Source organism: Macaca nemestrina, chromosome 3 (genome assembly GCF_043159975.1).
Source record: "Macaca nemestrina isolate mMacNem1 chromosome 3, mMacNem.hap1, whole genome shotgun sequence".
Classification (NCBI taxonomy): Eukaryota; Metazoa; Chordata; class Mammalia; order Primates; family Cercopithecidae; genus Macaca; species Macaca nemestrina.
Window position 1 is genome coordinate 68,532,328 of NC_092127.1, and position 72,089 is coordinate 68,604,416.

Genomic DNA, 72,089 nt, shown 5'->3' on the forward strand with positions numbered 1-72,089 from the left:
GACTCTCTGTTGAGCTTTTGAACATGTAATTATAGAAGTTGTGGTGGGTTAAAAATGGCCACAAATTCTTCGCAGTTCCTTTCATCAGGGGTGGAGACTGATTCCTCACCTCTTGAATCTGGACCAGGCTTTTGAATTGCTTTGTGAGACCAATAAAATGAGACAGAAGTGACAGTGCTCAGCCTCCGTACCAGGCCTCAAGAGACCATTTCCTCGTCTCTGCTCCCCCTTCTCCAGCCCTACCCCGTTACAGGCCTTGGGATTCACTGCCCGTTCCTCTACTGTATTTCTTTCCTCCTTAGAATGTTTCAGGGCTTCCCACTACTGTGAAGGATAAGACAAGATCCCTCCTGCCTTTCATATTAGCCTAGGAATATCACACTTCCCATGCATGCAAAGCAAGAAGAGAATTAGATATTATTTTAGGTGGTTCTATAGCAAATATTTTGTTTAATATGTATGAGATAAAAAAAAGTAACCCACACATAAAACAGATATTACTATTTAAGTTGTTAATTTTAAATAAGCTATTTAGTAAAAAGAAGATCCACAGCTTACACTGAGTAATAGTAGAGGCTGTGTTCAAATATGGAAAACTTTTGGGAAATCTTGCTTTAAGGCAAATTGGCTCAAACCTCACTTGGAACAAATACACTAGCTAATTTACTTTCTTTCCTTTTACCAAAAGGACCCCTCTAACTTTAAGATCCTTCCTGCTTCAGCTTTCTGTTGCCAGTGAAAAAATCAAGCAGCTTTTTAAAGCTTTCCTAACTAACTAGTAGCAAGATGGTAATTTTGGAAATATGCTACCCTTACCCTCCATCAATATTATTGTGCTTCTCCATTCTATTCATATTTTCTCATCATACAAATTTTGGCTTTTTGATGTTAAATATGTATTGTGGTAGAAAATTGCAAAACATTTTCATCTCACTGCTCTGGAAACCTCTCTTTCATCTTCAGCCTTTCCCATTATTCTGTAATTCCTACGTTATGTAGCCCACTTTTCTGGCACTACTTCTAGTTTTGGTGCTAACACATGTCCCTTTTTTCCCTTAGATTTCTCGACTCTTCTAGTGCATTTACACTGCTTCTCATTATTTTCCTGCCGTCTTCATCTCTTATATCCTCTGCCTCCACGCTCTTTACTAATTATCCTTAACCTTCATGATTTTACCTGTCATTATTATCCCACCACTATTTTAAGCCCTAACCACTATCTCCTCTTCTCTTCACTCTTTTCTCTCCTCTTTTTCTCCTCTTACTCAGTGTCTTTATCCTTCATTTTATTGTGTTTCTTCTACATTGTGCCCTGCTGCACTTACCTTGAAATCCAGAGGAGAAGTAAATGTGTTTGCTGATGTAAAGATAAAGGGAGCCAGACACTTCTAGTGCTTTTGAAGTTCTTTTGGCATTTGAGTCCCGCTTGATTTGTATGACTGATTCCCTTAAGAACACTGTTACTCAAAATAAGTTACAAAAATTCTGGTCTAAAATTGATTGGATATAAGATTATCTTTAGTCTTTGAATGAGACCCTGTTTAACACAAATTACATATTCCTTACAGGTCAGTGTGCAATTTCCCACATAGATAAGGTCTTTGAAAAGTCCTTTCAAAATCACAGTGATTTTCCCATGTTTTGACAGATGTACAAATGAGTTCTTTTGAGTTTAGTGTTTCAAATGACCTCTGAGTTTCAAGCCTATTTGAATTTTCATTATGTTATTCTCTTCTTCTAATTGCAAAAGAAAAAAAAAAGTCCACCCTCTAAATTTGCAGTTTCTTCAAAATAGGAATTCCCTCAGAGTTTCACTGAGTAGTTTCAGCTAGGTGATTGAAAGTGATAGAATACCACTATGATTATCACATTAATAGAAATTATGGTCTTAGAAATATAGAGAGCAATGGATAAAAGGCTATGGAGACAAAAGAGAAATATTCAAGGCTCTATGTTTGGTTATACTTTTTGGATGAGAAAACATTAAAGGATTACATTGAAGGAATGGAGAGGATTTCGACTGGGTACATTTAAGCTTACATTAGAAAAATTCAAATTTTTCCTTTATAACACCAAGAGTTTTCAGAGTTACATTAGACACTATTGGTATGGAAACTGTTTTCCCAAAATCATCAGTGATTCAATTACCATTTATTATCTAGAAAAAAATGGCCCTACTTCTTTTAAATGACCTGAAATAATGCATTTTTTCTTCAACAGAGCATAATGAGAGTTGAGAAGTTGCGCTCAGAAAATGAGAACAGTCCCTGTTTCTCATTACAGTCCCATACAGATTTTTGCATTTTATAGAGTAGTGATTCATTTTTGATCTAGTTTTACAATAGAATCTGATTTGGCATAATGAAGTAAATATTAACACATTTCTTTCCTAGATGTGGTATTTAAAAGTAGAAATGTGACAAAATCCAGTGTTAACTGGTCTAATCCAATAAGGAATTTAATACATTTGAGTCTGATAACACACATTGAAAAGCTTAACATAATTTTAAAATAATGCTATTCTACTAAGGTTTTATTTTCTCTAGGGAAATTTCTTTTCTACGCCAAACTACTATAAAACAGTTAAAAATGGTTGTTAAGATGACTGGACTTGGCTTATTCTTTCTTTCTTCAGTTTGTTCTCCACATTTGTGAGTGACTACCTCGAATCCATTTCAAAAGGGGAGGAGCAAGTATAATAGCTAAAAGCACTGCCTGGGTTCAAATTTCTTGGCTAGAAATATGACAAGTTCTGATAGCCTCAGTAGCATCATGTCCAAAAGAGGAATTGTAATAATTCCTGTTGAAGATTGCTCTCTTGAGGACTAGTGAGCAGTGAGTGACAATAGCAGGCATTTAGAAACCACTCAATAAATAAGTGATTAAATGGCCAAAAGGTTAAGGTGGAGATCCCCCTCCTTTAAAAAAAATAACTCAGCTCTAGGGTTAACAGGTTACTTGAAATAGAAACTGGTTGAATCAAAAGTATATACAATCATATGCCTACTTTTTATAAGCTGACATGATGAGATTTTAAAAAATTGTTAGCCCTCCTATTCACTGCTTTTCATAGAGAAGTTAGTTTTTTAAATGTCTTTAGGAAAGAACTCATACTGTGTCAATGACAGAGTTTAAATGATTTTCAAATAAAAGGGAAGACTCAAACAGCTAAATCAGTTTGGACTATTCCACCTCCCTCCGGCTTAATCTTTGAGACTTCTGACCTCAGAGGTTTGTGGCTAGAATTGATGGATAGGTACACTTTTGTGAAAACACTACATGTGGTTAGATTTGCTCTTATATGGTGCCAACAAGGAGATGCCAAATCAAATTCTGTGGTAAGATCCCTTTTTAAATAATGCCAGCACCAAAAAAGAAAAAAAAATCTGTGAAATTAGTTGATAGAGGCTCCAAGTAATATCCTGGGGCAGCTTGAGTTGGTTCAGAACACAGGCTTTGCAGTTTGACAGAATGAGGCTCAGACCCCTGCTCAGCCACTGATGGCCATAAACCTCAGTTTTCTCATCTGTGAAATGCAAATAATGTCTTTTTCACTGGATGTTTTAGGAATAAATTTGTAAAGGGAAGAGTTTTTTATTTGTTACCTGAAATTAATCATTTTGGCCATCCTAACAAGCAGGGTCTCAGTGATTCCTTTTGTTTTATTTTTTCACTTACAAAGTACGGTTTTCTGATTAGGGAGAGGCAATGTTTTGTTTATTTGAAGGAAAATTGAATCCTGGGAGTAAGAATTGGTGATTATTATATAGGCAATTGTTTAGCGCCTATTATGTATCAGGCGCTTTACATATTCAAAATAGTTTAACCCTGACAATAACCTTATTAGAGAAATTTTATTAGCCCCGTTTTACAGATGAGGAAACTGAACTTCAGAAAGATTAAGTGACTTTCCAAGATCACACAGTCACAAAGTTATTAAATGTCAGCGCAGGAAACTGTACCCAAGACCTCTGGCTTGGATGTCTGTGTTCTTTCCACTACATCTGATGCCATTCAGCTTTGAAACATTTAAAAAAATAACCAGGCTTTATGTCTGCGTGGCCTTAAGGCAGTATGATATCACTGGCACATAGCTATCAGGAACTTGGGCCAAACTGCTCACATGAAAGAGTTTTCTTCTTTAGCTGTGCCTAAACAAGCCATGGGGTGTTGAAAATAAAGCAATTATTAAATGAACTCAAATTATAGGAATGTATTAATCACACAATCTCAAACTGTCTGTTACATTTAAGGATCTATCTCCACCCGTTTCTTTCAGCCCTTTCCATACTCTAGGCTGGCCCAGTATTTTGTCATCTCTTTATTTTCACGTGTAGCTAGGCTTGCATTGACCGTCATTGCTACAAGACTGATAGAGCACAGGCTCCTGGAAACAGCCATCCATGCTGCTTTGGTTAACTAACCTGGACCAGAGAATAGTTGTGGGATCACAGGCTGAGACAACGTTATCAGTGGATTCCTTCTTCTAGAACACAGGAGGCGGTTAGGAAATGTTTTCAATATCGACATTTTAAAAAAAATCTTAATTTTTCCATCATGTAAATTATATAGTGTAATAAATCAATTAGTAAAAACTTTCATAAGAAATGGGATGATGGGTGGATATATACTCTGATGTGAAAACAAATCAGGGATTTTTATATCAGAGGAACCCATTAATTGCAATCAAGAGAATGTCTCTTTTACAAACCACCAGAGTCCTTCTTAAGTGTGGCAAGTGGCATTTGCCTTATTGCTTTTTCTCCTTTAGGTTTTACTCACTGCCAAGAGGATGAAGCCTGAACCTCTACTACATGATCTCTCCAATTTGCCCAACCTAGGTATCCAGTTTCTTCTTCTGTTAACTTCATTAGCAAAATCCATCTCACCAAATGACTCTATTCACTGCCTGTGAAATGTACTTTGGTATTTCCTTTCTGTGAACCTTTCCTGGATGCCATGTCTGTGGTTTTGATGCTCTCATCCTCTTCTCTACCAAATCAAACCTTTCCCAGTGGTGAGTCAGTTACATCCTATAATTCTTAGCACTCCTTTGGCTGTTGTCATTTGACATCTGATGCTACAAGTAATATTTAAAGCCAAGTAACTAGTCACTATCACACTGTGTGCTCTCTGAGGGCACGAATAATATCTGTCTTTTTAATACTGTATCTTCAACATCTGAAATATAACAGGCATTTAATAAATATGTATTGAGTGTCTAAAGGAAACAAAGAAAATATATCTAAACTCATCTTACAGACTTTTTCTGGGCAAATACTATGTTTTAGATTTTTTTGTATCTCTTTTAGCACTGTGCTCCGTGCCTTGAACAAAGTGAGAATTGTATTATTTTTTCAATGTCCTAAATTAATCATTGGAAATTCAAGCAAATTGCATTTGAGGGCTTAAATATAATTTTTAATCTTTTATTTTAATCCAGTGGTTTTTTGTAAGATAGTGGCAATTCTGATTTAAGATGTTGTTAAATGTACCATAACGATCTTAAAACATCCCATTCTACTTCCTGAATGAACTAAAACAAGGAAAATCAGTTGATCTTATGTACATATTTAAAATTAGGGTAATTTTAAAAGTAATAGTAAATTTCATAACACTTCCTGAATATGTTGTAGTCTATGATGTTCCTTCTTCCTTCAAACCCTCGTTTACCCCACAGCCCCATCGGTTAGCTTAGGACGACTGATCTATCCTTCAGATCTCTATTTAGATGTTACTTTCTCCAAGAATCCTGTCCTGAGGCCGCACTCTCACCTTGGTCACTGACTTATGCAATGCCCCATTCCCTTAATATATCACCTGCTAATTGCTTCATTCTTCACTACACTGCAGGAGCCTCAGAGCAAGGGCCTCATTTATTCCTTGTTCCCAGCAGCGAGCAGAGGGCTGGCATATAACAGGTGCTCAGCAAATGTTTATTAAGGGAATAAACACCCTCAGGAAGAATAAAAGGTGACCCAGACTTGATGTTTCAACTTTACATTGGCTAAGTGTGTAAGAGGTATCAAATTACAGATGATCATTAATTTTTAAGAGACTTTAGAGAACTACTTCTTGAATTGTTTAAGGAAGAGACTGAAACTGAACCAACAGACAAAAGACTATCTGGTGCTAGTGTGATCTGGGATATGACACTGTTTTATCCAAGCTTCAGGACTTGCAGGATGGTTTCTATCGGTTCTGTTGTCCCAGTCCCATTGTAGAGATGTCGACTACAACACTCTAGAAGTTTATGTACAGAAGGATCTATCTACATTTGTGTAAAATGAGAACTGTATTGTACAATGCAACTGAGGTGATGGCCAATCCACGGGCAGAATATTATTATAAGCTTCTGATGATCTTTCAACCTTCTTTCATGATTGAGCCTAGTCCATATGACAGTCGTTCCTAGGGCCACTTGACAGTCTGAAAATTATTGTGGACGCCAAGCAGTTTTTGTTATATAGGTTATTTCTTTCAATAGTCAACATATGAATTATAACATAAATCTTTAGATTATTTATTAATTCATTTAAATAACTAGAGTAAACCTACAGCACATTAAAATAGCATTATTTTCCAAAGAAATGTTTTACAATTTTGTTAATCTCTTTAATGTCTGGCTTAACAAAAGACAGTTGAATTCTCATATGTCTGTTTTCAATCTGTTGCAATTTGTTGTCTTGTTTGAAGTATATCAGGAAAATCCAATTTTTCACAGATATGTAGTTGGAAAACGAAGAAACACTTCAATAATATTTTCAAACAATTCTGGATATTCTTCTTTAATGTGACACCATAACTCAACAAATGGTAGTTTCTTAAACCTTGTAATTGCAGTATGGAATATGAAACCATATCAGTTAACTTTTCAATGTGTTACATTAAAACCCATTGGTATATTTTGCACTTTGAATGGATCCTTATGCATGATTTTAGATCATCATGCATTATTAGTCATTTGGAAATACTTGTTCACTGAGTCGTGCAGCTCTTCCAAATGTTGATACATTTCATTGTACGATATCTAAAACCACATTCATTTAAATGATCACGATCTTACTAGGAAAGACTTCGAGTACTGGGAAACTGTCAAGCTTATGGTGACAGAAACAAGTTTTCAAAATTCTAATTTTTTACTCAAAAGCTCAAATTTTTCATTGGAAATAAAGATTGCTGTTTGTTTGCCTTGAAATGACAGGCTGACTTCATTCGTTAAAAGAAAAAAAAAGTGTGTGCCAAGTATCCAAGTCTGAATAACCATAGTTTGTCTGTCAGTTGTTCTTTCAAGTAAAAATATGTCATATAAAAAAGCAGGTAGTTTAGCTCACAAATCAATTACATAAATGTTTTCGTTCAGGATAAACAACTGTACTTCAAATGCTGCAGAAGAGCTTTATTTGTGCCCCCCAGTTTGCCATACAGAATATTAAAAAGACATAGTCAAGAGTTAAAATTTAATAAAATAAGTATTTTTTACTGCTTCATCAAAGACATTCTTAAGTGCAACTGACATTTGGAGCAGTAAAAAATACAGTAACTACTAGGATAGTTGGGTGCCACTGCTTTGAACATGCTAAGGTGCTAGCAGTTTTACCCACCATTGCTTTTGTATTATCAGTGCAAATGTCAACCCAGTCAAAGAAGGCAAATTATGTCTTAGAATCAATATGAAACTAGCTTTGTCCTTGCAAATCTCCCCTGAAAGTATCTCAGAAACCCCCACGGGTCTACGAACCACAGTTTGAGGACTGCTGCCTTAAAACATAGGTTTCAACTAGTAGTTCTCCTAAACGGACTGAAATTCACTCTTGGTTTTATAGTAGTTTTCGGCTTTTTCCTCCAATTGCATATTTATGAATTTCCCGACTTAAAAGTAAATGCAGATATAAATATGTAAATATCTTGCAAACACTTGAATATGTTATACTATCCAATCCTCACGAAACATCTGTAAGTCAACTATAATTTATTCCATTTTTATATTTGAAAAAAGCCACTGATGCTCAAAGAGGTTTTGTCCTACAGCAAATAATTTTCAGAGTCTAGAATTAAATATAAGCCTGTTTGGCTAAATAATGTATGTTCTATCTAATATAGCACACTACCCAAGTCTCTCAAAACACTGAAGATACTTACATATGTATGTACATATAAATAGATACAATGCCACTGGTTTTATTGGTGGCATAGTTTTTGAGAAGACAGAGTATATTGATATACGCAAAACACAGATTTTTTGATGAATTTTATGAAATTCACAGAGTCCTTATGGAACTTTCCTACACAGTCAGGCCTGTCATTAATTGCCTGAATTAATGTTGTCTCTCTAACATCATTAGCACTCAGTTTCTTCTTAATGGCAATTTTAAATCAATATCCCAGTCACTGGTTCATTTGAATTTCCAACCAACCCTGTGAAATGCACAGGGGTAGATAGTGTTGCCTCAATGTACCAAAGAGAGAAGCGATCCTCATACACATAACGCATAAACTACAACTGCATTGTTCAAGAATACCAAGACGTTATGTAGTGGAGCAGCAGCTTTTCAGTCTGGTTGTCTTCATCTGTCTGCCTCATTCTACCCTGGTCACTAGCCCTGTCCTCCCTTGGCTTCATCGGTCTTACTCTGTTCCTCTCTGGTGTTCATCCCTTTGTTTTGCAGGGTCCTCTTCCTTCGTCCATACCTAAGACATTGGTGTTCTGCCATGTCCCATCCTAAGTCTTCTCTTCCTGGCTGCCTTACTCCTCCCCCATGCTTGCCAGACACCTGAATGTACCCTTCCAGCTCCTATCTACTCTCCTAGGAATTCCTCTTTTGGCTGCCTACATGGCAGGGCACCCAGATGTTACAGAGGCACCCCCAACTCAACAAGTTAAGACAGAACTCATTACATTCCTCCTAAAACTGCTCCTCTGTGTGTTTCTCTTGGCTAGTGGCACCATCCCTGCCTTAGTGCACCAGCCAGAAAACGGAGTCAGTCTAAACTCTCTTCTCTGCATTACCCTCTATGTCCAGTCAATCACTAAGCCCTGTCTAGTGTATTTCCTAAATATCTCTAGAGCTGTCTCAACCTCCCAAATAGCATTTCTGCTGCCTTAGTTCAGACCTAATTTTTCCACTGGAAATAACCTCACTGTGATCTCTTCTATTTGTCTTGCACAGTGAAACCAGAGGAAACCTTCTAAAACACATCATCTGATAATACTTACAAACCTTAAAATCTTTCCTAACTTAAAACCTTTAACAGTTTCCCAATTACTCACCACCTCCAGGCAAGTTCTGGCTCCTTACACCCAGAGAGCCTCGTGTGGCTTGGCCTTGCTTACTTCACCTGCAGTCCAGCCGCACCTAGTCTCCTAGTTTCCAGGACACACCGTGTACTTTGACACTTTCCTAACCTCTTCACTTGCTTCTGTTTGTGGAATGCCCTCCCCCCTCCCACCACATGCTTGTGCTTCCTTGTCCTTCAGAACTCTACACTGAAATCTCTACCAAGAGAAGCTTCTGAAGAGGAGTTAGCTGTTTCCTTTTCCATGCTCCCGTACGACCAGGATCCTGCATTTATTATAGTGCTAATCACATTTTCATTTATGCCTCTGTCTCCCTATCAGGCGGTGAGTTCCTTAAAGGCAGCACCATCACCTCTAAATCTCAGCACCTAAGACATATCTGGTACACAGCAGGGGCTTCATAAGTGTTTGTTAATGAATGACCCAGCGGTCTGCTCTAGATATCTCCTAAGTGCAGGACTTTTCCCACCTCAACGTCTCATCTGCGAAAATTATGCTTGCACAGAGATCGGAAATGTCCTTTTTAGTGTTTAAAAATTTTACGAAACTATTTGTGACATATAAACGGTTTTATAAATCCATTTCCTGCAGTGTTTTCATGTAGGAGCCACAAAACTTTAGGAGCTGCATTGGTCCACCCTCTGTGACCAGCTATTTAACAAAAAAGATCATAGTTCTTTCTTAATATGACCGGGGTAAGGCTGATTTTCATCTTATCTACCTTAATTTCATTGTGGCAATAACAGAACTAGTGTTTTCAATACTGACACTGTATCTTAATAAATAATTATATATTATTAGAACTCATATAAAATCAGGTTTGCTGGAAATCAGGTTCTCAGTTGCAAAAATGAGATCACTAAATCAATCGGTACTTTTTTTTTTTTTTCTTGGTTTTCCTAAGCCCAGGCCAGGTTGCTAATTAGGTAACTTCTTATCATAATTACCTAGTCAGCCTTAATGGCTTCACACACTCTGCTCAGTTTCACTGGTCCTGTAGGGCCGCTTTTCAATTGTTAAAACAGCTGCTGAGTTTCAAACCGGAGGAGGCTCGGTCTGCGCCGAGGGGGAAGCGCTCCCTGAGTGAAGGCTGTGATAGGCAGGCGTTCGGGTGAAAAGTGGGACATGAATGCACAGTTTGCACACTCTGCTTTCCGCCTCCAACCACCAACCTTCTGGATTTAACACGTCCCCCTCCCTGCCCCCAAATCAACCCCAGAGTTTCCCTCTATTGTGCACCCCAGTCTCCTTGACAGGGTGATGGTCCCGCGTGCGCGTCTCCTGGATTTTGCAGCTTTGTCGGGGACTCGGTGGGCCTCCTTCATTCTCCCCGAGTGGCACTGAGGTTAGGACAGCAGTATGTCCCTTGCGATGCCGCCCGCGAGGGTCCTGTTTGGGGAGCGCTGGGTCGCTGAGCAGGGTGGTGTGTGTGTGAGAGAAAGAGAGGGAGGGAGGGCTACAGGGAGAGAGAAAAGGAGGGAGAGGGTGTCTGTGTGTGAGTGTGTGTATGAGTGTGTGTGTGTGTGTGTGTGCGTGCGCGCGCGCTGGCGCGCAGCGGGAGGGAGAGAAGGAGGGACAGAGGGGGAGGCAACGGGCAGAGGAGGGAGGGGGCGGGCGGGCAGCGGTGAGGCGGGAGGGGTTAGGGCTGGGAGGGGTAGAGACTCCGGGCTTCAGCGGTGACACTCGGGAGCGAACACACACTCCCCGCTTCCAGCCGCGAGAGAGCGGAGCTAACTGAGCAGCGCACCCGCCACCGCCGCTGCCGCCCCGTGCGCCCGGTTCTCCCCGCACCCCGCGCGGCGCTCCAGCAAGGCGCCTGTGCGACCCGCGGCCGCCCGCGAAGCCCGCGCCAGCCCCGCGGGTCGCTGCGGCATCCTCCCGCCGCCCAGCCCCCGAACGTTCCCGGCCGTTTAAAAGGACCTCCCGCAGCTTCCAGGCTCTGCCCCGGGATTCCCCAGCCCCGCGCGGCTCCCTACTCCACTTCGCAGCAACTTCGGCTGCCGACCGCCGCCCGCCCTCGCCCGCCTTTGAAGTTTGCTGTGCAGACTGCAAAGTTGGGATACTTCAGCGGATTGAATTTTTCTCTTTTATCTGCCTCCGTCCCCGCCTTCCAGGCTTCTTGTTCCTGAATATTGGTGCTTAGCATCTTGGCAGGGTCCGGGGACGTGGACTATTTCGCACACCACACCTCGGTGAGGGATTTTTCCTCTTTTCCCTATGAAAAACAAACAGATCTTTTTAAGGTAAGTGGGGAGAGGAAAGCAATGTCCCAGAGCCCCGACGCCTTAGCCCGCCACCCCTAGACCTAGCACAAGGAGCGTTCACGCCCGAAGGGTCATCCGAGATGGGGGCTCGAGGCGCGCGCCCTCAAATCGTCAGGGCCCAATAAGCTTCTCAAGGGCGCCCTATCAGTAGGAACTGAGGGCATGAGGGACAGGAGCAGGTTTCTCTCGTTTTTGTTTGTTTTGTTTTTGTTGTTTGTTTTTAATTTAGCTGCTGTCGAAGCTGGGCGGCCCGGAGAGATGTGAGGAGGTGGACAGACAGCGCAAGGGCGGGGAAGACCTGGGACCCGGGAGCTCGGGGTGCGGTGGGGTCCGGGGAGCCGCGGAGCCTTGATCCCGGACTTAGCCTGGACACTTACTTTGCCCGCCTGCCAAGAGGGCTGTTGCCTCCCTCTTCAGGTTCATGCCCTCCGCCCGCCGCTAGGGAAAGTCTGCGGGACTGCGGTTTTGCAGAGGGTGTCTGCGTGTGGGGGAAAAGCTAGAGGTCCAGGCAGCGCGCGAGTTCCTGATGGGCGTCTGGGAGCTGCGCAGCCGGGGCCAGGAGTTCAGTTGGCCCGACCCCCATCCGCTCTGGCTCCTCATTTGTCCTCTGCGTGGTAGGCGAGCATCGTTATAGAAACTTCCTTGAGCTGAGCGAGGTGGCCTGGGACCGGCTCATACTTTCTTCCGGGGAGCAGAGCGGCCACCGAGGTGACGGCCGCTCCGATCCCAGCCCGGAGACTCGACTTCGTGCCCTCGTCCCTTCTGTGCGTGAGTTGGGGTTCGCTCTCACCCGCGCTACCTTTCTTCCTGAGCGGAGTCGCCGCGGCTCCGACAACCTAGGAGTCTGAACGAGTGATTCCAGGTCCCAGCTGTTTTCTTGGAGGCACTTTGCAAACCGCTGAATTTGGAGTGCGGTTTCTTGCATTGTGCGCTCTGGGTTCCCCTTTCTTCCCGCACCCTATGCCAGGCCCAGGCGTGAGAGCTCCCCGCAGTTCCCCGGACCTGCCCCGCACTAGCTTCTCGGAGTTTGCCGCGGGCACCTCTACGCTGTCTCTGAGCTGTCCCTCCGGCCAAGTGGTGGTTCCCCTCCCGGCCCCCTTCGGGGCGCTGTCCCTTCCTTGCTCTTGGGTACGCGTGGCTCCCTAAAACCAAGACCTTGAGCGGGAAATGAACCTGAGTATATGCCTGGGTTTTGTTGTTGTTATATTTTTTCCTTCTTTTCTTTAAATTTATTTACAGAGTTCTTTTTAGCAACTTTGTTGGGTTGATAAATTTGCTTCTCATCTGTCGATCCCGCTAAATCACAAAGAAGAGTTTATTTTTTCATTTAGTTGCTGCTCTCTCCTAACACACTACCCTCTCTTTCCCCCCTCCACCCCTCCTCCTCCTGCCTCGCTTCCTGAACCCTTTTTCTTTTCTGACGGAGGGAATCTCCGCACCTCCTCCTCTCCTCCTCCCACCCGGTCCCTGAGCGCCTGTGAGAACCAGGGGAGTCATCAATGGAAATAAATAGGACCCCGCTCCATTCTCCGCCCCCTTCAAACAAGTAAAATCCTCCCTGGGCTCGCAGAAGTAGAGATAAAACATCCCTCCCCGAGGGAGCGGTTGCGGGGGATTTGATGGGATTGAATTGTTTCATTATCTTGAAAGAAGTGATGGATGGATCCGAGAGGGAATATGTATATAAAGCAGAGTGTGGTGAGGGCGATCGGTATGATTATTCATTATTGTTTGTTAAGAGTGATAATAAGGCCGCAACCCTCGCTCAGACTGTGTTTATATACTTGGGTTTGAGTTTATGTCAGTCTCTTATTACAGTGGTTTCAGAAAGTGAAAACACCAAAACGGTATTAATTCTTCAGTCATTCTGCATATGGGATTAATCAAATGTCAAAAAAGATACTGTCGTTTTACCAAAGTTTTAATCTATGAACTTTTAGAAGGTTGCACTGTCATAAAATGTCATTTGCCTCCATCTGTCTTCTTAAAGTTTAAAAAACTTGGCAACATAATTAATTATGGTCCCAATTCCCATTTTCAATCTAAACCTATATTCAGGATTATATTAAAATACCCCATCATTTATTCCTCAAAAGTGACTCTTATGAGTTTAAATTCTTGGAGGGGAGAGAGGGACAACTGGGAATGAGGGGCCTAGGAGTTAGAGAAATTAGTACTATTTCAGATTTCTCTAAAAATTCCTTTACTTCTTCCTTTAAAGAAAGAAATTACAAGGTCCTTCTCTGCACAGTTCATCACTTCAGTGAATGCCCTTAATCTTTACCACACACTTGAAACATAACAGCTTGCAGGCTTGTCTCCATTATTGCTTTCATTTTTGTGTCAGGACATTTTATTCATTAAACCTGTACGTCAAAGACTGCTTAGTGTGGCAGTAACACTCTGTTTTAATTAGTAACTATCATAAAAAAGAAGCTAGAACTCTCTAATAGGCCTAAATTGCTATGAATTATGTGTGGTTTAAATTACGCATTTATTTCATCAGAAATGAAACCATGAATATAAAACATCTTTTAATCACTTGCAGATACAGCTTTTATCTCTTAAGATGTAACAAAATATGTAATTGAAAAATATCCTTCTGAGGATAAGAGAAGCCCCCACCCTCAGTTTATTTGTCCTGGGTCTGTTTAACATTCACATAGTAAAGTATGAATGTTAAAGAGTAAAGACTATTGTCACAACATTGCCAATATCAGGCCAATGGAATGCTACCTTGAAAATAGCAACAGTGGATCAGTTGTCAACTTAATGTAGAGACACTTCCAGTTGGCTGCATGAACCTTGCTGTTTCAGATTTTAGTTTTCTCACTTGGATTTATTGACCGGAAAAAAATGTATTTTAAAACTCTTAAATTATTTGGCATGAAGGGGAGAAAGGTAGAAATAAAATATTTATTTCTATAGCAGTTCTCTTCAGCCTATCTAGAGGTCAGAATTTTTATTTTAAAACTGATTGTGTTTTTATTGTCGTTGTTAGGACATATCATTTTGGTATGATGGATGAGTAGATATTGGAAATGGAATAATGATGACAGAATCAACCGAGAGCATAGAAACAGAGTGTGAATTCCACATCATATGTGCTAATTAAAATTATTTTAATCTCCTTTCCTTAGTTTCTCCATGATAAGGTGGTCGATAGTGACCAAGCAGTGCTCTCTCTCTCACTTTTTTGCTCCCTGCCTTCCTGTCAGGTCTTGCTTTGGGGAGCCATACACCTATAGTAGCAGCTGAACCTTGCCAGAGTCAGTCGCCATCAGCTAATCACTTGGAAGAAAGTATGTCTCATAGTCATCTGTATTGGGTCAAAGGCAGGGATACCCAATATAACCAACAAAATAGTTCAACTAATTCATTTGACCCTGAAATAATATCTAGAACCTCTAAATGTTTATTTTAGAATGATTATTCTAAAGAACATAATTTATTCTTCCCCTGCGGGCTCATAATCATTTAATAGAAGCCACAGCATGGTTAATAGTAAATAGTAAACCATACGAAATCTTTGCTTTGAAAGCTGATTTTAAAATCAAATCCTCCAGTATTTAAATACTCTATTTTAAAATACTTTGCATTTTATTCCCTGAAGTTAGGATAAATTCTGCTGTATTTTTCCACTGTATAACAAATGTAATATTACATGACACTTAGCATGCATGCAGTCATGCTTCCATGTTAATTTCCTCCTAGAAAAAAAGTAAATATTTTGCTGCTGTTGTTAAAAAATAATCATGTAGTATGAGACAGAAAAACAAGAATGCTAATATTTATTGAATCACCTGGTGGGATGTTGACCATAAACTCAGTTATATTTTTGTTGAAAATCACACCATTTCAGTGTAAGTTTGTTTGCTTGGCTGTGTGTGTTTCACGTATTTCTTGCCTCTTCTGAGATGACACCTGGCATTTGCTGTTCCAGTGCCTAAGCCAGTGCCAAAAGCAGGTGTATCCGTGGCTACCTTCCTAAACACACAACTCAAAGATGCAATATCTACATCTTTCCCATTCCTTCTGGTACTTTACTAAAAACTGCAAACCAACAAACACATGAATTTTAGTCTTTTGAAATATTTGGAAAACATGTAATGTATAATGTTAATTCCCCCAATAAAAAAAAAAGTTGTGGCTTGTTTTGATTTTAAAAATTAAGGATAACAAATTTGATAAGTGTGGTATAAAAGCAAGCTAGCAAAATGTGTCTGTAGATTCTTCACTTTGGGATAAAGAGACAAATTTGGCCACAGAACAACTGGGTATTGGGCCCTATTACAATGCCAATTTTTTTTCAAGGAACTCATTGAGTTAACTTTGATTTAAACTTCACTTTAAAGTCTACAAACCTCAAGTTTATGAGAAAGGTATAGAAACTTCCAATATTATATGTCATTATTCTTTCAATAATTTCCGTATCCTTTGGAAACTGATTTTAGTAAGTTAGTTAATAGGTCTTGGATTTCAATTGTTAATTTTTTCTGTTACAAATTTGAACATGACACAATTAATATTTTATATATTTCTCTGAAGTATTTATTTTTAGCTTCACTTATGAAATCTCTGAAATGAATCTTTTCTTTAAAAAAATATGGCTAGAGGTAGTAGCATAAATATAATTTATCAAATGTCTCTTTCAATTCTTCTTTTGAAATAATTTTCTGTCTTTTTTATAGTTAAAAGAAAAACATTTTTAGGAATAATGGTAAGATTATATAAAGTTTGGAGGGTACTCAATAAAAATATGATTACACATGATTGGGAATCAACCCATTTGAGTAGGACTCTTAGACACTGCCTCCGTAGTGTGGAGACTTTTAAATATAAAAACCAAATTATAAAAACAGTTCACAACATGCATGCACGTTTGCTTTCTAATTGGAATGATTTCAGCTAATATCACAAATAGTGGTGACCAGCTGAAGTAAATGGAGACTGTACAAGTTTCTGTCAGTGTTTCTTCTCTCTAAGAGGAAATCAAGGTAAACACCCTCTTCGTCCAGCTGTGTGCTCTGAGAACATATATTCCACAATCTAAAAACACAGCCAGAAATACGGACTATATTCAAATATGTGTTTTATCAACAACTGAAAATCACCATATCTTGTCTTCTGAGGAAATGCCCTTGTATACACAGATGTAGATAAAATGGGAGACTGAAATTTAACATTTTCTAAAATAAGCAGTAAAATCTGAACTCATAATTAGACCTGTAAAATATGATATCTTGTTTTTGAAATCACCATGACTATCTTTAAAATTTATAATGTAGGGACTATGAACAAATTGGTATATACAAGACAGACAATGCCCTATCCTGGCAGTTGGCAAACAAACTGTTGTCAGACAGTTGGGGGTAGTGTTGTGCTACTTACTTGAAAATACTGTGTTTAAAAGAGAAAAGCTAGTATAAAAGGGCCTGATTGATTTATTTAGGATTACTTTCTCCAATTTAGCTGCTACCAGTGTATGGTGACTTCTGGAGCGTAGATGGTTATAATTTATATTATGCTGTAGTGAAAAGTAAACCATAGTAATCCGTATACACCTCAGAGATGGCTTTGATGACCCTTTTGCGTGCAAGTCATAAGGATACTAAGTCTGTGGGCCTTGCCATGTGGAACACTATTACTGGAATAAAATGCATTTCCAATTAAATTATCAGAGCTATACAAAAAAACCTCCATGCAAACGTAAAAGTACTTGATTCATTTGAGGTATCGTCTTTAAAAAAAATACATTTAGAAGCACATAATAACCACATTTTACCCATAATAATACACTAGTGTGTGTGTGTGTGTGTAGATATGATATAGGTCTAAATATTACGTATATGTTGGTGGCCCTCAATAAATGTTGTCATTTTACATTAAATTCCAACATTCACAACATTTACTGATATTATCAAAAGCTTCAAATTTGGATTGATTCATAAGTCGCTGCATCCTGTAATTCAAGAGAGATTTGTTGCCAACAGTGGGACAGAGATCAGAAACACCAGCGCTAGCTAAGACCCGTAGTTAACTGGGGAAAAACATCAGTCGTTTATTACTGTGCCTTCCTGAGTCTCTGATATTGTCAGTTCTTTGGGTGCTATGAAAATACATTACTTTTTATGGTAAAAGAAAACTGCCTGTTAAATGTGAGGTAAACATTTAACACTTTAGTGATAGCAATAGCAGGATTCACCATACTAGTAGAACTAACAGGTGGGTTACATGAGAGGTGGCCTTAGAGGTACCTTGCTCCCAAGGCCTCTCAGGTACCAAAACACTACCTCAAAAAATATGCTTTTTTTAACTTTTAAAGTAATTTTATTTTTCAGTGTCCTCTATAAATATGAAAATATTTCTGCAATAGGAAATGGGTAAACTGATATCAGCTAATGTTTTACAAAGGTATTTTAATAACGAGATAAAGCCAGGTCACTTAAGACAACATTTTAGAAAGAGGTTATTTTATACATATATATGTATAAAATATGTATGTGTATAATATATGTGTGTGTGTGTATTTCATTCTTTACACGTAAAAGTGAATATAAATAGGTCTTTTGGTATTTCCTTCTTACACCATAATGGGCAATTTGTGCCCCGCAATGAAGCAAAGAGGACACCCCCTTTTAGAGACCTCTGCTTTCCAAGGTTGACACTATCAGAAGCTGTCCAGGAATTAGAAAAGGACATTTGAAATTATCTTTGCAAGGTTAGGCCCAGTGAATATTTGCATTTAAAAGCTTGTCTTTTAATTACAGTAAAGTGGAGGATGCAAGATACTCTTTTAAACAATCAAAGTGGAGGTTGCCCATTGCCTCTCAAATCGTACTGAACAGATATTCAGCTTCTGTTAGTGTCAGCCTCATAAAGCGGAGGTCTCTAAAAGGGGGTGCCCTCTTTGCCTCATTGTGGGGCAGAGATTGCCTCATTATGGTGTAAGAAGGAAATACCAGAAGATCTATTTATAGTCACTTTTATCTGTAAAGAATGAAGTCAAGTTTTGTGAATATTGGTTAATACTGTATAAATTAACAAAAGCACTCTTACTCAGGATATCAGATGGCCATGGAACAACAAAGAACAGCAGAGGTGACAGCATGTGTGAAGCAAAAATAACGCAAGATAAAAATAATGACATTCTGCTAGGTGCAGTGGCACAGCTATAGTCCCAGCTGCTAAGGAGGCTGAGGCTGGAGGACCACTTGAGCCCAGGAGTTTGAGGCTGTAGTACACAATGATCTCCCTTGTGAATAACCACTGCAGTCCAGCCTGGGAAACATACTGAGACCCCATCTCTAAAAATATGATGATAATAATAATATTATAATCAACCCTGTTTATAAAACACCTCTAGAATTAACCAGAAAAAGATATAAAATGTACAATTATATCTACTATAATTATCTATGATACTCATCCCAGTATAGAGTGCTTTTAAGTATTTTTTAATGTATTATGAGTATGTATGTTTGTATACAGATTCACACACACAAACCCACACACATGCATACACATTTTCTTAAAATCACAATTCCTTTTTTTTTTTTTTTTTTTGAGACGGAGTCTCGCTCTGTCGCCCAGGCTGGAGTGCAGTGGCGCAATCTCGGCTCACTGCAAGCTCCGCCTCCCGGGTTCACGCCATTCTCCTGCCTCAGCCTCCCGAGTAGCTGGGACTACAGGCGCCCGCCCCTGCGCCTGGCTAATTTTTTCTATTTTTAGTAGAGACGGGGTTTCACCATGGTCTCGATCTCCTGACCTTGTGATCCGCCCACCTCGGCCTCCCAAAGTGCTGGGATTACAGGCGTGAGCCACCACGCCCGGCCTTAAAATCACAATTCTAAGAGGTTTGGAGACCTCAGTGTAGACAACACATTACTGAGTGAGAGGCGTTGAAAGGAAGTGAGCAAGAAGCCGAAAAAGCTCTCAAACTAGTCACTATTTTCAATATTATTCTGTTATTTGTAGAGGTATTTCATAATTCCTCTTTTATGAATAAATACATATTGTGCTCCATTATGTTTTGAAAATTTCAGTAATCTGAGAGTTTAAAATGTTCAATCCATCATATTTCATGTGTATTGTGTTACATTTTGAAGTTTTTCTTTGACATTATATTTTTTCTCAGTAATGCTTTAACATTAACTAATGTTAAAGTTGTTTCCATGCTTTGAATTTCACAATGGAAGTGGAAGTGGAAATGATTCTCTTTATTAATAATGTTATATCTTTATATAACCCTTGATTGTTTACAAGGCACTTCCACATCCATCACTTTCCTTAACCCTCACAGCAACCCAGTCAGGAAGATATTCTATCCTCCTACTCCTGATAAATCTGACTGGCCTAAACTCACAGAAACTTTTTAAATAAAGTGGTAACTCTTTGGTTTTAGAAGCAAAAATGTTTAAAAACGTAGGCTGAGATTAGTTGCCAAATTAATTTGTCTGGACAATTTGCTTAGAAGTTTTTTACAATTTAATTATTCGGAATACCACTTATTTAGCCTAAATCCACAAGACCATAATTGTAGACTGTCTATGCACTCACTGTTTGTTTTTGGTAATAGTTAACTTCTTAGGGAATTTTAAAAGGGGAAACTGATTAAACTTTTTTACTTGTAAATCATTATTTCAGGTAAAACAGAAACAAAAGTTACCATTGAGAGTAAAAAACACTAGTTACAAATGGCACAAAGGGCTAACAGTGATACGTAAATCCCCGTGTCTCTCCTTCCAGAAGGTTAAAGTCTTTTTTAATAGGCGAAATCATTGAAAGTGAAGTAATCTCTGAACATGCATAGGTTCTGATGTAAATCTCCCCTGGCCCCCCACATCCCCAGTCACCATTTGAATAGATTCTCCACCAATCATAAAAGGTAAACTAGGTTGTCAGTTTGCTTTATTAAGTCTACTTATAGCCTGAAATCATCTCTTGAAATCAAATTTTCTCTCTTCAGCCCTCTTTTTAATTAGTCCTACTAACCCAGTCATTCAAATCTGGGTATTGCAGATACCTGGGTATTGTTCTAGGGTATGCTATTTGTTGAGTTTGATTTCTCCTCTCTCTCTCTCTCTCTCTCTCTCTCTCTCTCTCTCTCTCTCTCTGTGTGTGTGTGTGTATCTGTATGTGCACATACATGTGACAGACAAAGCCTTTCACATACTTTAGAGACAAGTTATCAGAAAAAGGAAATAATAAAATATATTTTCTTCAGTAAATAGAGGCCAATAAGAAAATTTGGGATTCGAAAAATAACTCATAAGTTTATTAGAGACACATAACCCATGATATTGAAACATATTCCAATTATGTATGGTAGCTGCAATCACTGAAAAATCAATAAGCTTGCAGAACGCCTTTTGAAATCAGAAGCAGTTAGTAGTAAATTTACCTATCAAGTTATTCCATTATAATGTTAATTCTGTGGCATTCTTGAGAGGCACGAGTTGAGGTTAGATCAGTTCTAAGATTTTAAAAATTATTTTAAAATTATTTTTTAAAAATTGGATGAAATTATACATTTCAGCAAAACGAGAGCACCTATAAACATATATAAAAAAGATATGCCAAAAATTCCAAAAGTTTAAAACCCTTTAAAATTTACTAAGAAAAATAAGTTCAGATAGTGAAAGTATTTATACACTCAGCACTTCAGCCACCAAACTCAGTCTATAATTTTTTTTTAAAACTTCCACATTTAAAGTTTATTCACACTTACAAAGCAGTGACAACAACCAGGTAGTTTCAAGACTTCTTTTTCTCTTGGCAGGCTCTATCTTGTGTAATGATCACTGAACATTGTTGACCGCAACACTCACTAGCTGCAGCTTTTTCCTTAGTGCTTCCCTTAAAAAAAAAAAAAAAGGAGAAGAAAAACCACACCTCACTGTATATCTTACTTCCTTCGGGGGGAAAGGATTACATAATTGTGGGTCTGAATTCCCATATTGTGTCAGTACTTGTGGTTTGTCATCTCTCAAATTGTTGGAAGTTTACATGCTTGTATTATTTCATCACAATTTCCTATAAACTATTGAAAACGACTGTGGGATCTCTCTGTGTTGTTTGCCTTTTGAAAGTGTACTTTAATCATCTCTTAATCCAGAAATAATAATGCAGAACATCCCAGGAACTGATCCTGATCCTCAGTGCTCTGATCTCGACACGTGTATCTTAAATCCTTTGCTAGATATAGTGCCTAAAGAGCCTGAGCACACTCACCTTTGAACCAGTGTTGATCCAGTTTTGTTTATTAAACAGTGTTGATGTCCTCAGATATGGTGTATGAAGGATAACAGAAAGCATATTAAGAGTTTACAATTATTTTTGTGATTATTTTTTAAAATCCAACATCTTGGCCTTTACTCTGTGCTTCTAATGAGTATCTAATTGAATAGGGTCCTAATCTTTTACCTGATAGGTGAGGTAAATAAAGATGGAATAATCTGATGCTGAAACTTCTTCACATATCTCTGTTTTAAGAGTAAGTCAAGATGTGTTTTTTGCTGCCGAATGAAACATTGCAACCAGTTTTGACAAACTGGCTTACACTACTTGAAGATCAATAGAACCTTTTTAATTTTAAAAGAGCATTCATATCAATTATTTCATTTAATCTCATAGCAATCCTGGGAATAATTGTCTCTATTTTGTAGATGAGGTAATTCAGATTGAAGGGGATTAAGAGACTCAGTCAAAGTACCAAAGCCGATCATGGTTTAATCAAGGACCTCTTCAACTTAGATCTTTGACTCAGATCTTACTCTTAAGTTGAGTGATCTTTTTCTATTTTGCTTTGGCAGCCTTTAAACTGTTTCAAAACTTGACTAAATGAATAAATGCATGACTAAATGAATAAATGCATGAATAAATGAATAAATACACGAATAAATAATAAAAATTACATAATAGTTGGTGGGGGGAGAGGGGGAAGTAAAGAACAGATCGAAAAATAAATTCAGGTGTTTGCAAGAAAACTCAATCCCGAATTGATGAGGAACTCAGACATGGGAAGAGGTCACCTGAGACACTGAACTTTGAGCCAGCAGAAAAGAGAGAGAAAGAAAAGGAAATGATACGTTACTTATTATTTCTCCAAATTGCGAGATTGTGGCTGTGAGGGTGATCTGGCTGTGACATTTGTCACCCCTTTGATGGCCAGGGTTGATTAGGCTGATCTGGCTGGCTAGGCGGGTGTCCTTTCCTCCCTCCCTGCTCCATGTGCATCCCTCCTGAAGCTGCGTACTCGGCCAGAGAGGATGACCGTCCAGATGGCGGGGGACCAGTCTTTGGTCAAGGGTGTATGAGTAGCTGCGCTCCCCTGCCAGAACCTCCAAACAAGCTCTCAGATTACTAAATTATCAGGAACCAATGTCTTTGGAGAATATTTTCTAATCTTTCCAGAGGTGTTTTTGTGTGTTTTGGGGAACTTGGATTTTATAAGAGGGCTGATAGAATAAATACATATTTGAAAACTGTTCCTTTTAAGTTACTTTCTTTTACAAAAACAAGTTAACTTCATACTTCTGTGCCCTCACCTTTTTTCTGGAAGTAATATTTCCAGGGCATGGAAAGGATTTAACCCTTTTAACTCTTTAAGGTCACTGGTACATCTACTCATTCATCTATCTATGGATTATGTAAGTTAGCTTTATTATAGTTTTTTAAAATTACTCTTTTGGTTATGTCTTGTGCTTTGGCACTGGAGGCCACCACACATCCTTTAATAGTAAATACTTAGGCTTTAGTGCTGACCCAACAAAAGAACTGCCGGGGACGTCGCGGGTAAAGATGAGGGAGAGTTGAAGCTTCCAGACCATCAGATATTTCGGTAAATGTGGGATTAGGCCGACAGAATGAAGCATCACCTTTTTACTCTATGCAATTTATTATTCTATAGTAGTAATAAATGGTTTCTTCTTGATCTCATTTTATTTATTAGTAGTATTTTTGCAAACTCTATTTAAGTATATGAACAAACCAGAAACTTTGGTGTAATTTTGAATCTTGTCACCATCTCCTAAATAGTCCATTGGTCCATTATTGGGCTTTGTGATAAACACAAACTGCTCGAGGGAATAAACTTTTTTTTTTTTTAATGTAAAAGAGGTAGGCTGGGCACGGTGGCTCGTATCTGTAATCCCAACACTCTGGAAGGCCAAGGCAGGAGGATCACTTGAGGCTAGGAGTTCAAAACCAGCCTGGTTTTGAACCTCGTCTCTACAAAAACTAAAAAAATTAGCTAGACATGGTGACATGTGCCTGTAGTCACAGCTACTTAGGTGGCTGAGGTGAGAGGATTGCTGGAGCCTGGGAGGTCAAGGCTGCAGTGAGCCATAATTGCACTACTGCACTCCAGCCTGGGTGACACAGCAAGACTCTGTCTCAAAACTAAAAAAATAAAACTAAAGAAAGAAGGTAGAGAAAAGAGAAAACTGAAATAGTATTGATATAATAATATTTCTTAGAACTAAGAAAGGATATGGGCAATGTCTCTCCCATTCATACCTCCCCCTAAATAGAGGTTTAAAATATTAAAACTTGGTAGTCAATGAAAATTAAAGATCAGAAAGTTCTAACAATCAAAATCCCAGAGATGAAAATCCTACTGCTGCTACTACCAGATTATAGGTCTTCATGTTTTGGAAGTTTCAAAATAAAAATACAAGAGAATTGCGAGATTGGAAGAGACAGACCCATCCATCACCTAAAAATACATGAGAATAGCGAGATTGGAAGAGACAGACCCATCCATCACCTGGCTATTCAGGTGCAGTCCATGAACTGTCAACATCAACATCTCTTGGGAGCCCGTTAGAAAGGACCATTCTCAGGACTTACCCCAGACCTGTTGAACCAGAATCTGCATTTTAATGGGAAAACAGTGATTTCTGTGTCCACAAAGGTTTGAGCAGCATTTCTGTACGCCATGCCTGTGCTCAGATCAGAATAGATCCTAAGCAAACCAAAATGTACATGATTTCAGAGGAAGGAGGCCCTCCTGAGTAATATGCTATTTTTGTTCTTACCAGGACATTTTTGTGTTCTTAAAGACAGAAAAATGCATCCTTACACCAGGGTCCTGGATCATCCAGCACATGTCATCACCATATGGCAGCCATGCCAGTGGATGTCCATGATGTCCCCCTCAACAAATTAGAGATATGCTTCCAGACTATTTAGGTTTCACACAATAACCTATTGTATATAAGTTTAGCACCCATAAAATTGTCAAAACATTCATATGTTATTTGCTATTTAGCCTATATTCTCCCTAAACAAATTCTGTACATCAGCAACGGTAGTCAACTTGAATGTTCTTTTTCATTTATTCGTTATGCACCCACAAAATGTCATGAGTATCTGCTTGACGTTGGGCTCTGTGGTCAGTACTGTAACTTGTAGATATACGTAGGATTCCTTTTCTACCCTTAGAAAACTCCAGAATGTGTACAAACAATTTAAGATGGTCTTCAATAGAAATATGAGCATAGATAAATGCACAACCAAATTTCTCTGTCATTGTTGAGGATTGAGTCTTAAAGAATGAGTAGAAGTTTGCCACCCAGAGAGGCAGTAAAGGCATCCTAGCAAAAAAAGTGGCCTATGCCCAGGCTAGAGGCACTTACTGGGAATATGAAGCAGAGGGTGAGGAGCTTGTAGGAAATGAGTGTGGCAGAGTGCAGGGCTTGAGAGTGAAGGACCTCGTGGGCCGTAGACTTCATCCTCTGGGTAATGGGAAGTCATCTGACTTTTAAGTTTTTAGAAGAGTGAAACAGATTTTTGTTTGTAAAGATGCCAATGTCAGTACCGTAGAAAATGAATGAGATGTTGGAAAAGGGTATGAGAGCAGTTAGGTGAGACACAATAAGTGGATGATTTGAGGCATTGGCAATTTGGATAGAAAAGAGAGAACAAATTTTGGAGAATATGCAGCAAGTAGATTGGCAGGATTTGAGGATTAATAGGACATGGGGATTGAAAAGTCAGATAGCATGAAGGTCCCTAGTCTCATAACTGGAAAGATGGTGCTGCTGCACTGGCATGTCCTGATTTTCATGCAGCATCTTCGTTTACCCTTCAGCTGCCTCGTCAGGACCTCCTGTTACACTTCAATCCACAAACATGGAAACCGAGGCTTGGATCAGTTGCATCATCTGCCCACAGTCACAGTGGTATGGAGGCATTCTGGCAGAGGAAGGAGTGGAACTCAGATTCAAATTCAAGCCTGACTCTTGAGTCTTGAAGCTAAGAATTAGCCTTGAGGGTTTGGTAAACAGCCACCCCTAACTTCTTTGCACAGTACAGAAATTTTAGGAATTTTTCTGATGGGAGGTATTTCAGATTGCTTTGCTGTCTACTGTTAGCTTCTTGAAAACAGTATAATTCGGCAAATATTTATCTAATGCCTACTTTATACAAGAAAACTAAAAACAGGTATGAAGGGAATATAAAGGGGAGTAAAAGGTAGTTTTTTTTCATAAACTTGTGTTATATAAGCCCCATGAAGAGCTTTTTTATAGGGACAAGAAAAATATAAAAATAACTATAATTCAAGTTAGACGAGAAAGTAACGTAAGAAACAAAGTCTTTGGTTTCGCCAGAGGACTGTAATTCCACCTTATTGGCCTCTGAAGTTCCCAGGGGACTTGGAGTAGGCACTTAATAAACACTGGTTGACTTATTGACAGTGTACAGGGAGAGCTCAGATAACAAACCATCTAAGTAAACACCACACTGTTGCAATCCTATTAAGAATTTCCCCGGAGATTTTATAGCCCTGTTTTGGGTATCTCACTCCGGAAAGTCAGGAAGCATCCTCCCTCTGTAGGGACACTTCCTACCTTTCAAACTGCTTCCTTCAGTGGAATGGCTTTGTCAGATATGCCTTTATGTTGCTGAGCTCCAAGCTCCTTCCTCTAAAACCGCGCTGACCATGGGGACTGGCTGGGCGAGCCGGAAAGCCTCTAATCCGTCTCATCTGATAATGGACGTCAGAGCATCTGGCGTCCTCCCTGGGTTTAACACTGGCCAGTTATTCCTCACCTGACCTGACTGCCGTGCCCGGTGAGCCAGTGCCTGTCTTACAGACCCTGTGACTTGGCAGCGTGTCCCTCTTCGTGGCTGATGGTTGCAGTTAACTCAGGTGAGCCAGGTTCCCAGGTGCGAAGCCTGGGAGACCAGTGTTTGTCTTTCTGCTGTCTCTTCTCAGTGTTCTCATCTGTTAAAAGTCCTTTCTGCTTCCAAAATTGCGTGGCTCTGTATGGCTTACTCTTCATGCGAGCCCTTGCTGAAATGTTCCTTCCTCAGAGAGGGTTTCTTGACCAGCTTAGAAGGGCCCCTTCTTCCCAGCCTTCACCTTTCCAAAGGTCCTCTCTAGTCCCTTATCCTGTATCATTTTCTTTAGAGTGCTCAGTGCCCTCTGGGATCATTATACTAATTATACTTTGCTCTTTACTTGTTTTTCGTCCCTCTTATCCACTGAGTATAAGCTCTACAAGCTCAAGATCTTCACACTTCTTGTTCGCTGCCTCATTCCCAGCATGTCAGGCAGTGCCTAGTACAGAGTAAATGCCCTACACATTATTTGTGGAATTACCCACTGAACTCCGTAATCCCACCATGCTTGCTCTTTTCTGTTGTCACTGCTTTATTAGTGGGTATTGCTTCTTGTTACATCACTGGAAGTTGGGTTATAAAAGATTTCTTTGACGGAAACTTTAGGGAGGATGCAACCCATGTGTTGAACAGACATCGCCAGCAGAATCACCAAGGCAGTTTTTAAAACCAGGTTTGTCATAAGAACAGAAACATCTTTGAACTTAAATCATTTTAAGTAACTTGTGTTGTTAATATGGTGAGTAGAACTAGAAAAACCTTTTGAATGTTTAAGATCCTTTAAGTAGATAGTACATATAGCCTGAGATAGATGGAAAATATACAAAAATTCAAGGTCGTGACTGAATGAAATGATTGATAGTTTTTTAGTATCTTTTTTTCTTGCTGTACTATTCTGTTTTAGTCTTTCAGTTTTATCCTTGCTGTTACTAACAAACAAAATCAGTAGTTATCTCAGTTCGCAAGAGATAGTGATGGTTCGATTTGATCCATCAGTAGTGAGCATTTAACATGCGTATTGCAAAATGTATGAAAAGATTGCTGAGCTGCCCTATGGAGCATTATACGTCAAAGCTTGGTGTCCGTCCTAAAGATGCTGCCAGTCACTTCCTTACTCTCTCTAGCCTGGTTTTCTCGACTGTCTCGGTGACTGCAGTCAATTCCCTCCTAGTCTTTTCTTCACTGAGCTCACCATCTGCCACTTCCTGCTAGTACCTGTGTAGTTCACTACATTCCGGATTACTCCATTGCCTTTAGAATTCCTCCAGGGATGGTGCTTCTTTCCAAATAAGTGCCTAGTAGCATAAGTTATATGGTATTTGGCAGGTGTGAGTTTCTAGGAAGGTTCATAGATTTTGTTTAGCCTATCTGTTTGGATACAGCATATGAAGAGGTCTGGTCACATATACCAAACCGTAATATTTTCTTGTCAAATTTTCTTTGTACCTTCCCTATCTGTCTTTCTTAATTCTGTTTCTTTCTCATTTACCATAACCACTTTCCAGGACAAAAATATGCCTTCGAACTGCTTTCTCCTCTGGGTACTTTTAACAAATGGGTTGGCCTCAAATAATATGCATCCCTTCACTTAAAATTTAAGTTCAAAGAAGCAACTTCTTGGGGGGCGGTGCATGTGTGTATGTATTGCCTTTCTCTAATATGTCTCTTCAACCATCCATGTGTCTGGCAGATCACATTTCCCACCATGATAATTGAAATCAGTCTTTTATTTTTTAACCACACTTTCTACTAATTTCCACTGTAGCCTTTCCTCATTTATGTTTCTCATCATTTAAAGAGAATACCTTCCTCTTTTTCTCCTCTCTTCTAATACCTTCTTAAATATAATAACTAGTTTTTAAAACTGCATCTAAGATAGACAGCTATTCAGGCTATTAGATGCCACCTGAAAATTCTGTTTGACTAATTTATTTCTCTCATTTCTTCCATCTTTGCATTACTTTCTATTTGTCATTTTATCATATGCATGTTCCTACAATCAATGTGTTATTTTTTATTCCTTTTTTCCTCACTTCCTTCCTCCAACTTACCTGCACATTCTGGCAATCCAACTGCAAAACAGATCCCCAATTTTTCCATTATTCCTCATCTCCTCTCCAAAGTTGAAACAACTACCATCTCTACCATGGGCAACTGCAGTAGCCTTCATCTCATCTTTTTGTTTTCATAAAGATGAAGTTGTTTTCTGCTTTTAACACTACCTCTTCTCTGAAATTCATTTTCTACACAGTAGACAGGGCTATTCCTGAAAAAGCTTGGATCACTTCATGGCCTTTCCATGCTTAAAGAGCTTTCCACTCATGCCTGTAATTCCAGCACTTTGGGAGGCCAAGATGGAAGGATCACCTGAGCCCAGGGGTTTGAGACCAACCTGGGCAACATGGCAAGATCCCTTCTATACAAAAATTTAAAACTTAGCTGAGTAAGGTGGCACATACCTGTAGTCCCAGCTACTCAGAAGGCTGAGGTGGAAGGATCTCTTGAGCTCAGGAGGTAGAGGTTGCAGTGAGCCATGATTGCACCACTGCACTCCAGCCTTGGCAACAGAGCAAGACCCTGTCTCAAAAAAGTTGGCGGTGGGGGCCTTTCCAACACACTTGGAACAGAATCCAAACCCCTTAATATGGGTGTAAATCTTTATGTGATTGGCACATACTTGGTGCCGAGATAACTTACTTGGTCTTCCATTCTTCCCTCACCCACTCTGTTCCACACTGATGTCCTTTCCTTTTGTCAATACCTCATGCTTAGTGCAACCTCAGTGCCTTCACACCAGCTATTTATCTGCCCAGAATGCTTTTTCTCCTGGTATTTATTTGCTTCATTGGCTTCCTATTGTCATTCAGATGACAGCATAAATGTCATCTCCTCTAGGAAAACTTCTCTAAATACTCAATCTAAAACAGCCCATCACCACACTTTCACACAAGCCTATTTTAGTTTTTAGCATAGCTACCAGCAATGGTGTTTTCTTGTGTATCTGTTTATGTGTTGCCTGTCACAACCACTAGAACACTCACTTCCTGAGGTCACAACTGTTCCTAGAAGGGTACCTGGCATGTAGCAAAAACTTATTATATAGATATTGAATTAAAATAATAAATGAGTGGAAATGCTGACATTGGACTCTGTTGGCTGGGCAGGTACATTTTGCCCCATAAATAGATTCTAAGTTCCTAAAATATATATATTTTTTGAGACCTCACAGTACCCGGTTGAGATTGGAGCATGACATCAATACTTGACAAACTCTTATTCTCTTCATCTTTGCTCTTTTGGACATATTTAGGTTTTGGTATCCTAAGAAATCCATGGAGTGACTTACTGAAGAGTTAACTTCTTGGATAAAATTGCTATAAAAAAATCAAATTTTTATGGTGCTACACACTGCAGGGACTCAATATTTTTTGTTGACCACAACAATTCATGCCTCACCTTCCAGGCTGATATGTGCTGTTGCTAAATGCTACTGGCGCACTGCCATGCTCCATCTTAGCTAAATTTCAGTAGAGAATGACGTATGCAGTTTGTAAACTGCTTTGGGGAATGTTGCACAGGAAGTCATTTTCATTTTGTTGCAGATCAACAGGAAATAAGGCTTAGTTGCCAAACAAAAGCAAGAAAAGCAACCAAGCATATTATTCCTTCCTTTGGGGCTTTCTAAGAATCATTAGCATCACCTAAGACAATGGAAGTTATCCCAGCTATCTCAGTTTCACATGTAGAGGACATTTTGATAGGAAGAAAGCATTTAGTATTTTGTTCGAGTTTTTCTTTGCATTCTCCCATACACTGCTTTTGAACTTTGTCATATCTTCTAATCACCCATCTGATACATTTTAAGAGTTTTACTCCTTTCTTTATTAAAATGGGTCTGGCTTCCTGAATTACAGACTACTATCTATGGGACATTTATTTCGGCCAATTCTATTGTTCATTATTCTTCTCATTGGCATTAATATTGATGGGAATACAAGATTACTTACTTTAAAATCTGATCCTCTTTGAAATAATTCGGATTGTGTAGGCTTGGCCATCTTTTAAATTAGAATGCCCTAACGTTATCCCTGTTATGAACTCTGCATCATGAGACTCAGAGGGAGTGCATGACAGAATGGAAACTTTATTCGAATCCTTGGCATGTTTTAATTTCACATTGCTTTTTTATATTAATTTAATTTCCTTCCAGAAGGAAAGTTGGCAGTCATTTAGAAAAGTGCTAAGGGAGGTTGGAATGATTGCAGTTGAAATGCATGTGCAAGTCCCTAATCCATAGATTATTGACATAATGAACTCTAAAACCCTTAATAATCATGCCACTGTGCACTGACAGCCTGCATTTAGAGAGCTTTAGTGCATGAGTTCTGTACATAATGTCGGTTCTACTTTGTTGAGCTGGGTAGAAGTTGGCATGTTATCACAGAGCGAGAGCTCACCTAGCATGTGCCAGAGACCACTCCTCAGGGCAGACCAGGAATCCTTTACTTCCATCTGCTTTATTTCTCCCTTTTCAAATATGGAAATGTCAGTCTGTAATAAGCTATATTTCCTTCAAATTTTTGACAGATTTGGATTTTTAAGAACAACTAACTTCAGACATTTTCATTGCTTGCAAAAGAAAACAAAATAAAACAGCTTTTGGGAATTAAACTTTTGATTGTTGCATTTTTGCCTTGAGGGAATCCGTACATTCACGCTGACACACGGTGGACATTCAGTATTCAAGTGTGCAGTCCCCTTCGCTTGCTGCCCAGCAAGTCAACACCAGACACAAGGCTCTTCCCCCAACCAAAGCTATATATGTTTTTCTTACACCTTGACCAAATGCTTCAGATTTATTATCAAATGTGACATGAATGATTCAAACAAAAACAAATGCCCTTGAGTTTAAAAATGGAAATTTAAAAGACTAAATATTTGCACTTAGGAAAATAAAATAACAGAAATCTCTGTGGCAGACCATTGCTTGAAATTATTCTCGCTAAATTATAATCATACACTTTCCACTCTCTTTAATTAAACATTAGATTCCATTTATTCTCAATACATTCGCTTCAAGTAAATCAGAATGCCCATCCTTTTTTGTCATTGTAAATTTATTTCAACTTCGTGGCCTGCACATGATCAGGTACATTAGGTAATTTTTATGCGAATCTCAGTGATACTATATATTTTTTCAAATTTTGTACTTTATGTTATCTTTATACTGATGAATCTGATATTAAATTTTATAATATGTAACTTGTATAAGAGCTTGATGATATTTTTGACAGCTACATTTATACATTTCTGCAAAGAACTTGTTGTTGGTGTTGAAGGGATGGAGGAATGTGTTTTGATCATATTATCACAGGTAGGTAAAGCTGTTGGCTGCTGTTCTGAGGAAGCTACAGTTTGAGAAAGGTCACGGTGCCTTAATTTATATCACGTCTTCTATTTTGAGAGCCTTGGACCATTACATGAAAGGCCAAAAGAACTTTATATCTACCAGATTTGCAATTGTTTGAATTGCTCAGATAATATAACCAAATAGCAGTCTGTAAATATTAAAGACAAGCTTTCTCTAGTGGTTGAAATAAGAGTCTGCTCTTAAGAGTCTTAATTGTTATATGTGGTAAAACCATTTAGTGGAATTTTAAGAAAAAAAAGTAGCCAGATTTATTTCTTATCACTGTTCATACAATTTCAAATAATAAATGTTAGCTAACTGAACCAGTGGTTTAACCAAGGTGAATAAATTGACTTTCTGATCTTATGTAATTGCAGATAAATTTTGCAAAATGACAGTAGTGGAACTGCTATAGACATTCTGGGGCAAGTTTAATTTTTTTAGGTATGTTGTGCTTTTTTTGTGATGATAGAGGTAATTCTGGGCATTTAATTGATACAATAAATTACTCAAACTCCCTTTAAAGTTTTACTTTGCTTGTCACTGACCATTTTATAATTCACAAGCATTTCCACAGGTCTGTGGGAAAAGGATATGCCAGGTCAGTTGGACTGTTTAATTTATCTAAAAGTTCCATAGACTATGAAGTTCAAATTAATGCTAAAGAAAGTCTTAGAATTGTTTGTACATGCTCAGTTATCCATCATTTGCTCCACTCCCTACTCCCTGAAGAGCAATAAAAATGCTTTAAATCTATTCACTGACATTTTCTTTAAAATTGGAGGTGATGAAGGGGAGAACAAGTACCCATCACCATAGTCCTAAAATATTAGAAAGAATCCCTTTTCCACATCTCTTGAGTTGTATAGTATTTACCTGCTCACCAGAAAGTGGGCAGCAGATATTCCATTTTTATATTTAAAAGTTTTCTCTTTGGGGACTACTACTCATTTGCCTTAACTCCAATATCAACTGATCGAACTCATAATGTTTCTACATTTTTGATCTAAAAATATGTGTGTGTGTATATATTCATACACCATATAAACTAATTATTTACTTTGGATTATCCAAACCCATCTCTACCTTTGTAAGTATAGACTATATGGTTAATCTTTGGCCAGTTTTATTTCCCCTTTTAACCAATAGGATATTGGCATTCCAAAGAAAAATATCATATCACCAATAATCTGTTTTCTAAAGATTGAGGTGTATCAAATCATTAGATCATTTTTATTTTCTCACCTCAGTTTTAGCAGTATCTGAGGACTTGTGCCAAATATGAAGAAGGCCTTTGACAACATAAAAATAGCAGAATTATATATTAGCATCTATATCTTTTATTCATTAGCACTTTTCAATTGAAACAAAGTCAATTTTTTCAGTTACAGAATAACACTACCAAGTTCTTCTGGGTTGTGGATAACTGTGCAGCCAAGTTGATCTGCCTAGCAAAATAAAAATATTTGGAATTATCCTAGCAACTTTCAACTTATGTTTGAACTAAAGCCTCAGTTGTAGAAAGATAGCAAGATTTGTTGCTGTGCAAACACATTTCCTACATCATCCACCAGATGGCCATGAAAAAAGAAATAGTGCTTAAAGTGAAACTCTGATTGATGTTATTTAATGTAAAGTTTAAATCTGGATAAGCTCTGTCTACCTAGAAGTAACAAAAAGAAATGAGAGGAAAAGTTATGCCATTAGAGGGCACTTTTGTAATTTTAGGAAAAAAGTCCGTTCTTATAAAGCAATTTAAGGCTTTTGCTTAAGAAGAATGAATTTTCATTGTTTATTCTAAATGACTAGTTCTTAAACTGTGTATCTGAGAGAGAACATTTTATTGGGAGGGGAAAATGTGTAAAATCTTAAAACCACCATTTGAATAATTTTTATCAGCAAATGTAAGTTCTAAAAATATATACAATGTATCTGCACCGTCATTTTTTTGATTAGCTATATTCAGTGCTTCTTTTAAATACATTTTAACTTCTGCCTGTAACCTCACCAAATCGAACAAGCCATCAATGCTCCCTAATATTTAAATTTTTCCCCAACAGTAGTTGCATGTTATTAGATAATATTTGTAGAACCAGAATCTGACAGAGTATAAATTTCTGTGTTTGGGGTCCATACTAGTTTTTAAAACTTTTTTGAAAACTGTGTTTTGCTCATAATTGGCATAGCAATTAAGATGGTTAAAACTGTTTCAGAAAAAAAAAATGTGGCCTGATGGAATTTTAGTTTGGGAAATATGATGTTTTTTGATAAAGCAAAAGATAAAGTTCAGTCTCTTACCTATTTGTTGGGTGATCATCTAAATAAAAACATATACCGGAACCAATAAAGTAGGCAAACCAGTAAAATAGTTTAATAAATAGAAGCTTAGTGTCAAAAACTATGAAAGATTTGAGATTTTAGCCCACTTGCAAGCTAATAAATTAGTCTGTCATAGTTTCATGGATGCTAGAAGAAGGCATGATACTCCTGGGTCAGAGACAAAGGACTTGATTACTCACAGTGATGTATTACTCAGGCAGAGTATCATTATTTTCTTCCACTGGCTCCCTGACCCCCCACTTCCCACAGGATGATGCAAACAGGGCCACAGGGCACTAGGCCATGTTTGGATTTTATTACAGGAGAGGATCCCTGAATTTAGGGACATAAAATCTTTTATAATGGGTGGTAACCATGCCTGCTGTTTGCTCCAGAGGCTTTATCTTCCAATGCTGCTCACTAAACAAATATCCTTGAAAAGATAATGTGGTACAAAAGCAGTCAGTACTTCTGCTCCCAAGTACTTCTGCAAAAACAAACACAGAGACCCATGGAGAATTGCTTCCCAGCACTTACTCTGCATAATCCTATAACTTGAATTTGTTTACTAATATTCATTTGTTAAGTAGCTGAATTGGAGAATATATAATAATCAGATTTACCATATTTTAAGCCACCTATAATAAATAGTTCATGTTTTTTATGTCAGATAGTATTTATTGTCTGACCTTACGATCTAAGTCTCACTTTGATCATTTTTAAAATGAGAAAAAAGAGTAGTGCCTACATTATAGTGTTGTTGCTAGCATTAGATGAAATAATATACTTAAAGAACTTAGAAGAATGCCTGGCATGTGGCATGTACATGACAAAATTTATTAATATTGTTTTTATCTCAGAATTTTTTTTTCTTTTTTTGAGACGGAGTCTTGCTGGAGTGCAGTGGCATGATCTTGGCTCACTACAACCTCCACTGTCTGGGTTCAAGCGATTCTCCTGCATCAGCCTCCCAAGTAGCTGGGATTACAGGCACCTGCCACCACACACAGCTAATTTTTGTATTTTTAGTAGAGACGGGGTTTTGCCATGTTGGCCAGGCTGGTCTCAAACTCCTGATCTCGTTATCTACCCGCCTTGGCCTCCCAAAGTGCTGGGATTACAGGCGTGAGCCACTGCGCCCAGCCAGAATTCATTTTTTATAAGTATCTGATTTAATAAAAAGAGAGTTATTTCCTAGGGCAGTTGAGGATGCAGGGAAAGTTCCTATCAGTCAACACTATTTCTCCAACTCAGGGGCTGACCTAAATATCCCAGATATCCTGAGTCCTTAGGCAGCTGGTCCTGCTAAGTCATACTGTGGCACTGTGGTTGGCAGCTTTGTGGGCAAGCATGGGGCCTAAGGAGGTAAGCCTTGAGTGGCTCTGAGGCAAATACACCTGTGTATCTTGCTTTCAAGTGCTCTGGTAGCATGTTTGCTATAGGTTTCTAACAAGTACAGAAAGCTAAATTCTAGCTATTTCTAAAGAGATTTTCTTGTTTAGTTGGCCTCGTCTGTTCTCACAAGGCAAGTTTTGGGGATGGTACTACAAAGAGAAATAAACTGGTACAATTGTATGTGCATGTCTATGGTATTTCTAAACAGAGGCAGCATAGCAAATGTCATTTGGATTTTCTGTTTTTGTTAGCTCCAAACAAAAGAGGAGCAGAGAGGAGGGACAGAGAGCGGTGAGGGAGGTCCCATTCAGGTCAGTCCCCCATGTCCTTGCTTGGTTAGATTAGATCAACTTAGTCTTGATTTTGATCCATCCAGCCATCTTTTGCAGACATAGCCCTTGCCTACTGTTAGCAACTCTCATGAGCTCCCACTGACATCCCCAAGTTCTTTTGGATTTCTCCTTGACAATCATCTGGATTACTTCATGCAACTTAAGAAGGCCTGGTCTTACTCTTAAACTGCCAGCTTGTTAGGAAGAAAAGTTTATTTCAGTCACAGAAGCATTGCTCATTAGAGATCACCCATCCAAAATCCTCAAAAAACTGAGGTCCGGAGTGGCTAGGTGAATTGCCTAAGATCACACATCTAGTTAGGAATTGAAACTAAACATCAAGTTTCTTAGCTCTCAGTTGAATTTTCTTACACTTGCAATACAATTAAGAAATAAGAGTGGGAAGGAAAAACCTCATAATAAGTTATTATGGCTTTCTGGAGAGTTATTACAAAGGATGAACATTGGGCTCTGCAGTCAGATCCACCTGTATTTATATCCTTTCTCTGCTTACATAATGGAAGTTTATTTTTGCATAGGATAGCAGCTATTTCATAGGCTTATTGTGAGGACTAAAAGTTGTAATGCAGCTCGTGAACTTAGCACAGTGCTTTGCACATAGTAGCTCTAAATCACTGCAGATATTTTGTATGGAAAACCGCAGAACACAGAGAAGAAAAGAATATTTGGAAAAAAGTAAAATGCTTTTTGCACAAGCTCACTGTGAAAAATCCACCTCTCATGTCCACCTTGTAAAAAGGAGAATGTTTATTTCCTTCAAACTATATATTTTTGCGATCTGAATCTATTTTTGATAGCATCCAAAGAAAGATAAAATGAAAATCAAATGATGTTTTAGAGATTGATTATAGTAATGTCTATTTAAAAATAAAACTGGCATTCATTTCATCTTGAATTATCACAAACATTTGCTATTTCAAGTACTTCAGTGTAAAAACACTATATTTCTCTAATGCTTTAATTCCCTGACGCATGTTAAGTCCAAGAGGTAAAGGAAAACAATTATTTACGTATTTCTTTCTGTGAGAAAAAAAATGTACCAAATGGTCAGAGGAAGCAAAGTTTTTTCATGACTGTCATGTCAAGGAACTTGCCTACCTGGGGCTTCCTGTTGGGAACATCAAGACATGTGGAAGACAGTGGCTTCGACAACACCCCTACAACGATGCAGTACAGAATGATCCATCATTACTTAGAAGATCTTTGATGAAAGTCAGTGACAAATGCCAAAACGTAACTTAGTGAAAGTACTCTGCTGGAAGTTAAGACAAATGTTCCAAATATACACCTTTCTGACTTGATGTGTGAGTAGGGGTTCAAGCCCATTTTCTAAAACGATAGAGGTGTATATGTCAACATTGTGTTGAAGATTCTGGTACCTGATAACAACTAGACATCAACAAATAACTCATCTTGTGATTCTGGATAAATTGCTTAATCTGTGAGAGAGATGAACTTTATGATTTATAAATCCCTGACTTAAGAAAATTTGATCTTGGAAAAAGCATAATACTATATAGAGAGTTATATATGTATAATCCCTAGTCAGATTTTAGGGAAGAATAAAAATAATTGAGCAGTGATAATTTTCTGGTTCTTAGAGAGTCTCTGACTTACGTTGAATGTAATAGTTCAACCGTATCAGCAATTAGCAACTTGTCTGCTGAACAGTGATACCAGCCAACCATTGGTTTAACTTTTATAATAGTTCGAAGAACTGACCTTAAGAGATTATTTTCATACAAGCTTTGAGACATTGATACAATGTTATCTACAATGTCCATATAGGCTTCTGCTGTAATGAAGTGAGGATTTTCTCTCTCAATACCCAGAGAAGTTAATGCAGCAAGAGTCTTTTCATTTCAAAATCTTTTTAATGTCTGAAATTCTAGTGAATTTATTCTCAACATCATGAAGTCGTTTGAAGAAAAAATGTAGTAAAGTTGCCTTCAAGATCATGTGCATGTATCCAAAATACGTGATGTGTCCCTAAATTTCCATCAAAGCTAAAATAGTGTTAACCCTTTAGAAAGTCTGTGACTTGCCTGAGTGTCTGCCTGCAAAACTTATAAAGCAGTCATTTCTGTTGCCTCAGGATGGTGCTGCTCCACTGGTGTCTGCTGTGGCTTCTGTTTCCACTCAGCTCAAGGACCCAGAAGTTACCCACCCGGGATGAGGAACTTTTTCAGATGCAGATCCGGGACAAGGCATTTTTTCATGATTCGTCAGTAATTCCAGATGGAGCTGAAATTAGCAGTTATCTCTTTAGAGATACACCTAAAAGGTACTCTCCCTGCAGTATTTTCTTTATTAAAAAGCTCACAAAGGATGCCTCCAAAAAAGAAAGTAACCTTTAGACCTAGTTTAGGTAATTTACATATCACCCTATGAAGAGTATTACCGATTTTCTGTAAGTAAGGGGGAAAATGGTAGTGCAACTTCTCATTATGAAATAAAGGCTGTTTGATTCTTGCTGATTGTCATCTCCTTTTGGGTGGAGGAGGCAATGCTTGCACTTCTTATATTTTGGAATGATTATTTTCTTCTTTTCAGTACAGTAGGATATTTCTAAGAAGGATTCTGTAGGATTAAAATGAAATCAATTTTCATGAATATGTATAATTCTTCAAGAATTTGCATTAAGTTTTGTTTTTGTTTTTGAGACCAGGTCTCTGTCTGCCCAGTGCAGTAGCATGATCATGGGTCACTGTAGCCTCAACATCCCGGGATGAATCAATCCTCCCGCCTCAGCCTCATGAGTACACCTACAGCTGGGACTGTAGGTGTGTGCCACCTTGCCCCACAAATTTTTAAAATTTTTAGTAGAGATGGGGATCTCACTATGTTGCCCAAGCTGGTCTCTAACTCCTGAGCTCAAGTGATCCTCCTGCCTCAGCATCCCAAAGTGTTGGGATTACAGGCGTGAGATACCACACTTAATGCATCATGTTTTAGGAGTATAATATTTCTTCAACAAATATTATCAGATTCTGAGAGAATCAAACTAAACAGTCATAAAAACTGACACTGTTTATTTACCTTTACTCCAACATCAACAAATTAGGCTCACATAAAGTTTCTAAATGTTTTGACCTTTAAAAAAATAGATAAATAATATAAATAATATGTTATAAATTAATTACATTTAAAATTACCTACTTTATAGTGCTCAAACTCTTTTCTCCCTTTATAAGTTTAGAACACACAGTTAATCTTTGGATAATTATATTTCAAAACCAGTTTTTCCTTCTAACCTGGGATACAGTGACATGCCAAAGGATTAAACTGTCTCAGAACATTAATAACCCATTTTCTAGAGATTGAGGTATATCAGATCATTGGTCATCTTTTCAGTTTTCATTAACAGTAATCATGGAAGGAGGTGGTCTGAACCCCTTCCATTTAATGGCCCAGTCATATCTCCATCTGGTTAGTCAAAATACATTAACTAGAGTGAACTATTGTTTGGATATCATTTCGGCACTGCTCGAGTGAAATTATTTGTTTGCATGACCACACTAGACTAGTAACTGACTTGTCAATAACATATAAAATAATTTTGAATCTTTAAATGACATTCATGAGAGTAAAGGCAGAAAAGGAAATGATGGTTACATTGAAGGAACTTACTGTCTCGGTCCTGACTAAAATTGAGTCTGTGAAAACAGTAAAAGGCATACAAAGCAGTCCTCATACTTCTAGTTATTCTTAACTATTAACTGAGTTCTTGCGAGCACGTTTGGCTTTTCATATTATTTTGTCCTTTGAAATTTACATGTGAGTGAAATCAAATCAAAAATTTTCTGTAGAAATTACTTTCATTTCCCAAATGCACTTGTGCACTGCCTTCTTTGCAGTATACTTTAAATACAGCATTCCACATTATGTAATCAAATCACTTAATTAAATAGTTCATCTTGTTTAGTCTTCCAGTTTCTTAAAAATAAGTTGCCTTTAAGAGTTGTTTTAGAGATTACACTTCTGAAGAAAAGCTCCATGTTTTTATTATGAGACATTATAAAACATTTTCTATTTTTATTTCTTTCTTTTATTCATTCTTTATTTTTATCTTTTTTCCACCAATAATTATTGAGGCCCTTGGTATCCACAATATGAAAAAATGTTAACATACATTAGTAAAAGCAGACTTATACTAATAAAGGATTATAGCTACAAGTAGAAACTTCATTTCTGGGTGTGAAATATGCAGTGATAAGCACACATAGATGTTGTTTATATTCCAAATTAAAAAAGAAATTCCAGATAAAGTTTCACAGCAGTAAATTTAAAAAGACAACAAATGCATTAATTATTCTTATGTTTGTACATAAATTTCAAACGCTAAATGGCTCATGGTGTGATTATCCCTCAGCTTTGGCACTATAATGTGGGGCCGTGTTTCCTTAGTTATTATGTTTCTGTGTCCCTCACTTGCCAGTAAATATCTCGAACATGTAGATTACGTCCTGTCATCTCTGATTGTCACTCTTTTGTACGGTTGCTTTGTGCAACTGTAGAATTGTGCAACCATCAAATTGTTAAGTATATTCAAATTATCATTTATTCCTAATCTAAGTGCTTCCATATGAAAATGTTGACTTAAGAGGGACTCCCTGCTGCTTTATATGCATAATGATTATCTTGTGGAATGCAAGCATTGTTTTATTTGTAATAGGTCACCTATGACCTATGTTTAAGTTACTAAGACACAGTTTGGGAAATAAACTACTTCCTTGTGTGAAATGAGAACAGAAGGTAATAGACAAACTTGGACATTGTTTTTTTCTGTGCCGTTAGTTAGCTCTGCTATTCACATAAAACCTAAAATCAAACAAGAAGTTTTGAACACTCTTTTACTCACATGATGCCAATCTACTTATATTGTTGTATCTATTTCTTTGTAATATAGATAGGTTCAATCGTGTTTATGTGGTTAATAACTCCCATGCAATCTGGCCAAAGAGACAAAATTCTACTCACAAAAAGTAGACTGCATTAAAAATTAAGCCTTCCGACACTCTGTTCAGGAATGCTTATGGTACATTAAACTTTCCATACAGTAAACAATTCAATCATCTATTTTGTCTAGATGATTGTTTAACTTTACTGTATTATGAATAAGTTGCTTTTGCATTTATAGGATCTTCACTTTATTTGACTGCCAACTGCCTCCCGGCCATTCTCCATCTCCAAAAGCATCTTGGAATGGTGGCAGTGGAGGGGGGAAGTACTTATATTTCAATTCAGATTCTACGTCTTCAGGTAGAAGCAGACTCTAGGTATATGAACCAGGCTAGAACAAGAAGTGTGGTGTTAGGATTCTTAGGTTTTATTTACACATTTAGTAATTCAGATATTTTAAAATGTTGACCAAGTACATACATGCAAAAATCTGTGCTAATTGCTAGGAACACAAAAGCGTGATAAATGAACCCTAACAGGGCCCTTGTGAGTAAAATGACATTAATCAAATAATAATATAATTATATAGTCACAAGTAACAATAAGTGCCCAAAAGTAAAAAGTATAGGACATTCTGAGAATACATACGAGGACCTGATCCAGAGTGAGCTGGAAAAAGCATCCCTGAAGAAATAACTTTAAATGTGAGTATGAGTCACAAACCTCTGTAGTTACAGGGCCTCTGCCTACCTCACCTGTCTCTTGTCCTGTCACTACCCATTTAACTCTCTGTGCTCAAACCTCAAAGGACTTCTGTAGTTTCTGAACCGTACCCACCCTGCCATCTATGGGATGTGGTTTTCTCTGCCTGAAAAGAACTCCTTTGCCCCAACTCACATTTAAAGTCATTTCTTCAGGGATGCTTTTTCTTTAGTCTCAAAGACTTCTCAAGGAATGTTTGTTGGATGAATTAATGAGTAGTTTCCCATACATCCACTTTCACCAACTCCAAATCAAAAACTGCAGCAAGAGGAATCTCCTAAAAAAGCAAATGTACTGTGTGATTTCCAGCTTAGAGTCCTGTCGGAGCTTTAGATTTTAGCTTTGGGGAAAAATTCCTTAATTGTATGAGCCTGGATGAGGTAACACAGGGAGTGAGCATAGGTAGAAAAGAGATGTTCAAGCACAGTCCTGTGGTTCACTCCCGACATTAGAGTTCAGGGAGGTGAGAAGGAACCAGCAGAGGAGACGGCTGTGGTCGGAGGCTCGGCGGTCAGTGTTGGTCAGGGTTATGGAGAGAATAGGAAGGCAAGAGATATCCAGGAGGTTCAATCCACAGGAGGCAAAGGCTGTTTTTCTCTGCATGGAATCAGTGAGCAACTCTGGGCTTGCTAGAATCGAAACCACTGTTTCCTCATTGGCAAGATTATAGGTTTTGAAAGATAATTAAATGAAACTGTCTAAGTCATTTGGAGTAAGAATATATGGTATTTCTATAGTTAAGCAATATTTTTATTCTTTTTAAGGCATTACAATAAAGGCTCAGGGGAAAGCACAGAGTAGAACATTTGATTTTTTAAATTTTGTTTTAAAATCATTAACTTATTTAATTCAACAGAAAACCTGTGATAGAGGAATGTGTCTTTCTACTGACTGACACAGTGTTCTTTACTTTTTTTTTTTTTTTTTTTTTTTTTTTGAGACGGAGTCTCGCTCTGTCGCCCAGGCTGGAGTGCAGTGGCCGGGTCTCAGCTCACTGCAAGCTCCGCCTCCCGGGTTCACGCAGTATTTCTCAAAAGATGATTAGATAATGCCATTCAAAAAGATATGAAATGGGCCAGGCATGGTGCCTCACACTTGTAATCCCAGTGCTTTGGGAGGCTGAGACAGGAGGATCACTGGAGGCCAAGAATTTGAGACCAGTCAGAGCACCATAGTGAGACTCCCATCTGTACAAAAAATTTAAAAATCAGCCAGATATGGTGGCATACGCCTGTAGACACAGCTACTCAGGAAACTGAGGTGGGAGGATCATTTGAGCCCAGGAGTTTGAGGCTGCAGGGAGCTATGACCACGCCACTGCACTCCTTCCTGGGAGACAGTGCAAGCCTGTCTCAAAACAGACAAATAAAAAGAGATGAAATAGTAAAGCTGTGAATAAAAGTCACTAATGTAAAAATGTGAATACAGCATTATAGTGCCAGAGACAAACATACACTTTAGGACTAGGTTGCTGTGAAAATGATCTTTTGAAATAGTTGTAACTATGTCAGAGTGCCCTCAAGGTAACGTACAAATTTATCACCAAATGTATGGAAAGCACAGCACCTTTAGGGCATCAAACCTGGAAATTTTCTTGGTTGTGATTCATTTTGCAATGGCAGGGCATGTGTTAAATAATACCACACAACAGGTAAGTGTTGATTTTTAACTCAAAATACTTTTGAGTTCAATGTCTTTTATTTCACACTGTATTTGTTGATGATAAATCTGGTTGCAGATCCTTGAGGCAGTTGGACTTCCACAGTTAATGCCGTGTCATGTTTTGTGTCAAATAGCCGATTTTATTTTCTGTTAAGAGAAAATACAATGACATTTTATGAAAATTTTATAAAATTTGTAAAATGAAAACAAAATTAAAACCAAATTATTTCTCTGGTAAGTCTTGATTGTAAATGTTAGAAAGAGTTACCACGGTCTAAACTGGTCCACTTTCCCACAGGTATTTCTTTGTGGTTGAAGAAGACAATACTCCATTATCAGTCACAGTGACGCCCTGTGATGCACCTTTGGAGTGGAAGCTGAGCCTTCAGGAGCTTCCGGAGGACACAAGTGGGGAAGGCTCAGGTAAGCAGCGGATAGATCTGCCCCTGGACCTTTGAATGGATGGTTTTAAGGCTTGTGAAACATACAAACTTCTGTGTGTTAGTAAGAAAAAGCAGCATGGGTGCACAGGTGAAGCTGAAGGTATGAGACAGAGATAAGGGAGGTGGGAGGGTGGCATCAGATGACATTGATCCTGACAAAAGGTTAGGAGAGACAGGTACGGGGACTGATGGCTTGAGGAGAAGGGGAGAGGTTTGGACTAGCCTCTATGGCTGTGGTCTGCAATCTTGCCTAAACATCCTAATCACATATAAGGCTTTAAAAACTGCTGATTTAATTGCCACGGGGTGAGGTCCGAACTTTGGGATTGTTAGCACGGCCCTCCAGGTGATTCTAATATACAGCCAAGGTTAAGAACCTCTGATCTCCAGGGAATAAGAGATGGCGACAGAGAAGCAGAGAGGCATTTAGTAGTAGTTAAAGGCCAAGATGAAAACAAAGTTAGTAGGATGAATGGGCTAAGCATTTAAAGAAGACATGATGGAGAGCAAATAATAAGATAAAAGGGAAATGAGAAGAGTCTGTATGACACCCTGAAAGCTCTTTAAGGGCATCATAGGTTAAAGGTGAAGGCTTGACAACGGTGCCCTACAGAAGACCATATATATAATCTCTCTCTATATATACACACACACATATACATATATATAGCTGTATATATAGCTATACATATACATATATATAGCTATGTATATGTATAGCTACAAAGGCTAGCTATAGTAGTTACAAAGAGGAGCAGACATCACAATTAGGAAAATTATGGAAGTGTGTTTGGGGAGTAAGGAGACCAAGATACAGAAAACGAATCTTGATGGGCCTGTTTTTCTGGGACAGGGTCTCGCTCTGCCGCTTAGGAGTGCAGTGGTGTAATCTCGGCTCATTGCAACCTCCATCTCCTGGGCTTAAGCAATTCTCCTGCCTCAGCCTCCCAAGTAGCTGGGACCAGAGGTGCATGCCACTATGCCCAGCTAATTTTTTTTTTTTGTAAAGACAGGGTTTCACTGTGTTACCTAGGCCGGTCTCAACTCCTGAGCTCAAGCGATTCAGCCTCCCAAAGTGCTGATTACTGGCGTGAGCCACTGCACCTGGCCAAATCTTGATGTTAATATATCCGTTTGATGATTGTGTTTAGGAATATGAAATTCTGTATAGCTCACTTTCAACCTGCAGTGATAAACTGGGAAAGGTTTCTTCTCACTGCAGCTACCCAGTCATTCACCAAACCCTGGAAACTTATCTATACACTGGTATCTGTGTGATATCTGCTACCTACAGTAACAAAATATGGAAAAATTAGTTTAGTTTTAACACTATTCCTATGTTATTCCTGGGTGCATGTTCTATACGTTGAACCTTAAACACTCTTTTTAAAATTTTCATCTTATTTTATTTTATTTTGAGACAGGGTCTTGCTCTGTTGCCCAGGCTGGAGCATAGTGGTGTAGTCATAGCTCACGGCAGCCTTGAACTCCAGGGCATAAGCAATCCTCCTGCCTCACCCTCCCAGGTAGCTGGGACCACAAGCATGTGCCACTATGCCCAGCTAATTTTTGTATCTTTATTTTTTGTAGAGACAGGGTTTCTGTTTGTTGTCCAGGTTCAGCTTCAAGTAATCTTAGAGCCTCAGCATCCCAAAGTGCTAGGATAACAGGCATGAGCCATGACACCCGGCCAAACATTCTTACTGGTACTTTATATTCTGTATTTTAATCAGATTGTCTAGTCCTTCTAACAGTAGTGAAATTAGCAAAATGACTGGCCATCCAAATGCAAACTGATACATTTCTTTTGGTAAGCAGATTGACAGTCAGGATTCATAATATCTCAAAAGTTTACAGTCTCTGACCTGAAATTTTTACTAATTGGATTCTGCTCTGAAGAAATAATTGAAATTCAGAAAAGCCTTACACATATATAAGAGCATGATGTATAATGGTCAAAATAAATATTATCTTGAATACATTTATAAATATTTTTACTTATGAACATGTACTATTTTCATAATGGAGAAGAAATAAGATAAAAGGATAACTTAAGGCTGGCAAGCCACAGTGTATGCCCTGACAGTAGCCTGTGCTTCTCATGTGTCTTCTAGGTGATCTGGAACCTCTTGAGCAGCAGAAGCAGCAGATCATTAATGAGGAAGGCACTGAGTTATTCTCCTACAAAGGCAATGATGTTGAGTATTTTATATCTTCTAGTTCCCCATCCGGTTTATATCAGTTGGATCTTCTTTCAACAGAGAAAGATACACATTTCAAAGTATATGCCACCACAACTCCAGAATCTGATCAGCCATACCCTGAGTTACCCTATGACCCCAGAGTAGATGTGACCTCACTGGGGCGCACCACAATCACTTTGGCCTGGAAACCAAGCCCCACTGCCTCTTTGCTGAAACAACCCATTCAGTACTGCGTGGTCATCAACAAAGAGCACAATTTCAAAAGTCTCTGTGCAGTAGAAGCAAAACTGAGTGCAGATGATGCTTTTATGATGGCACCGAAACCTGGTCTGGACTTCAGCCCCTTTGACTTTGCCCACTTTGGATTTCCTTCAGATAATTCAGGTAAAGAACGCAGTTTCCAAGCAAAGCCTTTTCCAAAACTGGGGCGTCATGTCTACTCCAGGCCCAAGGTTGACATTCAGAAAATCTGCATAGGAAACAAGAACATCTTCACCGTCTCCGATCTGAAACCCGACACGCAGTACTACTTTGATGTATTTGTGGTCAACGTCAACAGCAACATGAGCACCGCTTACGTAGGTACCTTTGCCAGGACCAAGGAAGAAGCCAAACAGAAGACAGTTGAGCTAAAAGATGGGAAGGTAACAGATATATTTGTTAAAAGGAAGGGAGCAAAGTTTCTACGGTTTGCTCCAGTCTCTTCTCACCAAAAAGTCACCTTCTTTATTCACTCGTGTCTGGATGCTGTCCAAATCCAAGTGAGAAGAGATGGGAAACTTCTTCTGTCTCAGAATGTGGAAGGCATTCAGCAGTTTCAGCTTAGAGGAAAACCTAAAGCGAAATACCTCATTCGACTGAAAGGAAACAAGAAAGGAGCATCTATGTTGAAAATACTAGCTACCACAAGGCCTACTAAGCAGTCATTTCCCTCTCTTCCTGAAGACACAAGAATCAAAGCCTTTGACAAGCTCCGTACCTGTTCCTCGGCCACCGTGGCTTGGCTAGGCACTCAGGAAAGGAATAAGTTTTGCATCTACAAAAAAGAAGTGGATGATAACTACAATGAAGACCAGAAGAGAAGAGAGCAAAACCAATGCCTAGGACCAGATATCAGGAAGAAGTCAGAAAAGGTCCTCTGTAAATATTTCCATAGTCAAAACCTGCAGAAAGCAGTGACCACAGAAACAATTAAAGGTCTTCAGCCTGGCAAATCTTACCTGCTGGATGTTTATGTCATAGGACATGGGGGGCACTCTGTAAAGTATCAGAGTAAGGTTGTGAAAACTAGAAAGTTCTGTTAGTTACCTTATTATAGAGATATATTATGTAGAACTCCAGGAGGGACATTAAATCACTTTAAGTATAAACTGACTACTCCCACAGCTGAGAGAAGTTGTGACCTGTACTTGTACTATGGAAGGAAGGATATCAACGTGTGTATATTGATGTTTATATAAGTAACTCTTGAAGGAGACTTGTTCTAGCGTGCCCCATGGTACGTAGTGTATGTCTTACGCCGGTTGGTGTCAAAGATAGAGGACTTCTTAAAGGAACTTGCCATTCCTTGCTTTGACCACTGCATGAACTGCTTCTAAATTATTTTATTACCTAAAAATTTAAAATATGCCATTCATTGCACACACCCACAAATGCAAATCATTCCTCTCTATAGATGCTAGGATATATATAAATTATTTTATAAATTCTTGTTTTAAATGTCAGTGTTTCTATGATTGTAAACTATTCTTTTCCTATTACAGATCTAATCTAAGTATTATTAAGTGGATAGTCCTCTAGTCAGTTATATTGCTATTGTAAATTCTTGTTTGTTGAGTAAAATGTTTAAATACTATATCTCATGTACAAAGTTGACATACATTATATTCATGTACATAAAATTAAAGATATTAGATTATATGCTGTTCGTTTTCCCAAGCAGCTACCTTGGTGTATTCAGTTTCTAATCTGTCTTCAAAACTGCACCTTCTGTAGTTTGGCACCAAAACAGACCCTTTTTTAGTAACTAAAAAGGGATGCCCCATCTCTCTAAGTTACTATGTCATTAGAAATAGTTATTAAAATTTGTATTTTTGACGTTGAATAGGAGCCAGCTGTTAGGAGAGTTGAGAGAGCTACAATAGACTTGTTTTAAAAGAATAGGACACATCAAACACTGACTCGATAAGTATTCAACAAATTGTCCTTAATAACCTAAAATATATCACATTATAAGCATTTATTTTAAGTACAAAATTGAGATATTTCAAGTATTTTCCATCTGTTTGAATATTAGCAAAATAATTAAATAATTATTTTAACCTCTAGCTGACGCAACTTAACAAACACCAATCAGGACGTTTATTAGTAAGAAGAAAACTAGGAAAGCTGTTGTTTTATAACACTAATGGTCTGCTACTTTTAACTTTGATTTTTCATGGATTTTTAAAAAGTAATTTCGGGTGTAAGAGACAATTTAGGCAAATCATAATAGAAATATTTTATCAGAGACCGTGCACAAAGGGCACTTTTAAGTAACTTCATTCTCCACAGGTTCTATACATGAATCATGAGGGGTTACGAGAACATTGGTCCAAGAATCAGAAAAGTCTGGAATTTATCATCACCTAAAGCAATATGACTTTAAGAAAATCTGTTACCTCCCATCATCTCCCTTTCCCATCTATAACATTAGGTGGTGATAGATTTAGATGAGATGACACTGTTAGATACTTTCTATTGTAAGAGGTGTCTTTGGTGGAATTCTATGATTCTAAAGTACTGTGACTACAAGTGTGGACAGGTATAATCCCTTTACCTCTACTGCCCCCTGCACGCTGACCCTGCCATTCATATGGTGGGCATTCAACAGCAACATTCCTGTGGAGTATAGATGGCTATGACCAAGGTAGTGTGTGTGGTGGTCCTTATAAACTGTGCTCTGCTTGCCCTAGGAAAAGATAGTTCCTAAAAACGTTATCATCCAACTCCTCAGTGTTAAGATATCTAAACAAAAGTGACCACATCTGTACCCAACAGTAATGACACCTGAATTTTTTAACAGATAAAGAACAGTACCCCCATGGTTATGTAACCAACCAACTTGGAAAGAGAGACTTTAAAATTGACAGCATCCCAGAGATGCTGTATCCTAAGTTATGAATGTGCTGCCGTTGAAGAAAAATCAGCTTTCTCATATTACTGACATATATATATATTATTACATAACAATGTGTTAAATGGGACTACAGTGAATCAAAGAGTTGTTGCAGCTTCTGAAGGTGACAGACTTAACTTTCAGATATTGCTTAATGCCTGGGAAACCCTGGGAACCAGGCCAAGTCAATTTAACCAAGCTTTTGCTTTTTAGCCAGCTGTGATGGTGGTTTCTACATAGTCTGGATAAATCCAAGAATTCTTTCATGGCCCCAGTGAAATGTGCCTTTTTGAAATTATTAAGAAAACGAAATACACGTTATGAAACTTCTATCATTCCTAAAGAAAGGGGAAAACCTATTAAAAATGAAGCTCTCTTATTTACTAATGCATTTCTATTTCAGGAGCATTTGGCTAAACTGGGGACAAAAAACAAAAACTTGTTCTTAATTAACAAAAGAACTAGAAAGAAGCTCATATGAAAGCACCACCTTGTGTTCAGTAAGCTTCAGGATAGCTCTGTTGACAGCAGGGCATTTAGAGTCCCAAGTATAGTCATGTATCATTGGGGAGGGAAGAATCTTTGAGGACATTTAGTTTACAATCTTTATTATTTTTCAGGTGTAGAAAAGAGATTAAAGATCACAGAAGTCAGAATAAATTTGTAAAAGTTCTCATAGTCAAAACAGCTGAGTAATGGCATTGCCCAGACTCCAAAATCCTGACCAGAATATAAATCACCAATTCTTGGTTTAAAGGGGTTATTTGTGAATCATTTTCCAAAAAAAAGAAGTACACTTTTTGTGTTACTTACCATTTCAAAGAAACTTATTCTTCAAGACCATTTCAGATTTCCTTAGGAATGTATGTGTTACCCATAATCGACCATTTCAAACTTGTAAGAAAAAAATTTTATGGTCATTTTGTTATTTTTAGAGAAACAAAGTATTTCTAATCTAGGTTTGCATGCACATACGACCTTGAGGCTCTGAAATAATTAGTCAATTGCTTTAATTATAAGCCCTGTTTTTTAAAATCTAAAACTAATAAAAAATCTATAAGAATTATAACAGATTATTTTCTTTGTTAAATTACTTTATAATCAAGTTCTAGATTAAATGTTTAAACATGCATTTAAGGATTAGTGCTGAAAAGCACTTATTATAATTACTCAGAACACATTTGAAAAATTATGATTTTGATATGATGAAGAGACTTAAAAAATGACAAAGATGAACTTCAGAGTTTGAAAAAGGCTTAATGATTCTTAACGGTTTGACTCTGAATGAAACCACACATGTGCGCACGCACGCACACACCCACACTTTTGTATATATTCAAGGAATCCGTTGTAGCTGAAACCAATCCAGTATCCTTTCCAATATTTTACCAATCCCTTCTAGAGATGGTCTAGTTATACCATCTCATTTTACAGATGAGGAAATTGAGGCCCAATGAAGACTAGAATCCAGACATTCTTACTCCCAGTTTAATGTTCACTCAGGACTTCATCTTAAGCACTTCTTCACTATAGAAAGCATGGGACAACTCACCCAGAGTATACTTCTTTGTCTCTATTCACTGGCTAGCTTCAAAACAACACAAAAACAAGCATCTAACTTGGAGGACAATGTCATCTGGAGCATCTCCAGCCACTTCCTTCCCCCAGATACAATAGGCTGGGAACCTGCCTTCTGGCCCTCTCCCTATGACCAAGTAGAGTGACCACTGCCAGACTTTAGCTGGTCTTTATATGTAGTCAGCCAAATGACCTGGGAAGCACCAAGGTGCACTCACAATTGTGTTTCCCCAGAGAGTTTTAGCCAGAAAAATAGAGAGTCTTTGGGGATTTGGGCCTTTGTTGTTTTGAAAGTGGGAAGTAGGAGAAAGGAGAACAGGGAGAGAAGTGGGGTGTGGAGAGAAGTATAATTTTATCTCATTTCTTTCTCTGAGAGATCTAAGAAGTCAAGAGAAGCAAGAGATCCAGTGTAATTTGATTTTATTAATGTTTGCATTCTGTCCTTCATGTAACCTTATGCTGGAGCATTGTACCTGGATCACCATCTTCTCTGTCAGAATTGCATCTCACTGATGGACATTTTCATTTCCCAGGAGTGGCTGATCATGCATCTGAGCAAGATTTCCTTCATTTCTCTTTACATTCCCCATTCCTGACCTTTGAGAAACAGTCATCAAAGTATAGAAATAAAGTCTTTTAAAATATCTTTCCAGATGGACCCTTAGAACTCTTTCAAAGATATTTGTAAATATTCACTCTAAGTGTAATAGAAATAAAAGGCTGTAGATCTTCATTACAGAAAAACCATTAGCTCAAGATTGAATAGCTCAAGGTCTTAGGCACAGTTTCATCTTACACTGTCATTATTTAGATCCCAAAAAGGAGAGGGCGAGATTGGCTATCCCACAGTATAGCCGGGAGGAGGGCAATGCAGGGAAGGACATTGATTCCTAGTAAAAGATCCATTAAAAAACAGAAATAAGAATGAAGTACCAGAATGTAATTTATCATCCCTTTATGCTACAGAGGAGAACTTGCAAGACAGTGTAAGGTTTCCCTGGAACTTGTTAGAAATGTCATCTAGACGTTGAGCCAGGAACACAAGCAACCTCCCAGGGAATAGCCAGGCCCCAAGCCTCTTCAGAACTGGGCATAATGTTTTGAATTGAAACAGAGGTATAAAACAGAGAGGTCAGAGCAGATCAGTACTGGTTATGGGTGATGAGATCCAGACAGAACAGTCTCGAAAAAAGTAACTCTTCCAACGAGGGGGTATGATGGATGTGTTATTTTGTTTTTTTGAGTCTAGCAGTATTACTGTCTGAACTGGTCAGTTTTTAGGTGCAACTTCAAAATGTTTGTGTCTCTCTTTTCTTGTAAACACCTGCCAAGATTAATACCCAATCAAATGCCATGACTGGGAAATAAACAAATATTCATTTCTTGTCTATAATTACCTTTTGAGATAATCCTTTCAACTTGTGTAAATAAGATATAACAGAATAACACCAATAGTTATTTCAAGATAGACTGAAAACCCCAAAATGCCCATATAACTCTGACAGTAGTGTGTTTCTGAGAAAAATTGTTTATAATAAACAGAACCAAGTATATGAATACATTATAGGCATAGAAGTCTGACTGTTCGTTCTCATCCCTTCCTATAAAATGAACTCAGACCTATTTAAATAGGATTAATATATTAGTTCATTGCATCATACAGGCCTGATAATTTCCACATTGCCAGACCAATGAACAGTTTTTGGAAGAAACATGTCACACTCAAGAACCACTGGTAAATGTCTCATAGGCATCTGCATTTGTCCAACCTGGTTTGTGCTCTGTGGGTCCATACGGCTGAAGTAACAAGATTGTGGCTTAACCAATGTCATAGTTATAACGGTAGACATAGATTGCTACATGAGCAATTTGGTAAGAGCAACTGATCTAGTCACAAATATGGCCCATTTCCAATGGTTGAGTTTTAGCAACATTTGATGTTTCCAGCTCTTCTGGATATGGTAAGAACTTTAAGTGAGAGAGACAAACAAGCATACATATATGTTTTAAATAATCAAATAAAATTCAACCAGTTTTATTATGGTAAAATATAACTTCAAAAACATTTTTTAAAGAAATAGCAGACTCTATTTCTATTTTATGGCTATTTTAAAAGAGTAATATTGAATATCTCATTCCTGCTGAATAAAGCTTGTCATTCTTCAAATAAAGAGGTCAAGCTGTAAATTACAGATTGCGGAATTTTGCCTTCTATTATGCACAGGATCCCAAGTTCTGTTGGGTTGTCCTGGGGTGATCTTCAGGTATGGAAAAAGATGAAAGAGATATGAAAGCAGGGTAAGAATCACAACATTTACATCTAAATTGAATTTTGTGCAAGTTCCATTGACTAATGGCAGAGAGCTGTGCTTCAAATACAGCTGTGGACTGAGCAAACTTGGCTGCTCTAAATACTGAATGCCAGTTCCTTTGCCAATTCCATGGGCAAGCATTCCAGGAGGCCCGAGTTAAAATGTGCAGATAAATACTCAGTTCTGGAGTTTTTTGGTGCCAAAGCATACAGAATACTGACTTTCTGCTATGGAAATCTGGGAAGAACGGAACTTCTGTTTTTAATATCTCTGAGGATTTAAAACAGTTCTTAGACTACTTATTACCTTTCATAAAACTCACTCCTACTTTAAAAGTCTCTTGGTGGCTTACCTATATTAAAAAGAGGAAAAGAATTCTTTTTGATTCCACTGAGTTTTCTCTTCTCTATTGAAGTTAAGCAAGCTAATAAGAGGGCAGCAGAGGAAAAAGTGCAGAAGTGGGACTTTGGGCATTTTCTTAAACTTCTGTGGATTTGAGCTTTCTCATTTGTAAAATGAGAAGGGTGATGATCTCCTAGATTCCTTTTTGGAGAAGCAGGGAAACTAACAACCTTTAAGCATACACTGAGTGCCAAGCATTTGAAATACCGTTATTTAATCCTTATAACAACCCTGAGATGAAGACATTATTGTATTCTCATTAAGCAGAGGAGAAACCCAAAGAACAAATAAATTATATAACGTGCTCAAGGTCACAAAGTTAATACAAGATGGAGCTGGAATTTAAACGCAGATACATCTGGTACCAAATGAATGCATTTTTCCACATCCACCTGTATGCTTGTGAGTTCCAGTGCTACTTAGTGAATCTCACCAGAATAGAATACATGACGAGTTCCTTACTAAAACTGGGTAAAGTTAAAGTGTATTAAAGCTTGGCCTGCATATTTATAAACAAGTTTTCTCTGACATAGATACAAATCAAGCATTAGGGACAGAAGACGAATAATTGACAAAATATTGCTAAGTTGCTGTTATTGTGTAGAACTTTCCCGTTTTAATGGGGACTCATACTACCATAACAACTTTGCTTGGTATTTCTTTGCATCTTATAATATGGAGTTTGATGTAATGCTTACATATGATATAATGTGTCTTTAATATGATGTTAATAAACCTTTATTTAATGCTTTTGTGTTTTAGCATATCAAGAGTTGTCTGTGCTTGTCTTTGTTTTTGTTCCTGCTTTGCCTTTGCACATGTTTGACTTCTGTTATCATTATTTAACAGCAAATGTTTACTGGGCTTTCATTAGATGCCACATCCTGAGATGAGAGTTATAGACCGAGCTGAGGCATCTCTTTAACCCACATAACAACCTTATGAAGTAGACATTACTATTTTCCACATTTTACTGATGAATAAATCGAGGGTCAGAGAAGTTAAGTAACTTCCCCAATTTCATGCAGCAAATATGGGGTGCAGTTCTGTGTCCAATTCAGGGTTTTAGACAATGCCAGTGCAGGAAGGGATGATACTTATTTACTGCCTTTGGGAAAGATCCTCTGACTGCTTTTCAAGGAACTCATTGGCACAAATCTACTTTTAAAATTTGTTAGACTTGTGTTCGTTCTACAAAGCACTTTGTAGATGGCTCATGAGATACTTACTATTGACATTCTTGTGATTTGCGCTATTACACTTTTGTTTCTATATAAATTTTTCCTCATCTACTTCATAGTGAAGGAGTTGACACAGCTGCTTCCAGAGTCCCAGGCTGAGAGCTAGTGAACTTCATGTCCTGCATGGGAAAGGAGCCAGCTGATGACAGGATTCAGGTAGCATCATCAGGGCTTGTTTGGTTGGACTCCATCCTGGACAGTGCTAGGGAGGAATGATGGCCGTGTTGATTCTCTGGGTCCTCCTCCAACTTGAAAATATTTTTTCTAGTTGCTAAAGTAATATTATAGACATATATAAACTACAAATTATTGAAACACATGACATGAAACTTGAACATTCGCCCTTATTATTTTCCCCAAAGAAAACTATTTTTAACAATTCTACTTGCATTCCAATACTTTTTGTTTCCTGTTCATAAAATATTTATCTTTCATTTTTATCAAATATGGAATTATACTGAATACACAGTTTTGCTTTTTTCATTGAATTTGATATTTTGAGTTACATTCCCTGCCAACTTGACCTTTAAAAAAATCAATTCTTCCCAGACATTCTCCAATGATTTGTGAAGGTGTATGTCTTATGAACACACATATTAAATTATCCTCAAATTTAATGCTGAACCATCACCTACCTCTTCTATGTTCACTATTGCATATGAGCTTCCTCTCCCAACAAGTAACATATTCTAGAACTTGTCTTCATCTTTAGACTCATCAGTGTCTTTGTGGGAGTGTCTCCCAGACAATATGGGATATCGCTTAGGGGTTCATGGACACATTATTCTAAGAATCAGACAAATATATTTAAATGTAAGTTCAAACAAAATGTTCTTAAAGCCCAGCTAAGTGTTTTTTATATTAAAATTTTACTGAATACTGTTTCTGTCTCACACTAATCAAGTTGATATTTGGAAAGTAAAGATGACATTCTGTATAGAAATTTTTCCTGAGTACATGTGACAAAGAGATTGGGTTAAAAGCAGGTCATCCATCCTGGGGAAGTGGGATCAGAAACAAAAAAAATAATAATAAAAAATAATAAATTTTAAAAAGCGGGTCATCACCTGGTTTCTCTTTTACTATCTACCCACAAACCTCTACCCCCCAACCACTTGATCTAATCAAAGCAAGGAACCAAGTATTTTCTTTTTTAAAAAAGTTTATTTTGTTGTGGTAAAAACACCTAACATGAAGTCTACTTAATAAAAAAGTTTAAGTGTATGATACAGTATTGTTGACTATAGGTACAATGTGCATAGCAGATGTCTAGAGCTTACTCATCTTGCTTGACTGAAACTTTGTGCCCATAGGTTAGTAACTCCCTATGTCTTCTCCCCTCAGCCTCTGACAATCACCATTCCATTCTTTTTCTTTTTTTTTTTCCTTTGTAAGACAGAATCTTGCTCTGTCACTCAACTGCTGGAGTGCAGTGGTACGATCACAGTTAACTGCAGCCTTAACCTCCCCAGGCTCAGGTGATCCTCCCACCTCAGCCTCCCAAGTCGTTAGGACTACAGGTGTGTGCCACCACATCTAGTTAATTTTTGAATTTTTTGTAGAGAGGCAGTTTCCCCATGTTGCCCAGGCTGGTCCCAAACTCCTGACCTCAAACAATCCACCTACCTCACCCTCTCAAAATGCTGTGATTTACAGGTGTGAGCCACCACACTCAGCCTTCCATACTTTCACTCTATGAATCTGACTATGATAGATACATCATATAAGTGGAATAATGCAGTGTTTGTCTTTCTGCAACTGGATCATTTCACTCAGCATAATATCCTCAAGTTTCATGCATGTTGTTGCATATTGCAGAATTTACTTCTTTTTTAAGGTTGAATAGTAGTCCAATGTATGTATTTGCCATATTTTGTTTATCCGTTCATCTGTCAATGGACGTTTAGATTGTTTCCATATCTCAGCTACTGTGAATAGTGCTACAATGAACATAGGAATGCTAATATCTTTTCAATATCCTGATTTCAATTCTTTGAATAAATATCCAAAAGTGGGATTCCTGGATCATTTGGTAGCTCTATTTTTAATGTTGGGGGAAACTTCCATATTGTTTTCCACAGTAGCTTCACCATTTTGCATTCCTACCAATAGTTTTCAGGGGTTTCAATTTCTCCCCGTCCTCACCAACATTTGTCTTTTTTTTTTTTCTTTTAATAATGACATCCTAACAGGTGTGAGGTGATATCTTATTGTGGTTGAAATTTGCATTTCCCTGATAATTAGCTATGTTAAGCATTTTTTTCATAAACTTGTTGGCCATTTGTATGTCTTCTTTGGAGAAACGTCTATTTATGTCCTTAGCCCATTTTTAAAATGTCATTTTTAATAGACACATAATAATTGGCCATATTTATGAGATGTAGTGCAACATTTTGATACATGTATACATTGTGTAATGATACAATTAGGATATTTAGAATATTCATCACCTCAAACATTTATCATTTTTGGCAAGAACATTCAAAATCCTCTCTTCTAGCTATTTTGTAATATATGACGTAACATTGTTAATCATATCATCCTGTTGTGCAACAGAGCACCAGAACTTTTCCCTCTTACCTAACTGTAACTTTGTACCCGTTGACTAATCTCTTCCTATCCCCCACTTCCCACTGCCTAGTTATTAGTTGTTTCCTACTGAGTTATAGGAGTTTTAAAATATGTTTTGAAGATTAACTGTTTACCAGATATATGATTTACAAATATTTTCTCTGGCAGGTTCCATAGAACCATAGCCTTCTCACTCTGTTGATCATTTCCTTTGCTGTGCAGAAGCTTTTCAGTTCAATATAATCCCAGTTGTTTATTTTTATTTTGTTGCCTGCGCTTTTGGTGTCATAACATGCCCTTTCAAAGGAAATTTTTACATGTATTTTTGAATCACAATTAAATATTCTGAAGGGTTTGATAGTTTCTTGGTTGGGTAGCAGGTAGTGGGAAGAGAAAGACTCTTACCTTTTCATCTATTACTGCCAAACAATTCTGGCATGGGTGAAAAAGATAAACATCTTCAAGCTATCTGGCCACTTTCTCCTTTGCATGCTGCTCTTTGGAATGTTCAGGCAGAAGACTGACACGTGGCAGGCACAAAAGAAGATAGAGATGCGGGTTCAGTGTCTCTGCTGTCTGGGAATTAAATGTCACGACGGTTGTCTCTGTAAAGAGCTTGAGCAAAGATACTTTAAAATTTCCATTGCATGCTCATTCCAAATTCTGGTTAAGTGAAGTGACAATAAAAAAGTAAACTGAAACTACTCTCAAGGGATCCACAGAGGACTAAGACTTGAAAAGTATATTTAAGGACTATATAGTAAAAATTTTTATTGCGTCTGCATTTGAGGTATGATAAAATACACAGTTAATGCTAACATCTGGTTTGTTGTATATGTCCTGATTTTATGTGTATTTACAGGAATGTATGTGTGTTTTATATGAATAAACAGAGGACATAAGGTTATGAATAAAAACTATATATGGCATATATTAACCATTACATACTTAGATTTAGATTTACATACTTAGACTTAAATTTATGCTTTCATGTTCCAGAATGAGAATGCCTTTTAATTCTTAATTTTTCCTTCTTATACTTCCCTTGTCTGGTTTTCTTATAAACGTTATCCTTGCCTCACAAAACTAATTGGGAGGCATTCCTTCTCTATCTAAGAAAAATTTTGTATAATATTAGGAATTATTGTTTTCTTGAATATTTGAAAAAACACAGCTGTGTTTTATCATATTTTATTATCATTTGGGGTGTTATGACTACTTTATTATTCTACTTCATTACTGATTATATTCTATTCAAGTTTTCTATTTCTTTTTGAGTCAAAATTTTAATTTATATTTTTCTTTAAAATTTGCCATTTGACTTAAACTTTCAAATTTATTGCCCTCAAGTTGTTCAGAGTATTATGTTATGGTCTTTAAATATTTTACCTATGTATAGCATTGTTTCCTTTATTATGTTTTAAATTGTGTCTTATCATTTTCTTTATTATAATGGTAAAATAAATCTTCCCAAGAGCTTACCTATTGCTGTATTTTTTCAGAAGCAGCAGCTTCTAGTTTTGTTAATCTTCTAAATTGTTTCTTTGTCTTATGTTTTGTTGATTTCTAGTCTTATTGTTATTATTGTCTTTCTTCTGCTTTCTTTGCATTTTTACTGTTTTTCTAATTGCCTGAGTTAATCATTTATCTTACTTATTTTTATGTTTTTACTTTCTAATATATGGTTTTCCAACCCTACATTTCCTTCTGGGTGCCACAATAACATTCCCTTTGAGTATAACTCAAGTATGTTCTATTTGTTTTTATATAAAATGTTTTGTTAGGTGATAAGACATTCATAATTCTCACAATGATTTCTTCTATTATTCAAGAATTGGAGTATTATTTTCTTTTGGTTATTTATATAGACAATTTTATTATAGTCAGAGAAGGTTGTCTGTATGCAATTAATTCTATAGGAGTTATAGTTATTAAGATTTGCTTTGTGTTTTATTCACGTTCAATTCGTATAAATGTTTTGTGAGAGCTTGTAAAGAACATGTATTCTGAGACCATGAAGTTTCTACAAAAAATATGCCCATTCACACAGCTTGTAAATTGTGTGCTTCAAACGTTCTATATCCTGGTCAGGGGCGGTGGCTCATGCCCGTAATCCCAGCACTTTGGGAGGCTGAGGCAGACGGATCACGAGGTCACGAGATTGAGACCGGCCTGACCAACACGGTGAAACTCCGTCTCTACTAAAAATAACAAAAATTAGCTGGGCGTGGTGGCGCATGCCTGTAATCCCAGGTACTCGGGAGGCAGAGGCAGGAGAATTGCTTGAACCCGGGAAGTGGAGGTTGCAGTGAGCTGAGATCGCACCACTGCATTCCAGCCTGGTGATGGAGAAAGACTCCCTCTTAAAAACAAAAAAAATTCTATATCCTTTCTTTTTGATTTATTTGACACATGATTTCTGAGAATTAAAATTTCCAATAATTGTAGGATTATCAAATATTGCATGTAATATTGTTAGTTTTTGCTCTATATATTATAAAGTTGTGTTGCTATGTGCATATGAGCTCAATATTTATAACTTTTCAATGAATTTCCCTTATATCATTAAAGAACAATATTTATACTAAATAGTCATTTCCTTAATCAAGTTTTTTGTCTAATATTTTTATTTCTACCCCAACTTTCTTTAGGTTAGTAGCTGTTTGGTACGGCTTTTATTTTGCCCCTTTGCAAATATGTTTAAATTACATTTCTTTTGAATAGCATAATGGTAAAATACACATGTGATATGGTTTGGCTGTGTCCCCACCCAAATCTCATCTTGAATTCCCATGTGTTGTGGGAGGGACCTGGTTGGAGGTAATTGAATTATGGTGCAGGTCTTTCTGTGCTGTTGTCCTGATAGTGAATGAGTCTCACGAGATCTGATGGTTTGATAAGGGGAAACCCATTTCGCCTGGCTCTCATTCTCTCTTTGCATGCTGACATTCACGTAAGACGTGACTTACTCCTCCTTGCCTTCTGCCATGATTGTGAGGCTTCCCCAGCCACGTGGAACTGTAAGTCCAATTAAACCTTTTTCTTCTGTAAATTGCCCAGTCTCAGGTATGTCTTTATCAAAAGTGTGAAAATGGGCTAATACAGTAAATTGGTACCAGTAGAGGGACATTGCTGAAAAGATACACAAAAATGTAGAAGCGACTTTGGAACTGGGTAGCAGGCAGAGGTTGGAATGGTTTGGAGGGCTCAGAAGAAAACAGGAAAATTTGGGAAAGTTTGGAACTTCCCAGAGACTTGTTGAATGGCTTTGCTGAAAATGCTGATAGCAATATGGACAATGAAATCCAGATAGAGGTGGTCTCAGATGGAGATGAGGAGCTTGTTGGGAACTGGAGCTAAGGTGACTTTTATTATGTTTTAGTAAAAAGACTGGCAGCATTTTGCCCCTGCCCTAGAGAACTGTAGAACTTTGAACTTGAGAGAGATGATTTAGGGTGTCTGTCAGAAGAAATTTCTAAGCAGCAAAATATTCAAGAGGTGACTTGGGTGCTGTTAAATGCATTGAGTTTTATAAGGGAAGCAGAGCATGAAAGTTCAAAAAAATTACAGCCTGACAGTGCAATAGAGAAGAAAATCCAACTTTCTCAGGAGAAATTCAAGCAGGCTGCAGAAATTTGCATAAGTAACCAGAAGCCAAATGTTAATCCCTAAGAAAATGAGGAAAATGTCTCCAGGGCATGTCAGAGGTCTTCATGGCAGCCCCTTTCATCATAGGCCCAGAGGTCTAGACAGAAAATATGGTTTAGTGGGCCAGGCCCAGGGTCCCCATGCTGTGTGCAGTCTAGCGAATTGGATCCCTGCATCCCAGCCATTCCAGCCGTGTCTGAAAGGGGGAAGTGTAGAGCTGAGGGTATGGCTTCAGAGGGTGCAAGCCCCCAGTCTTGACAGCTTCCATGTGGTGTTGAACCTGCAAGTGCACAAAAGTCAAGAACTGGGATTTGGAAACTTCTGCCTGGATTTCAGAAGATGTATAGAAATGCCTAGATGCCCAAGCAGAAGTTTGCTGTAGGGTCAGGGTCCTCAGGGAGAACCTCTGCTAGGGCAGCACAGAAGGGAAATATGGGGTCAGAGCCCTCACACGGAGTTCATACTGGGACACCATCTAGTGGAGCCATGAGAAGAGGACCACTGTCCTCCAGATCGCAGAATGGTAAATCCACCTACAGCTTGCACCATACGCCTGGCTCTCATTCTTTCTTTGCCTGCTGCCATTCATGTAAGACGTGACTTACTCCTCCTTGCCTTGCTCCATGATTGTGAGGCTTCCCCAGCCATATGGAACTGTAAGTCCGATTAAACCTCTTTCTTTTGTAAAGTGTGCAGATTATCAAATCAGATAATCTGATTTGATAGAACTTATGTCTTTATCAGCAGCATGAAAATGGACTAATACATCATGAGAACACAAAATTAGTAACAGTGATGTGTTGATTACAAAGGTTAGGTAGTTATTCAAGTTGAATTTCAAATTCTAAACTCTTTTTGATGGCCAGGTTAAAAAGAAGACATGGTCAGTTACATAGATCATAATGCCATAGAGGAATGGTATCATACCAATTCCTTAAAGAAATAAAGTGTTTCCTAGCACTAAATTTTAAATAGAATTGGATGTGAGAGTGATTGGCATTAACTCAGCACATTTATTTACCACAGCTTATTCATATGACCTGACCAGCAAAACGTGTGTTGTATTCATCCCATTCCTGTTTGTGCAAACTTGAACAATCATATTAGGAGGAGCTATCTTCCTAGCTAAGAATGATTTTCTTTGAAAAGCTTATATGAATAATTACATTCTCCTAAGTGAATCTCTTAAAAAGCTCTTCATTAAAAAATGCCTGCATTTCTCATTTGGAACTCCTTTCTGGAAGGTAGAGAGATGAGGTTATGTAATAAAAAATATCTTCAACAGCCTTCCTATAGCAAGTGCAGTGAGGGCTGTTAATGTGGCTGTTTCTTCTAATCCCTCAACAAAAATCCTAAGGCTTAACCTTAAAACACAAGGTCCATATAGACAATCTGCCTGGGGCCAAGACAATATGGCACCAGCATGTACTTGATAATCTGATTTGATAGAACTTAAGAACATCTTATCAAGGGAGTCAGTGTTCCACAAAACATAGCCTTGATTTAGTCTGATCATGAATGTTTTTCTAAGGTGGGATTCTGATAAAGATAGAATAGCATAGTCACTTCAGATTGAATTCTCTGGTGAGGATCTGAAGTTTTGAGTTGTGGATTGAAATTTAATCCATGTACTTTAAAAGCAAAACATGAAGATGTGTTAATTACATGGAATTCAATTCATGGAATTGAAGAATCTAAGCAAAAATATACACAGAATGGAGGGCCATCTCAACTACACACAGAGTATTCAACCACAAACAACATGATTTTTAAAAAGAACGTGTCCATTTTATACATGGGAAGTAATTGCTTAAAAGTACACATTTTTACAGTGTATAACGTGGCCATAATGATTTTGGCCAGTTAAAAAAGTAGATGTTGCACACTTTTCATTTTTAAAAATCCATTAAACTTTACAGCACAATGACTATGTATACAAATGTTAAAAAATCATTTAGGAGCTTGGGGGATCCCAGAATAGAATGCAGACTTTGATCATAGATTCTTACTGTATTACAAATGTATGAAACAACCTCACTGAAGAAAGTGTGGAAACAAGTTGCTGACCTCAGTAACTTGGTAAATAAATTTTGTAAGGTTCAGGCCAAAATAAGCTGTATGTAAGCATCATAGTCTACTTGATAAAGTTCTTCCCAATGAGGGCAAAAGTTATACAGTTCTGAGAATGCTATGCATGTATAGTGAAATTGTGCAATTAGGTAAATGGATTACAAATGGTGGATGGCAGGTTTCTCGCTGTTGGAGTGGGAGTTTACAGGTAAGTAAGGACAGGAGGCTAGAATGATTCATGTGATAATGAATGAGAGTCAGAGATGCCAGTATATGTTCATGTTTTTATTAATATAAATATTTATATGCAGAAATATAATATTTATCAGTTTTGTATATACAAAGGTTAATATACATACACATATTCCTTTGCTCTGTTAGCTGAGAGGGCCTAGAAGCAATGACACCCTAATCACAATGAGCACATCTAGTACCCAAATCTTTGTTTCTAACACCATTCTCCAAAAAAGGATTCAGCGTTTCTTGGAGAAATGGTTGGTTCTGTGACTGGAACACGAAATATACAAGATGAACCTGGAACATTTTATACCACCAGAAAGTAAGGAAATAATTAAAAAAATAATTAAAAAGTTTTAAACCCCACGATGCTAAGTGTATGTCAATAGAACACAGGAACCAACCGAAAGTGCTCCCAATGCCAAACCAGGAACAATTTGAGCAACAAAATTAATAAAGTAGTATTGGATTATAACTTAAAGCATAAATAAATATTCATGGGTTTATACTAACGTAAATTAATTAATTAATTAATAAGTGGGGAAGAAGAGATACATCTTCCAGGCAGAATTCCAAATAATGTATGTACGTACTCTCCCTGGAGGGTTTAGAAAGCAAAACTATCCGCTCCTCAAGTGTAAGCTGTGCACGGTGACTGCCTTCCAAAGAGTACCCTATGGAAAGCCAAGTGGAGGAAGTAACTTCACAGTGGAAAAACCTGACAAAACCCCACTGCAGCCAGGTAATTAAGGTCAACATCCGCAATGATAAGTCATCTTGATCGTAAGTACTCTGACAGATTAAGTGGTGAAAAATGGTACTTTATCTCTATGGTCTTTCTGGGTGCCAAAATCCTACTATATTAATCTAATCATGAAAAAGATAATCAAATTCCAGTTGAGGGACCTGCTGTAAAATGCCTGACCAGTAATCCTCAAAACTATCAAGGTCATCAAAGTCAAAGAAAGCCTGAGAAATTATCTCAACCAAGAGGAGCCAACCGACATGACTATTAAATGTAGCATGGTAACTTCAATGGGATCCTGGAAAGGAAAAAGGACATTAGGTAAAAACTGAGGAAATCTCTGTAAAGTGTGAACTTTGTTTAATAATAATGTATCAGTATTGGTCTGCTAATTGTAACAAATGTGCCATCCTAACATATGATGCTAATAATAGGAGATAGGCTATGGGGTAGATGAGGACCTTCTGTCCTCCCTTTACAATTTTTCTATAAATCTAACATACATCTAAAAAATAAAGTTTATTATTTTACAATACATGTTGCCCTGTGATCTTAGAAAAAGATGGAAAACACTATCAGCACATGACTAATATTGGAAAACATGGTTTCCTATAAATCCACAAGGATGTTCTAGTTGTAAATATACCCCTTAGCATCTAGACAAATGTATCCACTGTATGAAGTTACTGGATATGAAACAAATAGTGAAGGCCTGTGGGGAAAAACAACCTGTGACGAGTTTTATAATGGTTTATTCACTTATGCATTTGGCAAATATTTATGGAGTGCTTCCCGTGACCCAGGCACCATGCTAGGTAATGGGCAGAAAATAGGGAAAAACCAGACATGGTCACTGCATTCCCAGAAAGTCTAGTCTACTGAATATTAAACTATTTTTTTCTGATAGCTGAGTGTAGGCAATGTCTATCAAGGTGACTTCCAGCTCCAACAGTAGCAATGTATAGCCAACAGATAGAATCCCAGATATTTTCTGAGTCTTTAGCATGAGGAGCAAAGGAAGAAGAAGGTACCCAGGACTTTAGAAACAGTTTCAATACAAATCTAAAATAAAATAAGAAAGGGAGCAAAAAGAAAAAACAAAAAAAACTGCCAGAGGCCAGGCACAGTGACTCCCACTCATAATCCCAGCACTTTGTAGGGCCAAGACGGGAGGATTGCTTGAGCCCAGGAGTTCAAGACCAGCCTGAGAAACATAGCGAGATTTTGTTTCTACTAGAAATAAAAAATATTAGCCAGGCTTGGTGGTATGTGCCTGTAGTCCCTGCTACTAAGGAGGCTGAGGTGGGAGGATTCATTGAGCCCTGGAAGTCAAGGCTGCAAGGAGCCACGATCATGCCACTGCACACCAGCCTGGGTGACAGAGCAAGACTAAGACCCTGTCTCAAATAAATAAGTAAATAAAATTAAAAAAAAAAAAAACCTGCCAGAATGTATTCCTGTTTTCCTGTTTTTCGCAGATCAGAAGACCATCAGCACTGACTCTGAAGATTGGGCTTCTACATTGAAATGTAGACTTTCTTTCCCTCAGCAGTTTCTAGCATTGGCACAGCACAGAGAAGAACCTGGGACATGTCGGCAGAGCAGAGCTGCAGGTGGAACACAGCCACAGACAGCTCAGTCAGGATTGAGAGCCATGGCCTCACAGAACTATCTGGTTATAAAAGTGTGCAGCAGCCAGAATTTTGTGAATCATTCAGGAAGGAAGTGGATCCTTCTAATGAAATCAATATATGTTTAATCTTCTGTATACTGGCTACATGTGAGACATGCATCTTTACCACGAAAACAGAAATAAAGTTAGCACAGGCTTAAAGTCAGGCAGCCTTAAATTAAATGCTGGCTCTTCTACCTTCTAACAAGGCTACCTCGGTAAGTTGCTTAATTAAACAAACCAAGGCTCGGAAAGGTTAAGCAAGCTGCTTGAATCACACAGCTGAGCTAAGTGAACTTTGAACTCAAGTGGGACTCTAACCACTGGCTCTTTCCACTTCCCAAAGCTGCTGTCCTGTGCAGAAAGCCCTGAGAGACTGAGCTGTGTCATCCCGCATGGTCAGTGTGTCCAGCTGCCTGTCCCCAGGAAAAGAATATCCAGAGTGAGTAAATAGGGCTGCACCTTGCCACACCCCAAATTGGTGAACTAAAGTGCTTGTTTCCTTTCCTCAACAAAAATGATTGTCTTTCATTTTGTGATGTGTCATAGAAAAGGGGTCCCCAACCCAAGGGCCACAGACCTGTACCGGTCCGTGGTCTGTTAGGAACCAGGTCACATAGCAGGAACTGAGTTGCAGGCAAGTGGGCATTACTGCCAGAGCTCTTCCTCCTGTCAGATCAGCGGCAGCATTCAATTCTCAGAGCGTGAACCCTATTGTGAATTGTGCATGCAAGTGATCTAGGCTGTGTGTTCCTTATGAGAATCTAATGCTTGAGAACAGTTTCATCCCGAAATCATCTCCCCTCCCTCCGTAGGTGGAAATCAGTCCCTGGTGCCAAAAAGGTTGGGGACCGCTGTCATAGAACACTGAAGTCATGGGTCAAATGTATCACAATACTCATGTAAAAAAAAAAAGAAAAGAAAAAAAAAAGGAATAATAAAAGCTCAAGGTTATTGTCTAATCACAAAGGCTGAAAATATTTTCTCTTTTGCATTATTATACTATTTGAACCTATTTGAACCTATTGTACTACTTTGAACCTATTTGAGATTGGTTTTTGGTTTACTTTATTGGTTGACAGTAGTATTTCTAGTATCCAGGGGTATATTTAAGCTTCTCATTAGTGAGCTGATTAATAAAAGCATGTTTTAGGTAATTTCAGTTTAACCATAACCTTCACATAGAAAGGAGCAGGAGGAGAAAAAGATATAAGCCCTCCCGAAGTGAGAGAAAAAACTTTTGTTCAAAATATTCTGTATAAGGTGAGCTGTACAGAAAAGAAACAACAGTATAGAATAACATTGTATTCCTACAGTGAGTGATAGGGTCAGGAGAACACTTACTTTCATACATAAGGAAAATATACAGTGGGTTTTGAGGTCCTGGGCTGGACTTCATCTTGTTTTCCCAGGTCTTGTTACTAGGCAGGGTATGTGAAAGATTATTTTTCCATTTAATCAGGGATCACACGTATCCACACACTTATGGGAATTCATTTGCTATACTTAAGTTTTCGATCAGCACACTTAACCAAATTAAAGGCTCTATGTTGCCCCTCAGGTGTTGTTGTTGATTGCTTGGAAAACCAATATTTCCAGCCCATTTACTTCAAATTCATTCCCTCCAAGGTGTTATTTTGCATGGCCAGCACTCCTGCGTTACCCCTGGCACAGCTGTTGATTTCTCTGTAATTAAAATCCTCGTGGGGAGAGCAGAAAGCTGGCCTTTTACATCATTTTCTCATTAGTTTGGTTTTTAATTCCTATTGGATCATTGTTTAGGCTTGTCACAGGGAGACTTTCATTAGAGTCTTTTGGCTGCAATGCTGTTTTAACAGAGCAAATGGAATTTGAAAACCCAAACAAATATCTCTATCATTTTTGATGGATAAAAGAAAGATGCTGCTAAACAAAACAGTCTGTAAAGGATATTATTTCAGCTGTAATTAATATTTGATCTCCAAGTTTAAGTAAATTCTCTATCATTTAAGTATTTTCACAACTGTTAAGTCAAAATTTTAAGAGAGTCAGTTGAGTTTCCTACTAGGTGTAGAACCGAAGTGTCAGAAACTCAAGAATGTGGAGACCCCCTTTGTGTTGTTGACTTTCTTTCATTGATTACGAGTGAATGTTAGCCTTGATTGCAGACCTGGAGATACAAGTGGAAACTGCTATTTGATTTGATGGTCATTATAATCCTTCTGACTTTTGCTACTTTTGACCTCAGCTATCTCTTCCTAAATTCAACTTACCAGGCCATATTTGAATGCCTACTTAGATATATATGTGTGTGTGTCTATAAAATACAAATCTACATATCCACCTCTAAGTTTTCCTCTTTTATAGAGGCCCACTTCTAACTCTGGGTTGATATGTAACTGCTAAATCAGACAGAAGAGAGTAAAGATAGCTGCTTCCCCTCATAATTCTGCTCTGGACTGACCTTTATCACCAAAGTATTTAGGGAAGCCTGGTACCAGGCTTCCACACACAGTTAGATTATACCAAGGAGCCATAAATAAACTCAAGGTTGCTGACATTATTGCAGACAGCAGGATCAAAAGAGGAAATTGCATTGAAACTAAACCTGATTTCAGATAAAAGAAAACCTTAGCCTTCAAATTTTTTCTTTTTGTTGACATTAGTTTTACTCAAGTTTCCTCTTACTCTGTCTTTGCCTGCTTATAAACCAGAACGAAGTCCCACAGCTCTACAGGGTCTTGGAAAGCACACGCATCGTGAAACTGTAAAAACTCAATGACTTCCCTCTGACTACACCACAAAATAATCGTGGAGAATTTATCACTTCGATAAAAGAAGAAAAAATGTATGTTAATAATAGTCTGTTCATCAGGAGCTTGCAAACTCTGCCCTTTAAATGTATTATCGAAACATTACACTCAACCATGGACCAACTAAAAATGACTGTTTGCAATAGAGAGTAAATGCTCCTCTTTGGGTTCTGCTTAATGTTACGACTTGAGCTTCTGTGATTAGTTTCTTTAACACATGCCTGTTCTGAGAAGCTTATGTAATGGTCCTGCTGTTTTGGTTCTAACTTATTAAAAACATTCTGTGACCCTCCACGTTTGCAATATAGATAATGTGGGTGCCTTGAAACATGGGTTGTAAATCTGCAATGTCATGAGACAGATGGTCTCAAATGATGAGAAATGAACAATATACCTTGTTGATTCAGAAACAAAATGAAAACCATCTCACCCCTCCACACCTAGTAATTCCTAGTAAGTAAAAAAAACCCACAGAGATGTAGAATATTATAGATAATTAATGCCAGAAGCGCTCTGTCAGCTAATCCAGTCTGACAGCCTCGCTTGAAAGTTAAAGAGACAGAGTGATGAAGTAGGTTGCTTAGGGTCACACAGCAAGTTACAGAGGCTCTTCCTAGATTCCTACTCAAAGTCCTTTTTTTCTACCATATTTCCTTTGTTTGGCTTCTCTATTCACTGACACAATGTCAAAATGTGTTAGCAAACTTTGACCTGACAGTCATAATTATTTTTCAAATGTTTATTTTTAATGATCAAAAGTCCAGGCAAATATAAGCTTCAGATTCAAATGGCAAAAGTGATGGTCAGAAGTAAATATGTTCACTCTGCTACATTTTTCTAACTTGCATGAACATTGATCATTCAAAACACTTACATAGAGTTTTACTTTAAAAATAACATTTACTCACTACTAATAAAAACATTAAAAATAAAGATCGGCTTATTGTTTTTAGCTGCACTTAACACAACCCATGCCTAATCAAAGGCTATTTTCTTTTGGAAAACAAATCCTGACCAACTCTAACCAAGGTGCTGAGGAGCAGTAATCATTAGTAACAACCTTGTGAAACTTACGAGGTACCTTTGTTTGCAGGCCTCTGGATGGAGCTAAAAACACTGCTTGCCAGAGCTAAAGGCAATAAAGACTAAATGCCAGAGCTGGTGCAGAAACAGAAATTCTACCACCCTGCATCCTTTAAAATAAGACCAAGTCACAAACAACAGAAAAGGAGAAGAGCGGCCTCATCAGAGAGGATGCTGATGGTGGATTTTGTCACATGTGAAATAATGCAAAGGCCTTCCAAAGTAGCCAGCCCTCGCAGAGAAAAAGCAGGATGAAGCCAGCACAGGGCTCTTTGGGGGTGGGTGTGAGTCTTCTACATTACAAGTAGTGTTGATGAGAGCCATGAAATGGGACAGTGCTAGTTTCTTACACCATTGTAAACAGTCAGGAGCACAACTGCAAGTCTTTGTTGTTTGCTTCGTTTGTTTGTTCTTCTGCCTCTAAGATAGATGTTTGAGATTTCAAAGAACTGTGTATCAGGCCAGTCACAACGGCTCATGTCTATAATCCCAGCCCTTTAGAATGCCAAGGTTTTGGTCCAAGAGACCAGCCTAGTCAACAGAGCAAGACTCCATCTCTACAAAAGTAAGATAATTAGCCTGAAGTAGTCTCAGCTACTTGGGAAGCTGAGGTGGGAGGGCTGCTTGAGTGCAGGAGTTTGGAACTGCAGTGAGCCATGATGGTGCCACTGCACTCCAGCCTGGGTGACAGCAAAACCCCATCTCTAAAAATAAAATAAAATAAGAATAGTTGGTCAAAACAGAATTGTAGCAAAAAGCTAAAGGCATGGGCTGCTCTAAAAGTAAGTATAAAGGTTTAAAGTACAGAAGATACACTCTTGTATCCTTCTAAACAAAGATATAAATCTAACTTGAAAGGTAAAGTTGAGAGTGAGAAGTTTTACTGCTCTGCTCTTGAATTCTTGAGCTTGAATGTTAGAAGAGAAACACTGGAGTGACAATGCAACTTGGACCAAAAGAAAGAGAAAGGACGAGTTAAACTAAGTAAACTTTTTAAAAATTCAACCACAGGAATATTCAGTATACAACAGAAGAATGACACTGATGTTATCTAACAATAAACTATTAAGTTTTCATTTCCTGTATCACTGGACACTCTGCCCCAGGGATCCATGGGACCTTACAAAGGAGACATACAGTGTTGAGAAGCCTGACTATATTGGAATGATCACTAAGCTGACTGTGCTGAACTGGGAGTCAAAAACCAGGAGGCCCTGCCCAGCTGTTGACCTCGCTAGCTGTGAGTGAAAGCCATTTAGCTTTCCAGGAGCTCTACTTTTTCAAATGTAAGATGAGGGATTGGGTTGGAGAATCCTTAATGTTCTTTCCATTAACAAAACTCTATGATTCACAATGTAAGTAACTCTGTGCACTCTTTCCTTAGATGAGATCGCTCAAGAATAATATTTGGTGAAAATGAAATAGCAGGACAAAAAAGTAACATTTCATGCAGTCGACAATATTTAAATCAAGAGAATTTCATTATGGCTTAAATTTAATTGAATTTTTTTGCAAAGTAGACAGAATTTAGCAAATGTACTTTCAGCAGTGGTAAAAATGTAATACCTTCCCTAGATAATAAAAACTTTGACCATGAGCTTGATCCTAAAAATTCTTTTCTGTTTCCATTTAAATGATAAAAGAGATTTTACACATTTTCTTCCTCATGTAAAACTAAAGGTACAATTTTACATTCAGATAACTCTTCAGACTTTTCAAAAATTCCAATAGAAAGGATTTAAATATAGCATCCTTTAATACTTCTTACAGACACAATAATCAAAAAAAATTGACAATATTGTTCTTTACTTAGAAAAGCCCACAATAATTGTACTTTATTATTATACCTCATATTTGTACAATGATTTACATTTTAGAGTACTCACACACCCATGACTTTACTTAATTCTCACAGTAACCCTGTTAATAGGTATTGTATCCCTATCTTTTAGGTGAGAATACTGAGGTTCAGTGATATTGAGTGACTTCCTGAAGGTCACATAGCTGCAGGTAGCAGTTAGGACAGAGCCCATATTTCTCTTGTCTAATCCAGGTCTGCTTCTGTTGCATTCTTCATGGAGTGCTATTGTCATGAGAATGTGAGCTCCACAGGGCAGACAGTTTTGTCTCTTGCTCACTCCTCTATCCTTGCTGCCCAGATGAGTATCTAGCTAAGTAGACACTCAATAAGACTTTGTTAAGTGGCTTATTGGTTATTTTAATAGTATGAAAGCAATACATATTTGCATAGATATTTTTTGAAAATGTATGCATTGAAATGATGTGCCAATATCCAACCAAATGTAATCAGTATTATATTTTTAATAAATTTGCTTTGAATTTTCTTCACTATGCATCTTATTTTGGATTTTAATTTTATGTTGTATTTTGTAGTGACAATGGGATATATTAGGCATATAAATGTATGTATCTACAGGTA

General features: G+C 38.0%; 1 protein-coding gene across 5 annotated transcripts; it reads left to right on the forward strand.

Annotated features, from left to right (window-relative positions):
- Window positions 1-11,410: 11,410 nt before the first annotated feature.
- LOC105486159 (neuron derived neurotrophic factor) lies at window positions 11,411-48,061 on the forward strand. Of its 5 annotated transcripts, none has more exons than XM_011748879.3 (4): window positions 11,411-11,541; window positions 38,264-38,452; window positions 43,793-43,917; window positions 46,052-48,061. In XM_011748879.3, exons 1-4 carry the CDS (start codon window positions 11,516-11,518, stop codon window positions 47,443-47,445), a joined length of 1,734 nt encoding a protein of 577 aa, XP_011747181.2. In that variant the 5' UTR covers window positions 11,411-11,515; the 3' UTR covers window positions 47,446-48,061. The 5 variants fall into 5 exon arrangements, with proteins under 5 accessions (XP_011747181.2, XP_011747184.2, XP_011747182.2 ...); XM_011748882.3 differs by lacking the exon at window positions 11,411-11,541 and adding an exon at window positions 12,195-12,326; XM_011748880.3 differs by lacking the exon at window positions 11,411-11,541 and adding an exon at window positions 26,553-26,719.
- The last annotated feature ends 24,028 nt before the right edge of the window (window positions 48,062-72,089 follow it).

Excerpts from the sequence above, each read along its gene's own strand:
- LOC105486159 (XM_011748879.3), top strand. The coding sequence starts at position 11,516 with ATGAAAAACAAACAGATCTTTTTAAG. Across the intron at positions 38,453-43,792 it reads TTTAGAGATACACCTAAAAG|GTATTTCTTTGTGGTTGAAG; the intron begins GTACTCTCCCTG and ends ACTTTCCCACAG. Across the intron at positions 43,918-46,051 it reads CACAAGTGGGGAAGGCTCAG|GTGATCTGGAACCTCTTGAG; the intron begins GTAAGCAGCGGA and ends TGTGTCTTCTAG.